Below are 72,089 nucleotides of genomic sequence, written 5' to 3' on the forward strand. Positions count from 1 at the left end.
GTTGATTGAGTGGAACTGATATTTGATAAACTCTTTTACTAGAGTGATTGTGAAAATGCCGATCTCCGAAGATCCATTCTGGAATCGTTGTTGATATGAAACTGACACTTGATAAACTCTTTTACTTGAGTGATTGTAAGGAGGCCGATGTCTGAGGTTCAATTCCGAAATCGTTGATTTGTGAAACTGATATTTGATAGACTCTTTTGAGTGATTATGATGAGGCCGATGCCCGATGGTTATATTCAGGCATCGTTGTTGCATGGCCGATTCCGATGTTATTCGGGAATCGTTGTTAGTCCATGGACTCCGCGGGTCCCCCAGGGTGGTTCCGGTGAACCCCCCCCCCCCCCCCTCCGTGAACAATTAGACAGGGTCCCATCTATCTGTTGGGCAAAGATCCGGGATGGGTGGCACTTAGACTTCACGAGTCACGTTGGGTTGTGCTATCGAGACGTCGATATTTTCGTCCGGAGTACATATGTACACCTCATATGCATGGCATGGCATCGCATTCATACAATTATTGCACTGTATTGCATTGTGACTTGAGTGAGATGTTGTGATGACTGGATTGCGGTGACTGTGTTGTGATGATTCCCCCGTGGTGATTGGTTTGGATCGGATGTACTCGGGCTTATTATATTGGGGTTTAGATGTTTACATATGTGATGACGGATACTTAGTTATGATTATATTGTCTTATGTTGGTCGGTTTATTTGCTTATCTGCTTTATTTTGTGAATTGTGTTAACTATGCTTAGTCGGCCGATGATGCCTACCAGTACTGTTGTTTGTACTGACCTGCACTTGTTGCATTCTTTTATGACTGCAGAGTACCAAATCGGATCTACCTCTCTGACTCGTGGCTGATCGACTCTTCAGCTTCTACTTGAGTTTTTCAGGGTGAGCATGGCGTCTGCTGACCTCGAAGACTCTTCTATTGCTTATGTCTTACTTTTCTTTCAAGACATGAGTTGAGACTATTTATGTGTTATTATTCAGACCTTAGTATTCGGATTTAGATGCTCTAGATACTGGAGTGGATTCATTTACTTCTGCACGTATCTATATTATATCATATTGTGAGACTTATGTCATTTTACTTCTTCCGCTATTACTTTATTGATTATGAATGTTGAGTTAAGGGTTTGCCTACCGAGGTGAGAAAGGTAGGTGCCCGCATGACCTAGGCTAAAATGGTGGTGACAATCAGTTTCACTCAATCAACGATACCGGATCATCGCTGGGTATCGGCCATGTATGATAAATATGACAAATGCGTGTAATGCATATGTCAATCGTCAACGATCAAGCTCAATATCACAAGTACCTCGACGGGGTGCGCCAACAACGTATCACATCATAATACCAGCAGTGGCTATGCCAACATATATCAAGTCAAGTAGCGACAGTGGGTACGCCAACATATATCGAGCATAAATACCAGCAACGGTATGTCAATTCTATCCAAATCAGGACGACAAACAGAACTCGATATGTAGCAACTACACATCAAGCCCACACAATTAAATAATCAGGCATGTATAACGGGGTGGCTAGCCCCAACACACATCAAGTCAATCATTTAACATACAGTATTACCATTCTCTAATCATCATATTTGCTTAGGATAAGAATCTCACCCTATATTCGAGTCATCTCTCACCATTTAACTAGGACATCATTCACTATCGTGATTCATTTATACTCCCAGCTAGCGCTTAGATTCACTACAATAATCTCATCGATAGGCATAATTAGATTTCATCTGCTACTCCCAAGTTACATAAATCCACCGATCATCAACAAAGCCACATCAATACCTAAGGAGTTTACAGGCCACAAGCCCAAACAAACAAGTCACACATAACAATACCATCCTAAGGTTCCATCCCATATCTCCAATTTCCTATACATGCATTCTCTGTTTCTTCTACACAACAATACGGAAAACTAACCGGAGTCTACCGAAGGGCAAGCCGTAACCTACCCCTTGGCCGAGCGGCTGCCACGAACATCTAATGTCACTTCAATTAATTCACCCCTGCGTAATCCACACGAAACGCTCGGAGGCAAACATGAGACCCAAGAGTAGAATTCACCATTAGGGTCCTTTTCAAGGACTTCGAAATTGCTAAGGTAGATATGGAATTTTTATTCTACCTAAAAATTCACTATCACAATGCTAGATGATCAATCACCGTCTTGTATGACTTCGTGACACTATTTCAAGTCACTAGCTACGTCAAGTTGCCATTTTGGCTTATTTCAAGAAACCCATTTTCAAGATCTAAAGTAGAGACTTATTGTGTCTTCAATGGGGAGATAAGGATGAGATTAAGAACTAAGTTGGGAAATGAATAAGGGAAAAATAATCCAAGGATTTATTTCTAGAAGACAAGGGTTTCATCTTTTTGGGAACTTAAGGGATTTGAGATACCCCTTTGTGATTCTAGGTAAATGATCTTTGATGAGAATCAACACTAGGAAGAATGATGGAAGAAGTTAGGGGAATAACCTTCCCTAAGGAAACATTATTTTTGGCTCCCAAATTGCCTCATGGGCGGTTGGACCCTTTAGGGTTTTGAAAAATGAAGCCAAATCCCGAAATGTCACTTAAATAGGTGGAATCACTGTTCGTGATTGCTGGGGCGGTCTCGTCACCACTTCAGCGGTACCGCTTCAGCATCAAAGGGATAGCTGGGGCGGTCGACAAGAATTTTCGGCTATGCCGCTTTTGCGGGTACCAAGCCGCTGCTGCACCAGCGCTAGGACGCCCAGGATGGGGCTGAAGCGGCAAAACTGGGCCCGAGGGGCCCGGATCTAATCCTTCGCGCGCATCTCGTACGATTTCCTGATCAAATTCACAGTTCCCAAGTTGCAAGGGAAGGTTCAAGCATGTCTCCAGGAGCCGGCATCACGAGTATTTCGAAATTCACTGTAACGACGGAACGGGTCGTTACACAAATTAAGTACTAGGCAATTATACTCCCACCCTTAATTGCTGATTTAGCTCAATAATTAGCCTAGATTCTGATTTCATGCAAAACCCCCCAAATTGGGTATAAACCCTAAATCTCTAAATCCAAAATTCAACGTTAAAAGTGGAAGATCTATAATTAATGAGCCTAGATTAGTCAATATTTAACAAAACATATCCAATTTATTCATTAGTAATCCTAGGGACCATGTTCTTCCAAACCTTCTTTCGACTCTTACCACCTTGGGTTCATTAAGGGAGAAGGGAGAATCTTAACATGATTATGGTTTAAAGGAAGAATGAAGAAGTGAGTAGGAATTACGTCCAAGATTTTCCTCCCAATATCCTTAAGAGTAGTTTCTCCAAACTCAAATATCGAAATGGGGTAAAATGAGGGTCTAGGACTTTTTAACACTTCATTAATGATATTAACTGCCCGTCACAAGCTATAGCGGTACTGGGACCACACTAGCGGCGCCGGCCCAGCGGCCACCTGACCGCTTTAGCGGTCAAGCCTAAATGGCTCGTACCGCTTCATCAGCAGGGCCACTGCCCCAGCGGTGCCGCCGTTGTGGTGCTGGTGCCGCCAAAACGAGCACCAGACACCAGCAACTTAGCCCAAGATTTTCCTTTCAATATTTTTTGACTAATTCCCGAGGTTATCTGCTCACATACCAGACACATAGTCCCACATAAAAACGCGCTACGAACGCGCCTGTGGCCTCAGAATTCCCAACGGAGGTCCCGTTGGCCGAGTCAACCCTCGGTGCCTTAATTTCAAGTTTCCCTCCCACGTCCCGAAATGCACCCAAGTGCATTAGGAACCGAACCAAACACACACACAAGTTCTAAACGATCATCCGGACCTCTCGAAATTGATAGAATTTCGAAAAAGGTTCGTTTGCCCAAAAGTCAACTTTGGGTCAATCATTTTTCATGCTAAACCTATAATTTCACCAAAGTTGCCCGAATCCTGTCTAGACACCTCCGGAAGGGTGTCAACGGTCCCTTCAGGTCAAGAGTGAGCTAATCAATGCTCGGGAACAGGCGAAAACGCCGAAAAGACTATAATGACCAAACGGGTCATTACAAGAAGGCTGAGACGGCGGACTTAATCGAAGATTGAAAGAGTGAACTTTTCTGTTTCTGTTTTTCTCTTGTTAATTTTCTGTTTGTTGTTTGAATATGCTTGATAGCAATTTAATTGTATGTGTTATTTTATCATTAATGGTTGTTCATATTAAGTTGTTGTGTTTCAATTTCTTTCCTACTGATCATGAGTAAGTATAAAGATAGAGGAAAATTGAGTTACGAGTTAACCTGCTTGATTGGACATGAAAACAATTATATCAAATGTTTGGAAGCAAATATAAATGCAAAACTAAAGTATAAAGATAAAGGAAAAGGACTAATGAATAGTCAACAACTCATTCAGTAACTATCCATTGTTGTTTGTTTGCCATTATTAATGAGTTTGCCTGTATAAATGTCTTATTAAAATTACTCTATGATTGGAATGTACATTTGTGAATTTCCCTGAACTCAAGAACTGGTAATTACCCCAGTAATAAATGCCTGTACATTTGTGAATTGGCAGATAAAGTTACTGTAGGTCTATAGCTGCTACTCCTCCGTTCACTTTTACTTATTCATTATTCCAAAAATAGATTTCACTTTTACTTGTCCATTTTAGCATGTTAAAAGAAAAATAATATGTTTTTTTTATACCCCATTTTAACCGGAGTCAAAATGGTTTACAACATTCCGGTAATTCCGGGGTTAATTAAAGTTAAGGAGTCGCCACCTAATTATTATGGTGAATCAGGACACCTAAAGTTAAGTAAAGTTATTATCTAAAGTTAACTCCGTTTAAGGTCTATTAAACTTAAAGATTCTAGATAAGGGTTCAATTAATTTAAAGAGAAGGTATTAAGCATCCTTTAAGATCCATTAACAATGGTTAACCGACCGGACTTAGAGTTAATTAAAAAGGCTAATTTTAAGTAAAAACTAGAAGTACATTCAAAGGCAAGCATTAAAAGAAAGTGATTAACTAAATTAATTTTGAAAAAGAGTATTAATTTGTATGGCTTAGATTGATTGAAGTAATAAACACTTTAACAAAATGACTTCTAATCAAGATTTGAAAAAGGGAGAAAAAGCTTCAGATTAGTCAAGATTAAAAATGGGCTAAAGCCAAGACGTCATTTTTAGATCAAAAATAGGTCTACTAATCATTCTGGTAGTTTTTAAAGAAAATGTTATCCTCGAGTTTGAAGTCAAAGTTGGTATAATGAAACTGTTGATTTTCTAAAGTAAACAAATTACTAAGAGCCCGTTTGGATTGGCTTATAAGTTCCTTATAAGCTGTTTTCAGTTTTTTTGAGTGTTTGGCTGGCCAGCTTAAAATCATTTTGTGCTTAAAATAAGTTCAAAAAAATAATTGGGTCTATTTGACTTAGCTTATCTAAAGCAGCTTATAAGCTGAAAACAGCTTATAAGCCAAAAAAAATAAGTTAGACTACCCCAACTTATTTTTTTTGGCTTATAAGCTGTTTTCAGCTTATAGGCATAAGCCCATCCAAACAGGCTCTAAAAACCAAAACCCATTTGGCTTAATTCATTTAAAACAAATGACGTTTTGAGTAGAAAAAGCAATTAAGACTTAGAGGAGAAATCACATTCTTGACTAAAGGCAACAAATAATTGATCAAATAAGTGTTAATTAAAAGAAAGACTCTACATGATTAAGCAAAGTAAAGCTATTAGCAACTAACTACCAAACACAAATAAGATTGCAATCACACTAGCAAATAAGCAACATTAGGGAATAAAATGAGATGAATTAAAGCCATATTTGGCTCCTGCAGAAGGACAAAGTGTTTTAGTGGTTCGCCGTTTGGCTCGCCACTTTCTTCGGTTTCAGTTTGACTATGTTTCGAGGGAGCGAGAGACACAAACGAAGACGTAGATGCAGGTTCCTGATTTAGCGACATCACGTGGTCTTGTAGTAAGACTCCTTGCGATATCGGCGTCGTTGAGTCTCAAGTGAAACTTTTCGGCTCCGGTACTCATGCAAACAAAGAAAACGAAGGGAAGGAGGTTTAAGTTGGAATCTATTCCTTTAACATTATATATTCAAAAGTAAATGAAGCAAAATTAACAATCATTTAATTCTCAACACTTTGCATATTCAAAGAGGCATTTTGATCTTTACATATATTACTAAGAAGTGTTTTCCACCACTAGCATTTAGTAATGGTAACATATCATTTGATGTTGATATAAATGTACAAGATACTTAGTAGAATCATAAGAATCTCTAGTCTACGATTTTTGTTTAAAACCACAAAGACTTAAGAGCCCCTTTTTTAACAAAACACTTGGCAGTAGGAATGTGAATCTCCATTTAATCAAGGAAAGTAAACTGATCACCTACGGACAAAACAAATTCTAAGTCATGATTTTTGAATACATACATATACATCTTCACATGATTAGTAATACTTAAAGACGTCACTACTAGTACAATACCTATACTTAAACTTTGATTAGGGACATATGTGATGACCCGCCACATCATCATGCCACCTAGGCGCCACGTGAAACTATTTTTGCCATGTAGGAAGCTTATGTGGATGCTTACATGGAAAGGAGGCTAGCTTATGTAAGAAAGTTCTAGAGAAATATGGAGATTTCTCATGGAAGACCTTAGAACCTTATGGAATTGCATAGAAAGTCCTTAGAATAGTCTAGTTGTGTAGAGATTTCTAGAATAGGGGCTTATTGGTAAATATGTAGGGACTTATATAATAATTATTATTTACATACTAGTCCCTAGGTGAGTGGTATAAATAGGAGGTCATTTATTTGTAAACCATCAAAGCAAAAAAATCAATCAAGTTTTCTTTAATAAAAAGCTTCCTTCTAGCAAATTTTTCTTGTCTTATTCACCTACTATTCCCTTAGCGATCTTGAGTGTAGTAATCTAGGCTGACTTGGCATAGCAAGATCGTGAGCAAGTTGTGCAAGAACATGAGCGAGTTGTCAAGTGCCGCACGTGCGCTTAGTTGAAGACTAAGGCTGTGACAACGTGGTATCAGAGCGAAGGTTACAACTGAGGGAATGACAAACGACGGAGAAATCAATGTTACTAAAACCCAAGCCAACGTCATCCAGGATGCTGCTGGCAAGAAGGGCCATAACAAAAAGAAAAATGACGCCAACAAGAGCCAGGAGGTGCCGCCAGAGGTTGTGCCAAATGAAGGGTTTACATCCCAAGAACCATCTACCACTGAGGCGAGCGAGGATGACATGGAGGTCCTGTCCGAGGACGTCTCGCTCGGTAAAGAGTGGGTTATGAAGGTTAACGTGGGGATGGAAGCCATCGATATATTTGGCCAACGTTTGGGCAAGGTGGAGGGCATTCTTAGCATTCTTGAGGGGCATACTCTTGAAGAGATTGAAAGCATCCGAAATGACTTAGAAGGGCACATGCAGGCTGAGATTGAGGTAAAGCAAACCATCACTGCCTTAGAGTGCAGACTCATGGAGGCGTGGAGTACTATCGATGCCATGAAGGCAAAGATAGTGGCACTCGAAGAGCAGGTCAACGTTGGTGTGACCGAGGCAGCCAACAATGTTGTCGTGATGAGGGAGGCTAAGATCGAGGCTCCTAAGCCACCAGTGTTCAAAGGGGTTCGTGATGCACTAGAGGTGGAGAACTTTGTTTGGCACTTGGAGAACTATTTCAAGCATGGCAAAGTAAGGGACGATGAGGCCAAGATCAATACCGTTGTGTTGTACCTAACAGAGACTGCCATGCTATGGTGGAGAAGAAAGGTCGCTGATACTGACAGAGGTCTATACACAATCAACACGTGGGATCAATTCAAGAATGAGTTCAAGCGACAGTTCTATCCAAATAATGTCTTGTACGAGGCAAGGCGCAAACTTAGAGAGTTGAAGCAGACAGGGAGCATCCGCGACTATGTCAAGGAGTTCACCACCCTTATGCTTCAAATTCCCAATCTTACTAGCGATGACTTGTTGTTTCACTTTATAGACGGGTTGCAAAATTGGGCTAAGCAGGAGTTGCAACGCCGTCAAGTCGCAGACATAGACCACGCCATATTGGAGGCCGAGTCTTTGATGGACTTCATGCATGACAAGCACGGCAAAGGCCAAGGCAATGAGTCAAGGGGTAGCGATGCCAAAGATGGGGGAGACCGTGGCGAGAGACAGGAGTCACAACAACAATACTCCAAGACTCAAAATGCAAATATGTTCGATGGCAAGAAGTCAGGTGGTCGTCAGGGCTATGTTGAAAAGAAGGCGCAGAACGAGAAGAAGGGATGCTACTTATGTGGAGGGCCGCACAGCTTCAAAAATTTCCCTGACCTGAAGAACATTAGTGCTATGGTACGTGAAAGTCATGAGCAAACGCAAACACAGAGTACGGGAATCGCACAGTTGGGGACAATTAGACTATGTGGCGCTGTCGCGAAGCAAGATAGTCCAACCAATGATAATAAAAACCAGTACGTGGATCTGACCATCAATAACAAGCCCGCTCGTGCACTGGTAGACACTGGGGCGACTCATAATTTTGTGACCGAGGCTGCAGCGAAGAGACTAGAGTTGAAGCTCGCTCCAATTAACGCCCTTGTTAAGACCGTGAATGCTAGGCCAGAAAATGCTCGTGGTGTAGCTAATGGCGTTGGTGTCCAATTGGGCGATCGGAAAGGTACGACAAATTTTACCGCCACTACTATGGATATCTTTGACATTGTTTTGGGGCAAGAATTCTTTAGACATTGCCACGCGATGATCGATCCCTACCTCCAACGTCTCTTGGTCATGGAGCGAGAAGGCGCTTGCATAGTGCCTACAGTGACTATGTCGCATGAACAGGGCCATGCACAACATTCAGTTATGCAGCTTGTCGAGGGGCTCAAGAAAGAGGAGCCAACATTCATGGCAACCATTACAAGTCTGAAGGAAGATAATGGTACCCAAGAGACACCATCGCCTTGGATAGATAATTTGCTCAAAGAAAACAAAGATGGTATTTCCGAAGAGCTACCTAAGAGCTTGCCTCTTAGGCGTGAGCAGGATCACAAGATTGAGTTGGAGCATGAACCGGAAAAGGGTCAAGTCATGCACCGATTACCGTCATCGCCTCACACGATAGCGAGATTGAGGCTATCATTGACTACTAGGCTAGGCGGAAACAAGGGAAAAAGGACACTGCCATGTTCCTTATATATTGGAAGGGGAAATCACCGGAGGAGGCCGCATGGGGGCGGTACGAAGACTTGTGGCAATTTAAAGACAAGATTCGAGAGTTTATACAGCAGCATTGCGCCGCGGTCGTCGCAACATCGGGTGGGGGAGAGTGTGATGACCCGCCACATCATCATGCCACCTAGGCGCCATGTGGAACTATTTTTGCCATGTAGGAAGCTTATGTGGATGCTTACATGGAAAGGAGGTTAGCTTATGTAAGAAGGTTCTAATGAAATATGGAGATTTCTCATGGAAGACCTTAGAACCTTATGGAATTGCATAGAAAGTCCTTAGAATAGTCTAGTTGTGTAGAGATTTCTAGAATAGGGGCTTATTGGTAAATATGTAGGGACTTGTATAATAATTATTATTTACATACTAGTCCCTAGGTGAGTGGTATAAATAGGAGGTCATTTATTTGTAAACCATCAAGCAAAAAATCAATCAAGTCTTCTTTAATAAAAAGCTTCCTTCTAGCAAATTTCTCTTGTCTTATTCACCTACTATTCCCTTAGCGATCTTGAGTGTAGTAATCTAGGCTAACTTGACATAGCAAGATCGTGAGCAAGTTATGCAAGAACGTGAGCGATTTGTCAAGTGTCGCACGTGCGCTTAGTTGAAGACTAAGGCCGTGACACATAGCTGTTATTATATTCAAACATTATTAAAGTGCACTGTTAAAACGATAGAGGTTCAAAAACAATGACTAATCACATGTTTGAGTCACAAAATGAATCTGAATACAACAGGACCCTAACACATGATTTTAAAAGCGAAAACAGAATTTTAAATGAGAGAAAGTCAGAGTAGGATCGGATTTACCTCTTGCAGGTGCAGTGAACTAGGACGTCGGGGCCTCGAATCTAACTCTCCTTCTCAAGAACGAATTCAAAACTAGAGTTGGGTGAATCGAATACCTTTGTCGCGGCTAAAGTTCACTGAAAAAGGAAAGCAAGTTTTGGAAGATGATCGTGTATTTTCGAGGTGCTGAGTGACGGCTAAAAAAGTTCCCCCCGTAAGGTGGTGTTCTTATCATCATTTATGGAGTGAGGATAGGGTTTTTACGATGTTTTTGGGCGGGATTTCTACATGAATTAGCTGTTTGAAATCAAAATCGAATCTCTAAAAGTTGATTTTTTCCAAAAACTTCAAAAGTGTTTTTGGCCATTTATGTTGACCAAATCGTTGAAGATGAGAGAGGAAAGTATTGCACGAAAATGGGATAGTTTAAAGTCTGCCATTGTTGTGGAAATATGAATCTTTGCTTGAAAGAGGAAAGAGATGAGAGAGAGATGTGTGCGGCTCATAGAAATTAGGTTTAGAGAAAATGAGTTAAAATAAATATGGGTTGGACTCTTCTATTGGCTAATGGGTTGCGAACTTGGGCTAGAATGGACAGATTTTGACATAAAAAGTGGCCTAAATATTTGACTGCTTTGGGTCGAATTAATTGGTCCTTTTCCTCTTATCCTAATTTATTCTTTGAGCTTCTTTATATCAGTAACTTGGGAAATATACGGAATAATAATCATGCAATTAGTAATTAATAGTAATAAGCTATAATTTAATGTTATAAATTTACTAATAATAGAGAAACTACAAATATATAGGTAATGTAATAATAAAGTAGAAATATTATCTAGGTTAGTTTTACGATTAATATGTAATAAGTAAGTAGCAATGTACGAGCTATTAATAAATAATAATACTTTAATAATAATAATAATGATAACAATAATAATAATAATAATAATAATAATAATAATAATAATAATAATAATAATAATAATGTAGTGATAGTAAAAATAAGATATTTAGTTTATTAATAAATATTAGAAGCTCAAGAAAATGAATTGGAATAAAGGAGGGACAAAATTGGGTGTCAACATTTTTTATGTTTTACCTTTAGCATTAATTACTCATTTCAAATCATTTTCCAAATCCATCGGGGCTATACACCAATTAATATGAGTATCATGGTAAATTATGCACTTCATTTATCATTATTTATTAAGGGGTGTGCAAAGTCCATACTAGACAAGTAATTAGTAGATAATTGTAGTTATGGACGTATTCTTTTTCATGAACTAGAAAGTTTCAACAAGCAAATAAGTAAATAAAGGCTCTGTAGCTGATGTGGAAATAATATTATGGTTCACTCCTTTTGCCTCTAAAATAAAAATAAATAACTAGCAAAGTAAAGAAAGGGCTCTATCGCATTCCAACTTCAAGCTATAGCTTTTGACAGGATGATTAAATAGTAATAATATACTTGCAATAGCTTATAAAAGAATAATTGACTTATATAAGATGTATAGCAGATGTTTTTACTAGAATTTTGTAGTGCCACAACTGTGTCTGTAACCATTTACAATCTAATATAGTAAAAGTAGACAATTTCTAATTTCCATGGGAACCACCGCAAGAAAGTATAGAAATGACAACAACTATTTGCAACAAAAAATATATTGTTGGCAAAATTAAATATTTGGCAATAACTTAGTTTTATGGGATAAGGCATCATTACCCCCTCACCTATTAGCGTTTTTTATACGACACACCTTACCTAATTTTTTGTCCTATCACCCCCTAAACTATTTAAAATCGAAATATTTTGATATACATAATAGTTTTATTAATGAAAGGTGTATCATTAATTTCTTTGAAGCTTTCAAGCATTGGCAGTTACTACGTTCTCATCCTTTAGCTTCGGTTTCTCTAACATTTTCTGTTTTTGCATTTATTTCTGTTTAAGATGGATTTTTATACTCCCTTTGTCTCAAGATATTTGTCGCATTTTTCATTACGCGCTCATTAAAAAAACATTTATAAGGGTAGCATTTTGACTATTTTAACCTCTTAACATATTTCATCATATTCTCTCTTCTCAATAAATATTTACTTCATTAATGTTGAAACCTCTTAAATAATTGTATGTGAACTCACAAAATCAGCTTATTGTAATTAATGAAAGGGTAAAATGGGAAAAAACTACTTAATTTTATCTTGCTTAAATAAAACAACAAATATTTTGAGACAAGTATTTTTAGTAAGGACGACAAATATTTTGAGACGGAGGGAGTAAAATCAAATCTCAATGATTAAGAAAAAGAGACTATTTCCCAAGAAAACACTTCTGGTGATTAAATTTCCTGTACAATAACTATGCCTGCATTCACCATTTCGCGATAAATATTTATAGTAATGGATGAGGTAATGAACTTCCAAGTAATTATAGGAGGCAATTATTGAGAATACTAGATTGCCTATGCCCGTGCTGCGCACGGGCCCAACACTTTGGATTATAATGTATCTATGTGCATGTAGTTGTATATATATATATATATATATATATATATTATCACTATCCAAACACGATTAATATAACATTTTAGTTTGTAATCCATATCTAAAACTTTATTATATTCGTGTTTGCTACGAATACAAAGTGGACAAAAATTTATTAATACTTTTTAAAAGAGAAGACTTGTTTAAAAGGAAACTATTTTCCTCTCTTTGAGATAAAACAATAGCAATACTTAAGCATCAATTGATACTTTCAATTTTAATTCGATTAATTTAAAGGTGTAAAATACTTATTATTTTTTATCAAATTTTGATTTGGATAATTCTAATTCTAATTATTAAATTAATTTTACATGTTTAAAATGAAACAAATTAGAAATTGATTTTCTAATTAAACGAAGAAATACTATTTTTTAATTTTTGGTAAATATTCTCGGTTTAGCTCATTTTACTTGTCATGTTGTCTTTTGCATGGTTTTTTAAGGAAACGTCAATTAGAATTATAATTTTACTAATTTATCTTATTCATTATTTGATCTCCATTTGATATTAATCTTTTCACATTTATTAGAGTAAGAATAAAAATGAAAAAGTAATTAAATTCTATCTTATTTTAAAATATAAATATTTTAAGTATATTTATATTAGTAAACACAACAAATAAATGATATGGCGGAATAGCAAATACAGCAATTAAATATCTAGATTAGATCTCAAGCTAATATAATAAAAGAAAGGAAATTGTATGTATTTTGGCTACTTAACCTTTTGAAGAAAAACAATAATATGGGGTCCATGTTTTTGTTGTGCAATAATTTTATTTGCTCCCACGAATGAGTTGATACGCATGTGGCAATGAATCCACTATTATTGACTTGATAGGGATACTTTGGGAATTATATGAATATTGTTTGATTTTTTAATATATAGGGTGCACGTTTTTTTTTTTTTTTTTGACATTGCTTGTTTTTTAATATGGGGTCTACTTTTTTTTTCATGAGTTTGGAGAGGGTGGGGTCCAATTTTTTTCCTTTTTTTATTTTTTTAATATTGTTTGGTGTTTTTAGTATGAGATCCACCTTATTTTTTTTAAGAGTGACTGACGACGAAGCATGGGTAAACCGATGCTTCTATATAGTAGAAAAATAGAAATATAATAAAGTATTTTTATCTACTTTTTAGAAGAGTTGGTAATATAAAGTATAAAATGTCATTTTTTTGCCCTTAAATAAAAAAGTGGGTGGAACCACAAAGGATTCTTTTACCCTTAAATAAAAAAGTAGGACCGAACACGGACGACGATCTTGCCTAAACCGGCTCTTCTATATAGTAGTAATAGTAAAGTAATACATATAATTTTTTTATCAAATTTTGATTTGGATAATTCTAATTAAAATTATTATATTAATTTTACATGTTTAAAATGAAACAAAGTAGAAATTTGATTTTCTATTTAAATGAAGAACTTCAATTTTTTAATTTTTAGTAAATATTTTTTGTTTAACTCATTTTACTTGTCATGTTATTTTTTACACGATTTTTTAAGGAAACGTCAATTAGAATTATAATTTCACTAATTTACCTTATTAATTATTTGATCTCCATTTAATATTATTTTTTCTTTTATGACATTAATCTCTTTTCACATTTATTAGAGTGAGGAAAAAATGAAAAAGTAATTAAATTCTATCTTATTTTAATATATAAGTATTTTAAGTATGTTGTTGTACAATAATTTCATTTACTCTCACTAATGGGTTGATACGCATGTGGCAATGAGTCCATCATTATTGATTTAATTGTTTGATTTTCTAAGCACTTTTTTTTAACATTTTTTATTTTTTTAATATGGGATTCACTTTTTTTTTTTTTAATATTGCTTGATTTTGTTAATATAGGGTCCACTTTTTTTTCCCGTGAGTTTGGATGTGGTGAGTTCCACTTTTTTTTCTTCTCTTTTTTTTTAGTACTGGTTGGTGTTTAATATGAGGCCCACAATTTTTTTTAACATTGTTTGTTTTTTTAATATGGGATTCACTTTTTTTTAATTTAATATTGCTTGATTTTGTTAATATGGGGTCCATTTTTTTCCCGTGAGTTTGGATGTGGTAGGTTCCACTTTTTTTTTTTTTTTAATACTGGTTAATGTTTAATATGGGGCCCACAATTTTTTTAACATTGTTTGTTTTTTTAATATGGGATTCATTTTTTTTTAATATTGCTTGATTTTATTAATATAGGGTCCACTTTTTTTTCCGTGAGTTTCGATGTGGTGGGTTCCACTTTTTTTCTTCCTTTTTTTAATACTGGTTGGTGTTTAATATAAGGCCCACAATTTTTTTTAATATTAGTTGTTGTTTAATATATATGGGGCCCATAATTTTTTTTTAATTTTAGTTGTTGTTTCAAGATTTGTATGCCTTAAAATGTTGTACTTGATGCCTTATCACTTGTTCACGTGGGTATTAACTTGCTATACACTGGATCCACTTGTATTTGAATGTCACGCATTGGCTTTGCAATATCCAAAGCTCTGCATCATGACCATGTGGGTCCTACGTTGATGTCTCAATTTGACATTTTCCACTTTGTTTGTTTTACTTTTAGCTTTTTTGACGACGAAGGCAGACGACGAAGTGCCCCACACTCCCTCTTCTAAATAGTAGTAAAAATAAAATGCAAAGTGTGCTTTTGTGGGCTTACTTTGTGCGGTCCCTGCCCACTTGATTTTGACTTCTACTGTTCCACCCATACACGGTACAATCATCGGGCCATTTTTCATTGACAATTAGTCAAATATTGTTGTATTTGCGAAAGTTAGGCATTTACAACTAATATAAAAGCTTTAAAAGGAAAATCGACACATTCGTGATCCGTAAGGACTTAGTAGCTCAGTTGATTGGCTACCTGAACTTTCACCTTGTTGGTGAGGGTTCGAATCCCTACATTGTAATCCTCTCCTCCATTTCCCCTTCCTCTTCCCCCTATGTAATAAAAATATTTTTTTTTTCAAAAAAAAAAGGCACTTGTGATCCCTTACTCATTATAGAATGAAGACTTTGTTCGTGATCCTTGTGATATTTAATTAAACATGTCTAATTTAGTTGATACAAATGTCATTTAATCAATCACATATTGAATCTTAGAAAAATGCATTGTCTTTATGTAACGACCTGTTTCGTCGTTATACCCTTTCGGCGTCTTCGCCCTTTCCCGAGCATTGATTAGCTTCCTTTTGACCTGAGGGGATCCGTTGACACGCTTCCGAGGTGTCTAGGCCGGAGTCGGCAATTTTGGTGAAAATATAGGCTTTAAAGTGAAAGTGGTTGACCCAAAGTTAACTTTTGGGCAAACGAACCTTTTTCGGAATTCCATCAATTCCGAGAAGTCCGGATAGTCGTTTAGAACTTGTGTGTGCATTTGGTCTGTTTCCCAATGCATTCAGATGCATTTCGGGACATTGGATGGGAATTGGGACTTAAGGGATCAGTGGTTGACTCGGTCAACGAGACTTCCGTTAGAAATTCCGAGGCCACAGGCGCATTCGTATCGCATTTTTATGTGGGACTATGTATCTGGTATGTGAGCAGATGGCCTCGGGAGTTAGTCGAAAAATCGGATCGAAACGAAAAAGCTTGGCCAGGTTCCGGTGTCTGGTGCCCGCTTTGGCGGCACCAACACTGCAGCAGCGGCATTGCTGGGGAGGTAGCCCTGCCGCTGAAGCGGTCCAAGCCTTTTTAGCTTGACCGCTGAAGCGGACAAGTGGCCGCTGAGGTGGCGCCGCTGGGGCGGTCACAATACCACTGTAGCGGGTGACGGGCAGTTAAATCCAGTAAATGAGGCTTAGACCCTCATTATTTCATATCTCGATATTGGAGCTTAGGGATACTGTTCTTGGAGTCAAATTGAAGAAATTCTTGGAGGTAAAACCTTGTCTAATCCTTTACTCCTCATTAATCACTATCATCTTAGAATTTTCCCTTCCATTTTCCAATCCCTTAGAAATGGAATTTGAAGGAGGGTTTTGGGGGACTTTTCCCTAGGATTATAATTGATAAATTGATGATGTTGATGTTAAAATGTGATGAATCTAAGCTTAGTAACCTCATATATTCCACTTTTAACGTTGTATTTCGGATTTAGAGAATTAGGGTTCATACCCAATTTGGGGGTTTTTACTTGAAATCATATTTGGGGCAATTCTTTCATTAAATCAACAATTAATGGTTAGGTTATGATTACCTAGGATTCAATTTGGTATTTTACCCGCGAATTTCTCGTTTTGCCCTTATGGGCCCATTTTCCAATTTCTAGGTTAAGATGGACCTACTTGATATCATAGCAATCTTAGTATCATTCTTCATGATTTCTAATATAGAATTCGATTATGCTTAGACTACTTTGAGCTTCAGAGGAAGGGCAAGACCAAAGAGTGACTTATTGGTGTTGCAGTTCGGCAGTCCAGGTAGGTTATGGTTTACCTTTGGTGAGACTTCGTATAGCGAATCACATATTTAGATTATAATGTCGGAGACAGCAACTGAACCTTCGGGTGTGAAGTTGGGATGGATATCGCCTTAGGTTGGGCCCTGATGTGTGTTGGGACTAGCCACCCTATTATATGTGTTTGATTGTTAAATTGTGTTGGCTTGATGCCATGTGTAGTTGGTAGATATCGAATTCTACTTGTTGTCCTGTTTCAGATAAGATTGGCATACCGTTGTTGGTGTTTGTACTTGGATATATTGTTGGTGTACCCACTGTTGTTACTTAAGATTATTGATATACTGTTGGCGTACCCACTGTTAGTGCTTGCTTTGATATATGTTGGCATACCCACAGTTGGTATTGTGATGTGATGCATTGTTGGCGTGCCCTGTTGAGGTACTTGTGATATTGTGCTTGATTGTTGATGATTGACATATGTACTGCACACATTTCTCATATTTATCATGCATGGCCGATATCCGGTGATGATCCAGTATCGTTGATTGAGCGAAACTAATATTTGATAAGCTTTTTACTTAAGTGTTTGTGAAAAGGCCGATGTCCGAAGATCCATTTCGGAATCGTTGTTTATATGAAAGTGATACTTGATAAACACTTTTACTTGAGTGATTGTGAGGAGGCCGATGTCCGAGGTTCAATTTCGGAATCGTTGATTTATGAAACTGATATTTGACAGACTTTTTTGAGTGATTATGAGGAGGCCGATGTCCGATGGTTATATTCGGGCATCGTTGTTGCATGGCCGATTTCGATGTTATCCCGAAATCGTTGTTAGTGCATGGACTCCGCGGGTCCCTCAGGGTAGTGCCGGTGAGACTCCCCTGTGAGCAATTAGCCAGGGTCCCGTCTGTCCGTTGGGCAAAGATCCGGAATGGGAGGCACTTAGACTTCACGAGTCATACTGATTATGCTATCGAGACGTCGATATATTCGTCCGGAGTACATATGTACACCTCATTTGTATGGCATGGCATCACATTCATACCATTATTGCACTGCATTGCATTGTGACTTGAGTGAGATGTTGTGATGACTGGATTGTGGTAATTGTGTTGTGATGATTAGTTTGTGATGATTCTATCGTGGTGATTGGTTCGAATCGGATGTACTCAGACTTATTGTATTGGGGTTAGATGTTTACATCGGTGATGACGGATACTCGGTTACGATTATATTGTCTCATTCTTGGTTGGTTTATTTGCTTATCTGTCTTATTTTCTGAATTGTGTTAACTATGCTTAGTCGGCTGATGATGCCTACCAATACTGTTGTTTGTACTAACCTGCACTTGCTACATTCTTTTATGAATGTAGAGTACCAGGTCGGATCTACTTCTCTGACTTGTGGCTGATCGACTCTTCAGCTTCCACTCGAGTTTCCAAGATGAGCATGGCGTCCGCCGGCGTTGAAGACTCTTCTATTACTTATGTCTTGTTTTCTATTCTGAGACATGATTTGGAACTACTTATGTATTATTGTTCAGACTTTTAGTATTCGGATTTAGATGCTCTTTTATGACCAGACCAGATACTGAGGTGGATTTCCTTTACTTCCGCACTTATTTATATTATAGCATATTATGAGACTTATGTTATTTTACTTCTTCTGCGATTTTCTATTACTTGTGAATGTTGATTTAAGGGTTCGCCTACCGAGGTGGGAAAGGTAGGTGCCCACACGACTTGTGAAATTCAGTGGTGACACTTTATATTTTCTTTATATGTTCTTTTGCAGCTTCTAAAAGCCCATTAAGTTTTGGCAACTTGATTTTTCATACAACAATATATGGTTAGGTATTAGGGAACAAATGGCACGGTTTGTCCTTCAAATGGGCTGGTCTTTTATTTTTGCCCTTTGAATGTAATGGTCTATATTTTTTGTCCTTCAAAATTGCACTTATGACTAACGGGCATAATTTTTTAAGGGTGCGGGATATAACTTGTGGATTATTATGATACAAAAATATAAACTTTTGCCTCATGAAAACGTTATATCTCTTGAGGGGGGAATTTAAAGACCAACACAAAATAGGGACATAAGTCCAAATGACCTAGTATTTAGCTATTGGAAGAGTCCATTTGCAACATCAACTAGGCAAATACAGAACAAGACATCCATCAAGTACAAAATCTTTTTATCTTACCAACAACAGTTGTGATGAGATGAATACAATCCCTCCATTCTTAACCAGCTCGTGTTCGTAACTCGAAAAATGAAAAAACAAATCCTTAGAGGAGCGCTTCCTGGGTAATATGCCACACAAGTAGGAATTAGTCGGGCCTCGAAATGGATATCGAACACCGAGTGGGAAGCCAAAACACAAAAAAGAGCTTCTTATCTTCGCCAAATGATCTTAGTTGTATACTTGTATTGGATCATATATGGCCAACTCGTGTAGCACCATGAAGTTAAGGATTCAGAAATTGTCTTTCCAAGTGGCATTCGAGCCAGGTACTCTATTATATTTTAGTGACTTTCCTTAACTCCCTTCATATTTGAACGAATTTAACTTCTATATACTGATAGCATAAAGTCCATTGTCGGTATAATTTAACATGTTTGGTTTACCTTGATTTTCAAGTTATTAATTTCACTTATTATAAAGAGTCACCTATAGTTATCTTTAGACGACTTGATTGTGAAAAAAATTCTTTTAAGCTTTGTTTCAAACTATCTAGCATACAATTATCCAAGGAGCGAAAATTATAACAGATGCCAAGTGCTAGATATTATTGCTAATTTACAGTGCTTTTAAAGTTGTTTTTCCGTCCCATCCAACTGGCTGAACATAACAATGCAGGGGTGGATCTAGTGAAGAACCTACAGGTTTAGACTTTCTATATGTGTTAAAAGTCCCTACGTACAAATAACGAATTGCTAACTGGGGAAATTAGACGCGAAGTGTTAGAATTTGAGTCCTAACCATAAAGTTAAAATTCTGGTTCTGCCTTTGTGACAACGTTTAAGCTTCAAATAGACATGTATAATCTACAGGTGCAAATATTGCTAGAAATCATTCAATTTATTAACAGATAACACAAACCAACATTATTGGCCTTTAAACTAAGAATCAAGTATATGTATATGTTTATCATGCTGTTTCAAAATTTGATGCCTTTATACCTCCCAATACCCAAAATAAAAATAAAAAAACTAGTCGAGTTATTAAAGGAACAAATGATTATCATGTTGTATCTAAATGTAATGCTTATGCCAAATTTGTATAAGTCGGTATCATTGAGTTGTTGTGAACAAACTATAAGATACCACCTTTTTTGTTTTGTGTCGCACATGGTTCAGTATTAAAGACGGCAATGCTAGTCCTGTTTATATGTGGACAGCAAAATTTATAATGTAGGAGAAATTTATCTAAAGTTCACATTTCTACTTTCTCACCGGACCATTGAATTATCCGTTTATGGAAATATGATGCTATCTCCCTAGTGCAATTTCTTCTTCTCTGTCATTTATAAAGTCTCGTGGAGAACAAGATGGAAAACGTCAAAGCCTTTCTTCTTCGATTCCGTCTTCTTAATTTTCTAACAATACTGATAACACAAACCAACATTATTGGCCTCTAAACTAAGAATCAAGTATATTAGCATAGTTATCAAAGAATCAAGTATAGTAACAATACTAATAACACAAACCAACATTATTGGCCTTTATTTAGCAGGCAGTTTCAGAATTTGATGCCTTTATACCTCCCACTACAAAAAAAAAAGAAAAAAAAAAGTAGGGTAGCATAGTTATCAAAGGAACAAATGAATTACACATTTTTTGACCTTCCAAGATTATCTTAGATTAAGAAGTTCCCAAAATAAATAGTTTGACTGTTATTATGTTGTATCTAAGTGTAATGCTTATGCCAAAATTTTAAAATTGGTATCATTGAGTTGTTGGGAACAACTGAAAGATACCATTTTTTTCATGTGTTACACATGGTTCAGTCTTTAAGTAAGTAAAGTTGGTTCTCTGTATGTGGATAGAAAAATTTATGTAGGAGAAATGTGTTTCACATTTCTAATCTTTTTCGAGACCATTGCATGATTAGTGTAAGAATTGGAATGTCCCTAGTTTAATATCTTCTTCTCTATCATTTGAAAAGTCTTGTGGAGAATAAGATGGAAAATGACAAAATATATGAGTAAATCCATCAATATCTCGGAAATTTGTAAGAAGCTACAACTCGTCAATCGACCACTGATATATATATATATATGGATTATGATGATTGTTTTTGTAAGAACATTCTTTTATCTGTAGAATACAAAATAAAATAAAATAAAATGGGACGTTTCTTTTTCTTTTATTCACTTCTTTGTTATGTGTTGCTAAGTCAAAGCTTGTCTTCTTCCTTTATGCATCGTCGTTGCTCTCTTAGTGAAGCTTTTGCTTTGCTCCAGTTCAAGAAACCCTTTGAAATTTCTTCCTATGTCAGTGAGTGTTATACTTCTATCCCAAAAACAATGTCTTGGAATGAGAGCAGGGATTGCTGCACTTGGGATGTAGTCACTTGTGACTTGTTAACTAGAAACATTATCAGCCTGGACCTTAGTTGCAGTCAGCTTAGTGAAAGTATTCAACCCAACAGTAGCCTCTTCCAACTCCATCATCTTCAGAGACTTAACCTTGCTTATAATGACTTCAATTATTCTTCAATTCCAAATGGTATTGGCTGGTTGAGGAATTTGAGGCATCTCAACCTTTATAACTCTTACTTTGATGGTAAAATCCCAACAAAAATCTCATACCTTTCGTAGTTAAGTTCACTTGATCTTTCTTCTTCTATTTCTGATTTTCATGAATCATAACTTGACCAGAGAACATTTGAACGACTGCTTCAAAACTTCACAAATCTGGAGGGGGTTTCTCTCACTTCTGTCAACATCTCATCTCTAATACCTATGAATTTGTCTTCTTCATTAAGGTACGTGGATTTTACAGATACCAATTTGCAAGGCGTTCTGTCAGAGAGCTCTTTCTTCTGCCAAACTTGGAAAGGCTCATATTGGGTGATAACTCTTTTCTAAAAGGAGTTTTTCAAAAGATCCACCCCAGCAACACTCTGTTGGAGTTGGATATCTCAAATACAGGCATCTTTGGTGAGCTGCCTAATTCAGTTGGCACCTTGAGTTCCTTGAATAACTTGGACCTCCATGAATGTGGCTTCTTTGGTTCGATTCCTGATTCTAATGGCAACCTAACCCAAATTAGGGAGTTATATTTATAAGGTAATCATTTCACTGGACAGATTCCTAATTCCATTGGCAACCTAACCCAAATTAGGGAGTTAGATTTAGGTAATAATAATATCAGCGGCCCTATTCCTTCAACAATCTCCAAACTGAAATAGCTCACACTTTTAGATCTTTCATCTAACTCCGTTAGAGGCAAAATTCCCAATGTTTTCTATAACCTACAAGAGCTATTTGAATTGGATCTTTCTAATAACAGCTTTATTGGCCCATTTCCCTCTTCAATTTTAAGCTTGTCACATCTTGAAAGCTTAGACTTGTCGAGTAATTCCCTATTTGGCCCACTGCCTAGCAATGCCAGCATGCTGCAAAAGCTATATGGTCTAGATTTGTCTCACAAATAACTGAATGGAACAATACCCTCTTGGGTGTTTAGCCTCCCTTCCTTAGTCATTTTAAGGCTCAATCATAATTAATTCAGTAGAGTGGTTGATGAGCTCAAAACAAACCCAGCATTATGGAAGTTGGATTTAAGTCCTAATCAACTCAATGGTCCTTTTCTTCAATCACTTGAGAATCTCATTAACCTAACCCACCTTGACGTTTCATCAAATAACATGGATGCAGGAATAAATATCACTTTTCCTAGCCTAGCATATTTGTTGTTATCATCTTGTGAACTGAATGCTTTTCCACACTTATTGAGAATTCAGCCGCACTTGTGTTGTTGGATCTTTCTAATAATAAGATTGATGGTCCAAGCCCTAACTGTTTTAACGGCATGAGGTGGGACTCATTGAAGTACCTAAACCTTTCTCATAACTCACTTACAAGACACATGGAACAACTTCATCACCCTACTCCACAATATCTTGATCTTAAATTTAACTTCCTTCAGGGTCGACTACCTTCATCCTTTTGTAACATGAGCAGCCTTACATTTCTAGATTTATCCCACAATTACTTCAATGACTCTATTCCAAATTGCTTGGGCAAAATGGTTAGGCTATCTGCGCTAGACTTGAGAAGAAATAGTTTTACTGGAAGTCTTCTATCGTTATGTGCACAGAGCACTTCATTGAGTACCATTGTCTTGAATGGTAATCGATTTGAAGGACTTTTCCTTGTGTCATTTCTCAATTGTACCGGTTCAGAAGTCCTTGATATGGGGAATAACGCTATAAATGACATGTTACACCCCGTATCTTCGAAGAAGCACTTATCAAATTTGAAACATAAGTACGTTGAGTTATGGTTAAGTAAAACTACTTTGGAATATAAGGAGCAAGCATTATTAAGTATATTTAACGATTTAAGAATGTATATAAGGTATACCGGAAGGTTTTATAAGGAAATGAGTGGAAGAAATGGAGTGTACGACTTTGGAGAAAGGATGGGTAAAGTTTCGTGTGAAAATTTTGGTCCAAATTGAGGGAAGAATATCTCTTAGCATATGAAGTGTTTTAAGGTGTTTTAAAAACCTAAAATGAAGTTCATCGAGTCTGGTTTCCAACGCAACAAACCGCTCATCAATAGAACATCAGGGTAGATAATTATGGACGTTACAAGTTCGGCTGACAAAGCAAAAATGCGTGCTACAGTACTGCTACAGTAACCGACCTGCTACAGTGCTGCTACAGTGACCCCCCGAATTTGAACCTTATAAAAGGGGAAAACCCTCATTTTTTTCACCAAAAATCAGATTGGGAACTCAGCAACATATAAGGGTATTTTTGTCATAAAGAAAGTGAGGAATTGGAGTGATTTTGATTCGTCGAGGCTCGGGTAGTGCATAATCGTAATTCTAGTATTGTTGTGCGGTGGATTTTGATGTGGATTCCAATTGAATATTGAAGATATTGCTATTTCAACAAGAAAAAAGTATGAATTTCTCTTTATTAATATTACTTTTGGTTTATTCACGAAGATAGAGTGTTTAAATGGTCGTATAATAAAGTTGTCAGTTGTGGAAATTGGAAAAACGTCGTGAGGGATATTTTATGGTACATATTGGTGTTGGAGATGATGTTATTAATATTTATATTGTTTTTGTTGTTGTTGGTTGCTGAATTGAGATTTCGGGCTAGGCATATAAATAGAGGAGATGCTGCCAAAATTTTGGCAGATTATAGAAAAGTTTACTTGAAAGTTTAGCACAAATATACTACGATGAGTCTAACGATAGTGTGCATCCTCTTAAATGTATACTTGCGAGCTCGTACGAATAAGTGTAGATAATTGGAGGCTGAACAAATATGTTAAGGCTCGTCCCTTTCTTTCAAGGGTATGATTCTGATGTTATGATTCCATAAATGTTTCCATAACCTTCTTGTTTTCAAAAGGTAGAAGTTCATGATTCTTAAAGCTTCTCATGATGTTAAAGATGAGAATGATTCTATGATGATTATAAAGATGATGATGATTTTATGTTTAAAAATTCCAAGCTTATGATTTCAATGTGAATATGAGAATGTTGAGCTATTTCATCAATTTCTCGATTCTATTCATTGTTGTTGATCTCACCTTATAATAATTGTTCCTTCAAGGTGAGAAAGAGCGATGATGATTATTCCATAATATAATCGGAGGTTACTGACCTTACGTTACTCCGATAGAGTCATAGCGTTCTTGGGCTCTCATGCATGCTTCTCATGTTATAATATATTTATGTACATATTTACATAACCGAGTCCCTTACTAAAGGGCCGGGTATGGTATATATTTATATAACCGAGTCCCTTACTAAAGGGTCGGGTACGATATATATTTACAAAACCGAGTCCCTTACTAAAGGGCTGGGTACGGTACATATTTATATAACCGAGTCCCTTACTAAAGGGCCGGGTACGGTATATATTTACATAACCGAGTCCCTTACTAAAGGGTCGGGTAGAGTATATATTTACATAACCGAGTCCCTTACTAAAGGGCCGGGTACGGTATATATTTACATAACTGAGTCCCTTACTTAAGGGCCGAGTACGGTATATATTTATATAACCGAGTCCCATAATGGGCCGAGTACGGTATACAGAGTATTTATATGCATGACTCACCACATAAGGTACAGATGCATTGGTATCCCTTGATTATCATACTTATCTCATGTCATCTTTCCATTCAGTCATGACCTTCACTACTGTGTTTCATGCTTTACATATTCAGTACATTTTCCGTACTGACCCCCTTTCTTCGAGGGCTGCGTTTCATGCCCGCAGGTGCAGACACTCAGTTTGGTGATCCTCCAGCCTAAGACTTCTGCTCAGCTGCTTGGAGAGCTCCATTGTTCCCGAGCTTGAGTCATTTTGGTACAGATCCTTTGATATAGACTTATGCATATCCAGGGGTACAGCTGGGCCCTGGCCCGTCATATGACTGTTATATTCTTAGAGGTCTGTAGACATGTATGGGTTTGTTTATATGTTTTGGTCAGCTATATCGACATAGTTCGTTTGGATTTTCCCGTATATAGTAGCAGCCTTGTCGGCTTGCATATTTTGTTATGTTTTGGTTAACTATGACTCCTCGGGAGACAGGTTCATTTTGATATATGACATTATGAGTCTACAGCATGCTTTCACAAATTTCCATATTGTCCTTAGTTTCAATCTGATTATATCTAGTAGGTTTGTATACGAGTGTCCAGCTGGGGCACTAGTCATGGCCCATCGGCTTGGGTCGTGACAGAAGTGGTATCAGAGCAGTTTATCCTCGGAGTGTCTACAGACCGTGTCTAGTAGAGTCTTATTTATCAGTGTGTTGTGCACCACATCTATAAATAGGAAGCTACAGGACATTTAGGATGTCATCTTTCTTCAGTAGAGCCAATGATAGGAAAGCTCGTTCTTGGTACGATTTTTGTTGAGTTGCAGGATTGTATTGGGGAAGAGGACAAGTTCAGTTAATGGGAGCGTAAGTGAGGCTTCGAAGGGGGACATGAGACCCGTATCACCCGTCGACTCAGGATCGAGGATGTTAAGAGGTATAAGAAAAATCATCTGCTATTCCATTGAGACGGACCCATTGGAGGATGTGGCTCCAGTAGGAGGAGACCCGACTGAGAAATCATATGACAAAGACCCGTTTAAGGGTTCACGAGACTCCTGTGGACGAAGACGTAATTGAGGAAGTACAGAGTTTGGCACATCTAGATTTTTCCTACATTTCTACGTTATGTTATGCCAGACTAGTAGACAGTGGGAAGACAAGGATGAAGAGCACACTTCACTCTATATCCCACCAGATTAGGCTAAGGACCGATCGGCTATAGCTATATGAGTCTTTTATGGAAATTTCCTATGTGTGTGCATTTACTGTAGATTATTACTTAATAGCAACGAGCGTATGTGCATTTACTGTAGATTATTACTTAATAGCAACGAGCGTATGTGCATTTACTGTAGATTATTACTTAATAGCAACGAGCGGAAATCCTTAAGGGACCAATAACCAAAGTATTTATAAGTAACTGCGATTAAGATGCTTTCGCCACCATTGGGAATCTTGAAAGTTTGGATGAAAAGTAGTCATACATGCAGATTGAAGGTGATAATTGAGGATTTCAAAGGCCAAAATAGCATTTGCTTAGTCGAAAGAGTAAGAGATCCTTTTTAATCGGGAGGGAGATGCATTATGAAAATTTATTGGGACCCATTAGAACTTCAACTTGTTCTAGGTCATGTGAGTGGATGTGATCGTACCAGCACTAACGTACCGGATCCTATTAGCACCCAAAGGTTAAGCGTGCTAGGGTGAGAGTAATACTAGGATGGTTGACCCCCTGGAAAGTATATTAAGAGTCCTACAAATTCAGACATAAGAGACAGATGAGAAGCTAGAGTAACCTAAGGGAAATTGGAGTATGCAGAGTGGTTGGAAACCCTAAAAGATGGCGAAGGATGAGGAGGACTAGACTGGCAAAGAGAAAGAAGGTGCATCAAAGCTCTAGAATTAGGATGAGTTCGAAGAGTATTGGGAAGTACTTTGTAAGCGACGCGTTAGTAAACATATATATATATATATGTGTGTGTGTGTGTGTGTGTGTGTGTGTGTGTGTGTGTGTGTGTATGTATGTGTGTGTGTCTGACATCCCATATGTGGCTGCGCCAACCGGTATATATGTCCCAGCAACTGACTTTGCGGTATACTAAAGGCATCAATTGAACAGGGTAGTGAAGTTCAAGTGATAGATGTTACAAGGTAAGTTGATGATATTTTCACCACAGGTTAGAGTTGGAAAGTCCTAATGCAATAACATCAGGGAAAGAAAAAAAAAATGAGTATATAAAAAGTAAAGTGTAAGAAATAGGGGGTGAGTGAAGCTTCCAAGAGAGACGACGGGCAAGGCAAGGGACTAATTGGATAAAATTCGGAAATAGGCATGCAAAAGGGATAAAGTATAGTAGTGTGAAACAAAAGATGAATGTGTGGGGTTAAAAAAAGACTTTGATAAGTGGGACTAAAGGATAGTAATCACAAATAGAGATGTGAAGTAAGAGAGAGAATGATCAGGCCTTGCAACAATACTAAGAGATTTCCAGATCTCGAGAGGTGTATAAAGGAATAAATGTGTAGTCATACTGACACGGTTGCCTCGAAAACGGAAAAGCTTCCCTAAAAGATGATTTAAAAATAGAACGAATTTTCACGTTTAAAGGAATATTTCACGAACTTCAAGGTCAAAACTATAAAATAACAAATGGAGAAGGGCGCTTGTGGAGGAAGGAACTCAAGGAAGGTTTGAGGATGAAAGTAGGAAAGGCACACTAATGGGCTGGTCAAAAGGAGAGAAGAGAAGAAGAAGGGAGAAAAGGAAAATTGAGAAATCACCAAGGACAAGAGAGAGGACAATGAACTAACAAAGCAAACCAAGAGGTAGTACATCAATGACATGGGATGAGGATAAGGAATACCGAGATTCGATTATAAACGAAATAGAAGGATGTATGGGAAATATTCATGAGTATGGACTAGCCTTGGCGGCAGGAAGGAGAAGAAAGAAGAAAGTATATTTGCAAGGATTTCACGACACGAACAAGAACTGGCAGAACACTGGAAGAACTACAACGCATAGGCGGGATGCAAATAAGTAGTCAAGGAAAATTTCGGATAAGTGAGCTAAGTAAATAAAATGATTGATAGTGGAAGGGGAAGAGTGTAGCATATTAACTCTCAATGATATATTGTAGACGTAGAGTGAAACCGGAAACTCAGAGTAAGAAGAATTTTAGTGATAATAGTTATGGAGGAAGACGAAGGATAAAAAGAGAAAAGTTTGACCAAACGTTCCGTGAAATGTTTTGATGGATTCTTATGTCCCCATTAACCCGTTGATTCGGGAAATGTTCAGTCATAAAAGGTAGAAGTAGAAGGGCCTTAAAGAAGGCAGCGAGAATGGATCTGTAATGCATAAGCGCTTCGTTTAAATGCAAGGCCCTCGATTAGCAGAAAGGAAAATAAGTCAAGCTATACTATGAGAGAATTCTGGTATTACATGAGACCAAAAGAGTGGGAGGATCATTAGGGTAGGCCGATGACTGCTGATACTCGGGAATTACTAGTGTATAAGAACACCTTTAAAAAGGGGGGGAAGAGAAGATCTAGTCCTGAAACGAGGTGTGACATTGTCAAAATTCCAAGGAAAGAAAGATGTTAGCTTAAAGAGGGCAAGATTCGGGACGCAGTGGCATATCAAGAATGCATTAAAAGGGAGCAGAAACGATTTAAGGATAAGCATACCACAAAGCAGGTATGAAAAGGAATTAAAATGGATCAAGAGAATATTTCATTCGGGCGTGAGATATGATATTTCTAGACCAGGGAAATTTGTGCCGCACCTAAATAGGAAGTGACATATCCTAAAGAGTGATAAAGATTGTAAGAAAGCTCTGCAAGCTAACTACAAAGAGAATGATGAAATGGATGATGAGTACAAAGGACACTTTGGGTTACAACGGAAGAAAATATTGATATTACAGGAAAAATATGATAATCTTAACAAAGGGAGTAACGATAAGCGGTATGGCGATCTCTAAAGAGAGGAAGAACGATGTGGGTGCATATAGAAAGGCAACAGCATCACCAGAAACTAGAAAGTATATCACGGGTCACTAACTATACTGAGCATAAGGGTATGTATTATAGAATTATATGAATCATCAGCGTAAGGTTATGCCCCGCAGATGGGAATGGACATACCGGAAAGCCAACAAGGAATGACAGCTAACAAAGTGATCACTGGAATGAGGATGTCAAGGGTAAGTATACCATACCGATGTTGGAAAAGAAGCTGTGGTAAAGTGAGAATTTCCCTAACTTTATAATTATAAGTTATATTGCAAGATTTGAGGCAAAGGAATTAAAGGGAGAGTTTGACAAGAACTCGAAGATATTGTGAGCTATAGACCAGTTCGAACTATGATTATTGGTTCATCGCAATATATAATCCTGCTACGAAGAATAATAAAGATGATGATGGAACATTAGGAATGTACGTATTTAAGAAATTGTATTGAGGATATGGTTATAACTGATTATGGAAAGGAATTAAGAAAGATGGTTAAAGAGACGTAACCGTTAAGAGTAAGGATTTGTCAGTAGCAGAGTAATGCTGAACAAGCAATGGGACATTAGTATAAGAAAATTTATGATAAATCGGAAAGCTTGGCTGATGAATTACGAAGGGATAATTTAGCACGTATCTAAGCTCAATAAGTACAAGTAGGTATAGCCAAGATAGTATCGGAGGAGTCAACAAAATAAAGTATTGTATTCGAGCAAAGGAGTTATCCGCTAATAAAGAAATGAGGAAGGACGCTCGCAGGACGGTGAGTAGCCTTGGTGTGGCCAGTTAAACCACAGGAATGAAGACAGAATGAGAACGGAATAATAATTGACTTATGATCATATACATGAGAATTGAAGACTGTACGACTCACAAATGAATTTGATAAAGAGCTAAGAAGAACAGGACGAAACTGACCAAATTATAATATAAGTATATGGTAGTCAAACAAAAAAAATTAATGAGGATATCGAGGATCGGCACACTACAACATTCGAGGACGAATGTTTTTAAGAGGGGAAGGATGTTACACCCCGTTTCTTCAAAAAAGCACCTATCAAATTTGAAACATAAGTATGTTGAGTTATGGTTAAATAAAACTACTTTGGAATATAAGGAGCAAGCATTATTAAGTATACTTAATGAGGGAAGGATGTATATAAGGTATACCGAAAGGTTTTATAAGGAAATGAGTGGAAGAAATGGAGTAGTACGACTTTGGAGAAAGAATGGTTAAAGTTTCGTGTGAAAATTTTGGTCCAACTTGAGGGAAGAATATCTCTAAGCATATGAAGTGTTTTAAGGTGTTTCAAAAGCCTAAAATGAATTTCGTCGAGTCTAGTTTCTAATGCAATAAACCGTTCATCGATACATCAGAGTAGAGAATTATGGACGTTAAAAGTTCGGCTGACAACGCATAAACGTGTGCCAGAGTAACCGACCTGCTACAGTAAACTGCTACAGTGACCCGACCTGAATTTGAACCTTAGAAAGGGGGAAAAACCCCTTTTTTTTCTCACCAAAAATCAGATTGGGAACTCAGCAACATATAGGGGTGTTTATGTCATAAAGAAAGTGAGGAATTGGAGTGATTTTGATTAGTCGAGGCTCGGGTAGCGCATGATCGTAATTCTAGTATTGTTGTGCAGTGGATTTTGACGTGGATTCCAAGTGAATATTGAAGATATTGCTATTTCAACAAGAATAAGGTATGAATTTCTCTTTATTATTATTACTTTTGGTTTATTCACGAATATAGAGTGATTAAATGGTCGTATAATAAAATTGTTGGTTGTGGAAATTGGAAAAACGACGTGAGGGATACTTTATTAATGTTGATATTGTTGTTGTTGTTGGTTGCTGAATTGAGATTTCGGGTTAGGCATATAAATAGAGGAGATGCTGCCGAAATTTCAGCAGATTCTAGAAAGGTTTACTTGAAAGTTTAGCACAAATATACTACGATGAGTCTAACGATAGTGTGCATCCTCTTAAATGTAGACTTGCAAGCTCGTACGAATAAGTGTAGAAAATTGGAGGCTGAACAGGTATGTTAGGGCTCGTCCCTTTCTTTCAAAGGCATGATTCCTATGTTATGATTCCATAAATGTTTCCATAACCTTCTTGTTTTCAAAAGCTAGAAGCTCATGATTCTTAAAGCTTCTCATGATGTTAAAGATGAGAATGATTCTATGATGATTATAAAGATGATGATGATTTTATGTTTAAAAGTTCCAAGCTTATGATTTCAATGTGAATATGAGAATGTTGAGCTATTTCATCATTTTCTCGATTCTATTCATTGTTGTTGATCTCACCTTATAATAATTGTTCCTTCAAGGTGAGAAAGAGCGATGATGATTATTTCGTAATATAATCGGAGGTTACCGACCTTACATCACTCCGATAGAGTCATAGCGATCTTGGGCTCTCATGCATGCTACTCATGTGATAATATATTTATGTATATATTTACATAACCGAGTACCTTACTAAAGGGTCGGGTACGGTATATATTTATATAACTGAATCCCTTACTAAAGGGCCGGTGTCAAGCCCCAAAACCCACCCTGGACGTAACAGGCATCCGATACTATAAACAACCCCAAAAGCACCTTATAAAATAATTATAACACTTGAACCCGCCAGGTTCAACATTCGCCTCCAACAGTTTATAAATTAAATGTAACAAATCATGAATATATAAATTAAATCAGCGGAAGTCTTTATTCACCCAATACTTAGTCAAACGTAATAACGTGCCCGAGAGTTAATCAATAACTCAATAACTACCCACAAGAACGTATACTATGGAGCTTCTAAGATAATGAGCAATGTCTAAATCATCAGGACGCAGCCCGAAACTAAAAGACGAAAAGTAAAGATAGAATGGTGCCCCACGAACAATCATGTGGGCTCACCGAATAGTCTCGAAAGCAGCAAGTTCTCTTAAGTCGTAGGCGTATCACGAACCTGCTCTTCAATGATACCTAACATACCATAAAAAACAACAATGGAATGCCTGAGTACTGGGTACTCAGTGAGTGTCTAAGGGGCAATAGTTAACAAAACAAGATATAGTGAATAAAATCAATAAAATGATATCAATGAAAATAACAGTTCAAACCCAGGAATAAAGTGAGTCAACAACATTAAAGAGTCATCAAAGAACCCAACAATGACAGACACATTAACTTAACTCCTTACCATTTACCAGGCCAAGTATTTCACTGACGAATTCAAATCACCACAAGCCACTCACAGGCAACAAGATATAAAACAAGCCACTCACAGGTAGATCAATCAATCGATACTCCGGGTTAGGAAACCGTGGAGACTAATCATCATATGGACTAGCACAGCAATAGATACTCCGGGCTTAGAAGCAACGGAGGCTAATCGTCCTCTGGACTAGCACAGCCATAGATACTCCGGTCTAGGAAGACAGAGGCTAATCATCCTCTGGACTAGCACAGCAATAGATACTCCGCGCTAGGAAGCAACAGAGGCTAATCGTCCTCTGGACTAGCACAGCAATAGATACTCCGCGCTAGGAAACAACAGAGGCTAATCGTCCTCTGGACTAGCACTGCCATAGATACTCCGGTCTAGGAAGCAACAGAGGTCAATCGTCCTCTGGACTGACACAGCAATACCCGTATCGATACGTTAGGATCCATAATGGCTAATCGTCCTCTGGATTAGCACAGCTTACCCATACAGGCCCAAACACCAACAAAATACAAATCATGGCATATTACCGAATCATCAATCATGGCTTAGATCCGAATCTCACTTCTCAAGTCATCATCTCAAAATGGAGGCATTTCAAGTCATAACCGATTTAGAATATTATTCAAATCTCTTATTCAATTTCAAGTTCAAGAAACCCATTCAACAACAAAATAAGTTTAAGGTCCAACCTTTAGAAGATTAAGTTCAATCATCCAATAATGGGAAAAGCGAGTTTCACAAAGTAGTATAGTTCGTATAAGGTTCGATGCGGGCTTAACCCTACACGCGCATGACCTTGTCTAAAAGAAATCATCTTTAATTCCAGAATAAATTCCACCAAACAAGAGTTATACCTTATACAAAAAATCAAGGAAGGATTCTCAAATACAATTCATGCTTTCACAATATAAGCGTACTTCACAAGTAGACATAGTTGAAAAGATGATTTTTGGAATATAGACATACTTCAAGGAAGATTTTTGGGGAAATCTAGACATACAGGAAAAGACGAATTTTGAAATATAGACATACAACACACCTTCATAGTCAAAAGGATTTTCAAAAGAGACATACAAATCACAACCAAAGAGTTAATAAAAACCGATAGAAACAGTATGTTCAAAAGAGACATACAAATTACCTTTATATTCAAAAAGGATTTTATTTTTAAAGAGACATACCTTAAATCCCGTTAAAATATTCCAAACGTAAGCTCCATGCTTCAAAGAATCATTCTACATCTAATTGAGGTTTGTATGACCAATAAACTATAGATATCCACCAAATTCGCAGCTACTGTTCATAGCTGGAAACGCATAGCTACAGACCTCTAAATCCGATCTTTACCATTCACATTTAAGACCTATATGTTGGGACCACTCAGTTAAAATTTGGGCTCGATCCAACGGTCAGATAAGCGGGAAATGTCAATTTAATATGGCTGGTCGGAGGAAATTCTATAGCAAAAATACTAGGGTTTGTTTTTAATAAAGTGCATCTAAACCAATCCTATTTCATGATTCTACTAACTATTCCATGTCTAAAACATAATAATAATTCCATGTATCCATAAAAGTGTGAGGGTGTTGCCTTTTTGAAGAAATCCCAAAGCTTCATCCCATATTTGACCTTGAATGAAGTTTCCACAATCTATCGATTTCATATAATGATTCGGTGTTAACCTAGTGATTTGTTAAGGTAATTAACTTAGGGATTTGAGTAAAAACTCACCTTAGAGAGATTATATATGGTCTGGTGGAAAAACCCTCTCCTTAGACGTTTTTGGGTTGTATTTATAGGTTATTATAAAGCCTTGGGCTTTAAAACCTAATCCTACATGAATTGGGATTTCCATTTTATACAGCTTCAGTAAATCGGTCATAACTTTTCTTACAGACCTTTGTTTGACCTCCATAATATATGGTTGGAAAGGTATTTCAAATACCTACAACTTTCATGTTTTGAGTTTTCCCAAATTCCTAACAAAAATACCCGAAAACTGGGAATAACTGAAATTGTCTCAGACTTAGACGAATTTCAGGATTTCTAAGGAACTTCCTTATCTCATTTGACCCCGAAAAGATTATTTAACACCATTATCCATCTCAAGAGATCCAAAAGGTTAAAATTACATCTAAACCCCAATTATTTCACATTGACACCTAACTCGGATTTACGGGATGTTACAGCCGGATGCAGTATATATTTATATAACCGAGTCCCTTACTAAAAGGTCGGGTACGGTATATATTTACATAACCGAGTCCCTTACTAAAGGGTCGGGTACGGTATATATTTACATAACCGAGTCCCTTACTAAAGGTCCGGGTACGGTATATATTTACATAACCGAGTCCCTTACTAAAGGTCCGGGTACGGTATATATTTACATAACCGAGTCCCTTACTAAAGGGTCGGGTATAGTATATTTTTTGTATAACCGAGTCCCTTACTAAAGGGCCGGGTACGGTATATATTTACATAATCAAGTCCCTTACTAAAGGGCCGGGTATGGTATATATTTACATAACCGAGTTCCTTACTAAAGGGCCGGGTACGGTATATATTTATATAACCGAGTCCCATAATGGGACGGATACGGTATACAAAGTATATATATGCATGACTCACCACATAAGGTACATATGCATTGGTATCCCTTGATTATCATACTTATCTCATGTCATCTTTCCATTCAATCATGACCTTCACTACTATGTTTCATGCTTTACATATTCAGTACATTTTCCGTACTGACCCCCTTTCTTCGGGGGCTGCGTTTCATGCCCGCAGGTGCAGACATTCAGTTTGGTGATCGTCCAGCCTAAGACTTCTGCTCAGCTGCTTGGAGAGCTCCATTGTTCCTGAGTTTGAGTCATTTTGGTACAGGTCCTTTGATACAGACATATGCATATCCAGGGGTACGGCTGGGCCCTGACCCGTCATATGTCACTGTTATATTCTTAGAGGTCTGTAGACATGTATGGGTTGCATATATGTTTTGGTCAGCTATATCGACATAGTTCGTTTGGATTTTCCCGTATATAGTGGCAGCCTTGTCGGCTTGCATATTTTCTTATGTTTTGGTTAACTGTGACTCCTCAGGAGACAAATTCATTTTGATATATGACATTATAAGTCTACAGCATGCTTTCACAAATTTCCATATTGTCCTTAGTTTCTGTCTGATTATATCTAGCGGGTTCGTATACGAGTGTCTAGCTGGGGCACTAGTCATGGCCCATCGGTTTGGGTCGTGACATGACACCTTTCTAGCTTGGCTAGGAACTCTTGAAGAGCTGCATGTCCTTATATTAAAGTTGAACAAGTTCCATGAACCTATAAGTACTAGGCAGAATTTTTTCTTTCCCAGGTTGCAGATTTTCGATCTGTTTCATAATGACTTCAGTGGCTCACTGCCTTCAGAAGTTTTTCGAAACTTCAAAGCAATAATAAAAAATGGCACAGACAAAGGGGACTTCAGATATATGGAAACACCATCTTATGACTTCTCTTATGTAGTGTACGAGGATTCAATGAGGTTGGTGATCAAAGGCTAGGATATTGAGCTAGAAAAAATCAACACAATCATGACAACCATAGATCTCTCAAGCAACCATTTTGAAAGTCTGATTCCGAAAACACTAAAGGATCTCAGCGCACTTTGGCTACTCAATATATCCCATAACAATCTCAGTGGGGATATTCCAATGGAACTGGGGCAATTGAATATGCTTGAAGCATTAGATCTCTCTAGGAATTGGCTCACTGGAAAGATTCTGCAGGAATTGACACAGCTAAAATTTCTGGCAATGTTAAACCTCTCTCAAAATCTTCTTGTTAGACGCATTCCTCGAGGTCCACAATTCAACACATTTGAAAATTATTCATATGGTGAAAACCTTGGTTTATGTGGTCCTCCTTTATCAAAGCAATGTGGAACGAGTGATCCATCACATGTTTCTCATCCATTGGAGTCGGATGAAGAAGATGATTCATATTTTGCGAGTGGATTTACATGGGAATCCATGGTCATAGTCTACAGGTGTGGACTTGTTGTTGGAACTGTCATGTAGAGCCTCATGTCTAAAGCTCGTAAGCCAAAATGGGTTGTGGAATTTCTTGAAGGCGCTTTTCCCAAGAAAATGAGAAGGGCACAGAAGAGAAGGCTGAGACGGCGGACTTAATTGAAGATTGAAAGAGCCAACTTCTTTTTATTTTCTATTTGTTGTTTGTATATGTAATTATGTTTTGATAGCAGCTTATATGTGTTATTATAGTAGAATGATCCACCTAAACACATAGATTTACCCGTTCATTTATGACTTAGACATGGAGGTGAATCTCAAATATTTTGAAGCAAATATGGAGAAAAATCTGATATTTGAGCGATAATTTAAACCAGAAAACACAATGCAGCAGATGATTCATGTCAGTGCTTAAGAAATAGGTTCACCTTTTGTTTTATATATTCAAAATGTTGCCAAAATTCCTCATCATTTGTTTTCAGTAACTTTGACATGTTTGAAAGAAACAAGTGGATACACATCGAGGAGAGCAACTATCTGGTTGTTGTTGCTCAGAACTCAGTATAGCCTATCATATGCCTTTTTCATCTTATAAAAAGACACAACATAATGCCAAATACCATATTATTCGTTGGTTCTTCTTTTTGTTTCCATGAAAATCTATTATACTACTTCCTTTCGTTTGACGTGGTTTGCTCAGCAAAAGGTAATATTACTGTTTTCCATTTGTACAAGTTCAATTTCAGGTTACTGCTTGCTATTTATAAGGGGTTTGTATTTAAGGGATAACATGTAAATACAAAATAATAAAATTCTTTCTATTTTGATTTATGTGCAATGTATTATTTTTTAGTCAGTTTAAAAAAATGTTACATTTGTGCATTTAAATTAATTTGATCTCGGTCAAATGGTGTATATAAATTGAGACGGGAAGAAATACTTATAAGTTCAATATATCTTGCAAGTCTCGCGACCAAAACTGAAGTTGCTCGCTTCTCAGAACAAACAACTCAAAGTGTGTACAGTGTCTCTTCTATTGCATGGCAAAATAGTATTCTTGCTTGCAACTATATATTGTATTTGGATCTACTGTCTGTACAACTGTTCGACTTTACAGGTTAAGATGCTATGTAATAATTTTACATTCAAGAATCATGTCATAACCCATGTTGAGGTCGCGCGGGCACCTACCTTTCCCACCTCGATAGGCGAACCCTCTCATTGATTACACATCAATCAAGTAAAGGCTATTCATTTAAATCAATAGATACTTAGAAATTCAGCGAAAACTTCGTAATATATTCAATAAACTCAAGATTTAATTTAATTACAACGATGTAACACATATAGACTCGATCCACTTCCCATGACCTGGTCTAGACTAGTACAAGAGCGACTAATAATTTCATATTATCACTACATTTTAAGACTCAATCTCCATCCCGAAATGAAATAGGAGGAGGTCTTCCAGATAGGCACCGCGTATTTCCACATATGCTTCGATCAATCACCTGAAACAATCTACACCCCAAAAATGGTGTAGCAAGTGCAATATCAGTACAAACCACGCGTACTGAGTAAGTATCATAGGCCGCTAATGGTTAGTAACACATATCAGTAAAAGGATTCACAGATAAACATGATAACAACCCCAATCAAGTCATACGGCTATCTACCACACACTGTATATCAATACCCTTAAGCATTAATTTCACTCTAATAATTCACCAGTCAAGTTCACAATGATATTGGAACTCACATAACATTAAATCGATCGCTTTAGTCTAGTAGTCAACTCGTCATTAAGACACTCGTTATCCTACATCACATAGAGACCGAACATATAACTGATCTTATGGGCGATTTATAGGATACCTCAACAAGTTCAATCAATAAATCCAGATCCAAGTACACGTCATTGCCTAAGTAAAGCATTTAATCCCAAATGTTCCAAGTCTGACTAAATCAATCGGAATCCAATCATCACAAATAAACACCAAATCATCTCAACACGCCATAATGCAATGCAATGCAAGATGTATCAATGCAATACAATAAAATACAAGATGTATGAATGTAATGCCATGCCATGCTAATGACGTGTACACATGTACTCCAGATGGAAATATCGACGTCCCGGTAGCACAAGCCAGTGTGACTCGCGAAGTCTGAGTGCCACCCGTCCCAGATTTTTGCCCAACAGACAGACGGGAACCTAACCTGCACCACTCTGGAGGACCCGCGGAGTCAATGCACTAATAACGATTCTGGGATAACATCGGAATCGGCCATGCAACAACGATGCCCGAATATAACCATCGGACATCGGCCTTCTCACAATCACTCAAAAGAGTTTATCAAAATACCAGTTTCACTCAATGTTACACCTCGGAAATTTTCCGTTGGTACGTAAGTGAACGAATATCGGAAAGGGATTACGAGCAACGAGTTAGCCAGGACTTAGTGATGTCTTGGAGAAGAGTTATAACGCCCCTTAGATTGGTATTGAAGTGTTGAACAAGTGTTAAGAAGGTTCCGCAAGGATCGGAGATCAAACGAAGTGATGAGAATAAGTTCAGTGAACTGATGAGATTTACGGCTCATTATACGGACCGTATAATGTTTTACGGACCGTATAATGGACCGTAAAACCATCACAGTGGAGGTTGGTTGCTGGTGGAATTTTACGGTCAGTTATACGGACCGTATAAATTTATACGGACCGTATAAATTTATACGGACCGTATAACAAACCGTCAAATGGTCACAGTGAAGGGGTGTAGGCAGACCCATTTCACGGTCTATTATACGGACCGTATAACCATTATACGGACCGTATAATGGAACCCGACAGATCAGTGGAGTGTTATTAAATAAAGGACCAAGTTCATGAAATCATTTCATCATTTCCTCTCTCTCTCTAAAACATCTCTCTACATTTATTATACAAGTTTTCAAGGATTATAAGCCATCAACAACATTAAATAAGTGAATCAAGAGTAAGAACCCATCAAGGATCATCTAAAGTCAAGAAATCCAAATGGAGAAAAACTAGGGTTTTGCTCAAAGTGGAATATTATCAACTAAAGCTTGTTCCTACAGCATCTAAGGTAAGATTCATGATATTTATATGTTGTTTAAGGTATTTGAGAGTTAAAATGCTTGGTCATTAGAAGAGAATAGCAAAATGAGTTATGAATGATGAATAGTGACGTTTTTGAGACATAGTTTGAATTGAATCATGATTGTTGTTGTGTTGTGATATGAATGTGTTATAAATGACGTTAAGATCATGAAATAGACATTGTATATGAATGGACAAATTTGGGTGTTGTGACCATAAATAGGGATAAATGGAAGTGAATTAAGAATGTGGATGATGTAGATGACTAAAGGCTATTATTATGATGTTGTGAATGTATTGTTGACGTTTGGAAGTTGAATTACGATATAGAGGAATGTCGTATAAATAAAGGAAATGCTGTCCGATTTTCTCTAGTTTTATCCATGTGTGCTAATTGTCGATTCTAATGATGGTACGACTTTAATAAAGGTAGAAACGTGAGCATCGGAGGAGTACGTGCAAGTGTAGGATAGTTCGACGAAAAGGTATGTAAGGCTAACCCTTCTTTCATAAGGCATGGTTCTTTGGCCAAACTCTTAAATCCTCTATATGAGTATGTTGTCTCCAAATGATTGACATTTCGAGCTCATAAGCTCACAATCCTTGATATGTACTACGATTGTACCATGCACCCCATATGACGAGTAAGCCTAAGATAAAGATGTAGTTATAACGATGATAATAATAATGATGCTAAAGGTGCCTACGGGCTATTATACTTACATGTGCCTATAGAGGGCTATAATGACACCCCGAGCTTATAACGTCGGGTAGGATATATGTATATGAATATGTATAAAGTATGTATACAATAACGAAACGCGCGCACACCTCTGCAGATGGTACGGATAACCCTGAAGCCTTGGTAGGGCCAGGTATGAGTAACCTTGAGCCTTGGTTGGCCAAGTATGTATGAAACACCGATCCCATGAGGTCGGGTATGTTATGTAAATACTATGTATATGAAATGACTATGTATATAATATGAATATGAATGTGATAAGACTATGTATAAGAATACGAATGAGGGCATGTACACGAACATGAGCACAAGTGTGGTACGAGTACTATTATGGAATATGGATGATGACGTAGGTGTACAAATACGTATGAAAAATGGAAAGTCCTACGAAAGGCAGGTAAGTGCTATGACGATGATATTATTGTCTCCCCCCTCCTATGCTATTTCATATGTTGTTCATGATGCTTATTTATCGATGTTGCTCATGCTTTACATACTCAGTACATTCTTCGTACTGACGTCCTTTTGTTTGTGGACGTTGCGTCATGCCCGCAGGTGCACAGGGAGACAGACTTGATCCATAGCTACCTATTCGGAGATTACATAGCAGAGCTCCATTTCTTCCGGAGTCATAGCTTTTGGGTACTTATTCTTTTATGTATATAATTATGGGCATAGCGGGGTCCTGTCCTACTTATGTGATACGTTATACTCTCCTTAGAGGCTCGTAGTCATGTGTATATGGTTAGACATGTCCGGCCTTGTCGGCCTATGTTTTGTATATCATTTTGTCGACCGCGTTGGCCCACGTACATTGATGTGGCATAGATGCCTATGGTGATATAAATGTACCGTTGTCCAAATTGGGACTAGTTGACGAATGAATGGAAATGTATGTATAATTGCGTGGCTCACCTAGATGTAAGTATAAGAGTAAGCTAAGAGGGTGCTCGGGTGGGTTAGCACCGGGTGCTCGTCGCGGCCCCGAGTCGGGTCGTGACAAAAGTGGTATCAGAGCAGTTCAGTCCTAGGGTGTGTCTACGAGCCGTGTCTAGTAGAGTCCTGGTTACGGGTGTGTTGCGCGCCACACTTATAAACAGGAAGATGCGGACATTTTAGGAATAAATAACCTTCTTTCTTCATAAGAATCGTGCGATAGAGCTATGATGTAAGAAATTCTTGTTCCTTAATAGTGTGTTGTGTATTTCAGAGAATGCCTGTAAAGAAAAAGGCTACAGCAGCCCAAAAGGGCAAGACGGTGGCAGAAAAGTGGGTTGAAAGAGCACCGCCACCGGTAGTAGAGGAAGATGAGTCCCAGAGTGCGGCTCAATCTCAGTCCTCCCAGACAGTGTCTATTACCGAGGAGCACGTGAGAGCCTCAGCCCCAGCTCCGGCTCCTCCACCAAATGCTTCGGGCCAAGATGTAAAAGTGGCCATTACTTTATTGACTCAATTGGTTGCGGCCCAGGATCAGAGGCACAGTTCAGGGTATGGTGATAGGGCTGTTAGTGCAAGAGCTCGTGATTTCATTACTTTGAACCCTCCGGACTTCTTTGGGTCAAAACCGGAGGAGGATCCCCAGGACTTTATTGATGGTATGCTAAGGACGCTCCAGTTGATACATGCTTCAGACACCGAGTCGGTAGAGCTAGCATCCTATAGATTGAGAGATGTCTCGATCCAGTGGTATACAGTATGGATGGCTTCGCGGGGAGCCAATGCACCTCCCCCGGTATAGCAAGAGTTTGTTGATGCTTTTCTCCGTCATTACATGCCCCCAGAAGTTCGGTGGGCTAGGGCCGATAAATTCTTAAATTTGAGGCAAGGCAGTATGAGTTCCCTAGAGTATAGCCTCCATTTTAACTCCTTGGCCAGGTATGCCTCGGCCATGGTAGCAGATATGGGCGACAGGGTACACCGATTTGTAAAGGGCCTAGGGCCCCATCTGATGGACAAATGCTTGACTGCGTCCCTTCAGGACGGTATGGATATTGCACGCATTCAGGCACATGCTCAGAACTTAGAGGAAAGCCTACAACAACGGAGAAGTGAACGCGAGCAGGATAGGTGTCATAGTAAGAGGGCCAGATCTTCAGGCCCAATGAGTGAGTCCAAAGGCGGGCACAGGCAGCAGTTTCCCAGGCATTCGGGCTACTCTATGACTAGTGCACCTCCACGGGTTTCAGGCAGAGCCTTGATAGATCCACTCATCCCGGGCCGAGTCAGAATTATTCGGGGTCCCAGTTTAGAGGTGATTCAGGCCAGTCAAGGCCACCTATACCACGATGTTCCCAGTGTGGGAAGTCGCATTGGGGTCAATGCCAATTGGGTTCAGATGTTTGCTATTCATGTGGTCGACTGGGCCATATTATGCGTGATTGCCCCTCAGTGCATGGTAGAGGTAGGACCCAGCCATCAGGGTCGGTAGCCGGATCTTCGGCATCTGTACGCCCTACGGGGCCAGGATCACATGCGCCAGTCGGCCATGGTAGAGGTAGAGGCAGAACTCCCAGTACTAGCGGTCCTCAGCACCGTATTTATGCTTTGGCTGGATGCCAAGATCTTGAGTCTTCTCCTGATGTGGTCACAGGTATATTATCGGTATTCTCTCATTATGTATATGCTTTGATTGATCCGGGCTCCACATTATCATATGTTACTCCATATATTGCGGGTCGATTTATAATTGAGCCGGAGTCTATCAAACCTTTTGAGGTGTCTACACCCGTGGTTGACTCGGTAATAGTTAGCCGAGTATATAGGAATTGTGTGATTGTGATTTGTGATCGTCGTACCATGATTGATTTTCATGAGCTAGAAATGGTAGATTTTGACGTTATTATGGGCATGGATTGGTTGGCTTCTTGTTACGCCAATGTTGATTGCCGAATGAAGATGGTTCGTTTCCAGTTTCTGGGAGAACCAGTCTTAGAATGGAAAGGGAATGCGGCATCACCAAAAGGTAGGTTTATTTCCTATCTAAAGGCAAGGAATATGATCACGAAAGGGTGTATTTATCACCTAGTGCGAGTTCAAGATGTAGAAGCTGAGTCGCCGACTCTTCAGTCAGTTCCGGTAGTGAACGAATTTCCGGATGTGTTCCCGGAAGAGCTTCCAGGCCTTCCTCCCGAGCGAGAGATCGATTTTGCTATTGATGTGTTGCCAGGCACTAAACCCATATCTATTCCTCCTTATAGGATGGCACCCGCAGAGTTGAAAGAGTTGAAGGAGCAATTGAAAGACTTGCTTGAAAAAGGCTTCATTAGGCCTAGTTCATCCCCGTGGGGAGCACCCGTATTGTTCTTCCGGAAGAATGATGGCTCTTTGAGAATGTGCATTGATTATCGGCAATTGAATAAGGTGACGATTAAGAATAAGTATCCTCTCCCGAGGATTGATGACTTGTTTGATCAATTGCAAGGTGCTAAATGGTTTTCGAAGATTGATTTGAGGTCCGGGTATCATCAAGTGAGAGTTAGGGAGAAAGATATCCCTAAGACAGCCTTCAGAACAAGATATGGTCATTTTGAGTTCCGAGTAATGTCGTTTGGGCTAACTAACGCGCCGGCGGTATTCATGGATTTGATGAATAATGTGTTCAGGCCCTTCCTGGATTTATTTGTGATAGTATTTATTGATGACCTCTTAGTGTATTCTAGATCCGAGGCAGAACATGTGAATCATTTGCGTATTGTCCTTGGAGTTCTTCGAACCCGAGAATTATTTGCAAAGTTTTCCAAATGCGAGTTTTGGTTGAACTCGGTGGCATTTTTAGGGCACATTGTTGCAGCCGATGGTATTCGAGTGGATAGCCAAAAGATTGAGGCCGTGAAGACTTGGCCAAGGCCCACAACTCCTACAGAGGTTCGTAGCTTTCTGGGCTTAGCAGGTTATTACAGGATATTCGTTGAAGGTTTTTCCTCTATTTCTGCACCACTCACAAAGTTGACACAGAAATCGGCAAAGTTTCAATGGACAGATGCTTGCGAGCGTAGTTTCCAAGAGTTAAAGGGGCGATTGACTTCTGCCCCAGTCTTGACACTTCCAGATGGATTGGAGGGGTATGTCATTTATTGTGATGCTTCAGGTGTTGGGCTAGGCAGCGTATTGATGCAACACGATAAGGTGATTGCGTATGCTTCAAGGCAGTTACGGAAACATGAGCAGAATTATCCAACACATGATTTAGAATTGGCTACGGTGGTCCATGCATTAAAGATATGGAGACATTATTTATATGGTGTCCATGTGGATATTTATACAGATCATAAGAGCCTTCAGTATATCTTCAAGCAGAAAGATTTGAATTTGCGACAACGACGCTGGTTGGAGTTGCTAAAGGATTACGATGTTGATATCTTGTATCACCCCGGAAAGGCTAACGTTGTGGCTGACGCTCTTAGCCGCAGATCCATGGGAAGTCTATGTGAAGTGCGACAAGAGAAGAGAGAACTGATCCGTGAGCTCCAACAGCTAGCTAGCCTAGGAGTCCGAGTGATGGACTCAGGTAGCCGGGAGACCACTATTCAGAATTCAGCAGTTTTATCGCTAGTAGCGGAAGTAAAAGAGCGACAATATGAGGATCCCATGCTAATGCAGTACAGAGATACACTCTCTCAGAAGGAGGAGTCATCATTTGATATTTCGGAAGACGGAGTTCTCCGATGTCGAGGCAGGTTATGTGTTCCCGATGTGGTAGGTCTACGTCACCAAATATTGAGGGAAGCTCATTGTTCCCGTTACTCCGTTCACCCCAGAGCGACGAAAATGTACCATGATCTTAAGTCTATATACTGGTGGAATGGAATGAAGAAAGATATAGCGGAATTCGTAGCTCAGTGTCCTAATTGCCAACAAGTGAAGATTGAACACCAAAAGCTGGGTAGATTATTGCAAGCTATAGAAATCCCAACTTGGAAGTGGGAAGTGATTAATATGGATTTTATTACAGGGTTACCCCGTTCTCGACGTAAGTATGATTCCATATGGGTGATTGTGGATAGACTCACAAAGTCAGCTCATTTCTTACCGGTCAGGACGACCTATGTGGCAGAAGATTATGCGAGGCTTTATCTTAAAGAGATAGTGAGACTCCATGGCGTTCCGGTATCTATTATCTCCGATAGAGGGACTCAGTTCACAGCTAAGTTTTGGGAGTCTTTCCAAGAGGGTTTAGGGACCCAAGTGCGCCTTAGCACGGCGTTTCACCCACAGACCGATGGGCAGGCCAAACGCACCATCCAGACTCTCGAAGATATGTTACGAGCATGTATGATAGATTTTGGAGGAAGTTGGGATGATCATTTTCCACTCATTGTATTTGCTTACAATAATAGTTATCATTCTAGCATTCAAATGGCACCGTATGAGGCTTTATATGGGCGAAAATGTAGATCCCCAATTGGGTGGTTTGAAACTGGAGAAGCTAAGTTGATAGGGCCAGACTTGGTCCAGCAAGCAATAGAGAAAGTTAAGCTCATACAAGATCGGTTGCTAGCGGCTCAAAGTCGTCAGAAGTCCTATGCGGATAATCGTCGAAGAGACTTAGAGTTCGAAGTGAAAGATTGGGTATTCTTGAAAGTGTCGCCGATGAAGGGCGTGATGAGATTTGGCAAAAGGGGGAAACTCAGTCCCCGGTATATTGGGCCATAGGAAATTGTAAGCAAGATAGGCAAAGTGGCCTATGAGTTAAATCTACCTCCAGACTTGGAGTCAGTTCATCCAGTATTTCATGTTTCGATGCTTCGGAAATGTGTTGGAGATCCTACTAGGATCGTCCCAATGAATGATGTGCAAGTAACAGAGAAATTGACTTATGAAGAGATACCCATTGCCATACTAGATAGGCAAGTACGGAGACTTAGAAACAAGGAAGTGGCCTCAGTTAAGGTCTTATGGAGGAACAACAATCGAGAGGAAAGACGTGGGAAGCAGAAGAGAGTATGCAATCCAAATACCCACATTTATTTCAGCCTTTGGACGAGGGCCAAGATGAGACGTTAAAATCAGAAGGTATGCATGATTTCCTTTTTATGCTTTTGTGTCGTGTGTGGCCAAATTTTAAATGCTATTGTGTTGTGGCCCTGTGAGGCATCGATATTATGGGTTGTTGTGACAGGTTGGTAGTGCCATATTATAGGGGAAACTCTGGCGAAATTTCTGTAGAATCCCCGAGTGCCTAACATTCGAGGACGAATGTTCTTAAGAGGGGAAGAATGTTACACCTCGGAAATTTTCCGTTGGTACGCAAGTGAACGAATATCGGAAAGGGATTACGAGCAATGAGTTAGCCAGGACTTAGTGATGTCTTGGAGAAGAGTTATAACGCCCCTTAGATTGGTATTGAAGTGTTGAACAAGTGTTAAGAAGGTTCCGCAAGGATCGGAGATCAAACGAAGTGATGAGAATAAGTTCAGTGAACTGATGAGTTTTACGGCTCATTATACGGACCGTATAATGTTTTACGGACCGTATAATGGACCGTAAAACCATCACAGTGGAGGTTGGTTGCTGGTGGAATTTTACGGTCAGTTATACGGACCGTATAAATTTATACGAACCGTATAACAAACCGTCAAATGGTCACAGTGAAGGGGTGCAGGCAGACCCATTGCACGGTCTATTATACGGACCGTATAACCATTATACGGACCGTATAATGGACCGTATAGTGGAACCCGACAGATCAGTGGAGTGTTATTAAATAAAGGACCAAGTTCATGAAATCATTTCAACATTTCCTCCCTCTCTCTAAAACATCTCTCTACATTTATTATACATGTTTTCAAGGATTATAAGCCATCAACAACATTAAATAAGTGAATCAAGAGTAAGAACACACCAAGGATCATCTAAAGTCAAGAAATCCAAATGGAGAAAAACTAGGGTTTTGCTCAAAGTGGAATATTATCAACTAAAGCTTGTTCCTACAGCATCTAAGGTAAGATTCATGATATTTATATGTTGTTTAAGGTATTTGAGAGTTAAAATGCTTGGTCATTAGAAGAGAATACCAAAATGGGTTATGAATGATGAATAGTGATGTTTTTGAGACATAGTTTGAATTGAATCATGATTGTTGTTGTGTTGTGATATGAATGTGTTATAAATGACGTTAAGATCATGAAATAGACATTGTATATGAATGGACGAAGTTGGGTGTTGTGACCATAAATAGGGATAAATGGAAGTGAATTAAGAATGTGGATGATGTAGATGACTAAAGGCTATTATTATGATGTTGTGAATGTATTGTTGACGTTTGGAAGTTGAATTACGATATGGAGGAATGTCGTATAAATAAAGGAAATGCTGTCCGATTTTCTCTAGTTTTATCCATGTGTGCTAATTGTCAATTCTAATGATGGTACGACTTTAATAAAGGTAGAAACGTGAGCATCGGAGGAGTACGTGCAAGTGTAGGATAGTTCGACGAAAAGGTATGTAAGGCTAACCCTTCTTTCATAAGGCATGGTTCTTTGGCCAAACTCTTAAATCCTCTATATGAGTATGTTGTCTCCACATGATTGACATTCCGAGCTCATAAGATCACAATCCTTGATATGTACTACAATTGTACTATGCACCCCATATGACGAGTAAGCCTAAGATAAAGATGTAGCGATAACGATGATAATAATAATGATGCTAAAGGTGGCTACGGGCTATTATACTTACATGTGCCTATGAAGGGCTATAATGACACCCCGATCTTATAACGCCGGGTAGGATATATGTATATGAATATGTATAAAGTATGTATACGATTACGAAACGCGCACACACCTCTGCAGATGGTATGGATAACCCTGAAGCCTTGGTAGGGCCAGGTATAAGTAACCTTGAGCCTTGGTTGGCCAAGTATGTATGAAACACCGATCCCATGAGGTCAAGTATGTTATGTAAATGCTATGTATATGAAATGACTGTATATAATATGAATATGAATGTAATAAGACTATGTATAAGAATACGAATGAGGGCATGTACACGAACATGAGCACAAGTGTGGTATGAGTACTATTATGGAATACGGATGATGACGTAGGTGTACAAATACGTATGAAAAATGGAAAGTCCTACGAAAGGCAGGTAAGTGCTATGACGATGATATTATTGTCTCCCCCCTCCTATGTTATTTCATATGTTGTTCATGATGCTTATTTATCGATGTTGCTCATGCTTTACATACTCAGTACATTCTTCGTACTGACGTCCTTTTGTTTGTGGACGCTGCGTCATGCCCGCAGGTGCACAGGGAGACAGACTTGATCCATAGCTGCCTATTCGGAGATTACATAGCAGAGCTCCATTTCTTCCGGAGTCATAGCTTTTGGGTACTATTCTTTTATGTATATAATTATGGGCATAGCGGGGTCCTGTCCCGCTTATGTGATACGTTATACTCTCCTTAGAGGCTCGTAGTCATGTGTATATGGTTAGACATGTCCGGCCTTGTCGGCCTATGTTTTGTATATCATTTTGTCGGCCGCGTTGGCCCACGTACATTGATGTGGCATAGATGCCTATGGTGATATAAATGTACCGTTGTCCAAATTGGGACTAGTTGACGAATGAATGGAAATGTATGTATAATTATGTGGCTCACCTAGATGTAAGTATAAGAGTAAGCTAAGAGGGTGCTCGGGTGGGTTAGTACCGGGTGCTCGTTGCGGCCCCGAGTCGGGTCGTGACACTCAATTAATGATACCGGATCATGATCGGGTATCGGCCATGCATCATGAATATGAGGGAATGTATGCAATGCACATATCAACGATTTCTGAATTGAACCTCAAACATCGGTCTTCTCACAATCACTCCAGTAAAAGAGTCTCTCAAACATCAGTTTTATAAAATCAACGATTCCGGAATGGATCTTCGAACATCAGCCTTTTTACAATCACTCAAATAAGGAGTTTATCAAATTCAATTACTCAATCAACGATACCGGATCATCACCAGGTATCGGCCATGCATCATGAATGTGTGAGAATGCGTGCAATGCGTATATCAAGTATCAACAATCAAGTTTAGTATCACAAGTACCAACAATGGGGTACGCCAACAATGTATCATATCACAATACCAATAGTGGGTATGCCGAAAATATGCTAATATCATAATACCAACGGGGGTATGCCGACAATGTATATAATCACAATACCAATAGTGGATATGCCAAAAATATATCCGAACCACAAATACCACAATGGGTATGTCATTAACGTATCTGAACCAAGACGGATAACGGAATCTAATCTCTATCAACAACTCATGGCATCAAGCCAACACAATAGAACAGTCAAACACAACACAACCGGGTGGCTAGTCCCAACACACAACAGGTCAATCAATCGATATAAATTAGTACCACCTCCTTAAATCAGCCTATTAGCTTAGAACAAGTAATCTCACCTTACACTCACAATCATTCGTCACAACTCTTTTTAGAACGTAATCACAATCGTTGGTGTATTTTATCTTCCCATTTTTATCAACTAGGTTCACTATTAATGTCATAACACAATAATCACATATTACGGGAATTTCTCATCATTAGACACAACGATAGGTTTCACTACTACTTCCAAGTCACATATATCCACCGATATTAAAGAAAAACCATATCAAACAACCTAAGGAATCTACAGGCTACAAGCCCGAACAGACAAATCACACAACAATACCATCCTAAGATTCCATCCCAAATCTCCAATTCCTATACATGAATTCTTCGTTCCTTCTAATACACTAATAAATGAAACTAACCGGAGTCTACCCAATGGGAAGCCATAACCTACCTGGCAGCCGAACAGGTGCCACGAACCCACACGTTGCCTTGTCTTTCGAAGCGTCTCCAAATAATCAAACTCTATCACATATGAATTCTATGTAAGAAACCATGAATAATGATATCCATGTTGGCTACTTTCTATACGGGTCAAATTATAACCCTTAATTTAGGAAAAATGGGCCCCAAAGGCAAAACGGAGATTTTATGACCAAAATACCGAATTCAATACTAAAAGGTAAAAACCCATTACTTTAATCATAGGAATACTCAATTAATTCTCAAAATCATCATTTATATGGAAACCCCCAAATTTGGGTCTAAGAACCCTAACTTTGATTCAAGAATTTCAACTCTAGAATGGAATATTATTGGTTAACAAGCCTAGATATATCATTATCTAGCATAAATAAAAACATTAACATCATTTATTCACAATCTAGGAAGCTATTTCATTTTGAGAACCTTTTCAAGAAAACACCCATAAACCCACTTTTAATCTTAAGCTTCTAGGAATTTCTAGCATGGATTCTTACTTAGGAAGGGAAATGGAAGAGATTAGGATTAGGGAACTTGGAAATGGAAGAGATTAGGATTAGGGAACTTACTTCCAAGAGAAATCTGACCATTAGTCCCTCAAGTCGCCTCTAAGGAGGTAAGAAAATATACTAGAAGTTATGGGAGCAAATAAGGGTTTTTGGAGGCTTTAAAACATAAAAACTACTCGTCGACCGCTCCAGGGGTCAAGACACCGCCCCCGCGGCTGGGCAGACCGCTACAGCGGTCAAGGCCAAGACTCCACTTACCGCTGCAGCGGCAACTACATTGCTACAGCGGTGCCGCTTCAGCTGTCCTGGTGCCGCTACAGCGGACACCAGACACCAACAATTTTTCCCAAGTTTCACCATTTGATCCGATTTTTTTTACTAGTTTCCGAGGCCATCTGCGCACATACTATACACATAGAAACACATAAAAACACGCTACGATCGCGCCCGTGGCCTCGAAATTCCCAACGGAGCTCTCGTTGACCGAGTCAACTTTGGGTCAACTCTTTTTCACTTTAAGCCTATATTTCACAAAAGTTGCCCGAATCCCGGTCTAGACACCTCGGGAAGCATGCCAAAGATTTCCTCGGGTCAAAATGAGCTAATCAATGCTCGGGAAAGGGCGAAAATACCGAAAGGGCTATAACGACCAAATGGGTCGTTACAAATCAAGTCATCTAAATATGCTAATTTGTTCATCAATTTGCACTTATACTCCTCCCTTTCAGATTTTCGATTGTTCATCATACCACATTTAGTGTTATATTACTATTTTAAAAAGTCTGTATTGATTTATATGGACACACGTGCAACACACGTGTTCAGAAACTAGTCTTCAAAAATGTCGACAAGTACGTGTTGGATCCTTCAAAAGTAGTACTCCCTCTGTTCCAATTTATGTGGCATCATTTGACTTGACACAGAGTTTAAAAAAGAAAGGAAGAATTTGAAACGTGTGATTGTAAATCATCTCATAAATTTAAATTGTTCCTCAATATAGAAATGTGACATTCTTTTCAGAACAGACCAAAAAGAAAATGATGTCACTTAAATTAGGACAGAGATAGTACATTTTTAAAGGAACCGACACTGTGCGCGAATATTATATTTTAGGAGAGTCCGAGCACATACCTTATTAGTACAACAAAACACGAAAAAGGCAAGTAGCAAGCATATAGAATTTGGCTCATCACTGTAATCACTTGATATAAGTAAGTTTGTATTTAATTTGTGAAAACTGATGGAGAAGAGCACTCAAAAATGTAGAAGTGGAAAATAGTTTTGTGGTTCTCCATCTTTTTAGTCATAAAGCAGCCTTATGTTCTCTAGCTCACTTTCCACTTCCGCAGTTTCAATTTTAGTAGGTTTTTTACAAATATTTATACTTCATGACGGATTATGCTTCTGGGGCTCACGATGTTCAACAACTAACTAATATTGCTTGATAATGAATGAGGAAAAGTTTTTCTACCTTTTTAAGCGCAAAACACTTTTTGCCAGGATTTTCTTTATTTTTTGGGTTCCAACCTAAGACCTCTGGTTCGTTTTACCTAGATCCATAATACATTACAGTTTTACATGTCTTGATGTCCATAATAAATTACAGTTCTCATACAAAGTGGAAAAGGAAACCCTGTATTAACTGCAAATGCAAATTGGTTTTTATCACTACAAGAAAGTATAGAAACTACAACAACTCTTTTAGCAATAAAAATAATATAGTTGGCAAAAGTCATTTTTTGTTGTCATGTAATATTGAGTATTATTGCAAAAAGGTACTTTTGGCAACAACAAAAAGTTATTGCACGTCGTTGCAATAACAGTCGTCGGGAAAAGTTTATGCAACAAAAAAAAGTTGTTGCCAAAAGTACTTTTTGCAACCATAACCTATCTATGACTACAAAAAATATTTTGTTACTAAATGTCTTCTTTCTTGTAGTGTCTATAATGTAATAAATGTACATTGACCGCACTACCCTCTTGTCGCGGTGTTTGACAGGTTACGAAGTTTAAGATAAAAGAAGGATTTCTAAAAATTATGAATTTTAATATGACGTGTTGTTTAATAAAAAAAATAATGTGACGCAAAATGAAATGCATGAAGTACTATAAAGTGTGATTACCGACTACATTAATAGAAAAGAAAGGAAACGATAGAGAAGAAATTGCACGGTTTTCCCTTCAAGTAGGTTGGTCTTTAAATTTTTCCCTTCAAAAGGGATGGTCCTTGATTATTACCCTTCAAAATCGAACTTATACCTAGTGGGGCATAAGACATAATTTTCGGGATATTATGATGCAAAAATATAAACTTATACGCCACAAAAAAGTTATTTACATTGAGGGACAAAAATTATAGACCAACACAAAATAGGGACAGAAGTGCAAATGACCCAAAGACGGAACTGTGGTATGTATATCCAAACATTGCATCAAAAAACTAGCAAAAGGCATTATACCAAAGTTCTCTAGGAGCAATGAGAATTAAACACCACATTTATTGTGTGAAAGATTTTTAATGAAGACTTAGTAGGCGTTTGAACATAAAAGTGTGATATTTGAAAAAACTAATATTTTAAAAAAAATAAAAAGATATTTGTAAATCGAGTTATGTTTGTACTTGCATTTAACATGAAAAATAATATTTTTTTGCGAGTGATTATTTTCTAGAAATAAACCTAGTCAAAATCATTTTTCAAACTCAAAACTCAATTCTTAAAAATTCAAACAACCCATGTGTAATCTAACAAAGTAGCTCCGGGGAGGAATAATCAAACACTATTTTGAAATAAGTGAAATTTTTATATGGACAAATGGTTGCTTTTTTTTCTTTTTTGAATTGGGGAGAAGTGATATGGGGTAGGGGGTTACATGGTAGGTAATCGAATCCTCATCAACATTGTGAAAGTTCAAATAACTAACCAATTGAACTATTAGAATTTCTTGACAAATAGTTGTTTAGATTTTAAGTCTTTGTTAAAGTACCATAGTAGTCCTCAAAGATCTCCCGGAATTTAACAAAAAGAGAAATATAATCAAACAATTATTTAAAAATAAAGAAAGATGAATTAAACTTTACATAATTTGATCACATGGCAAAACATAATTGGCTGAAATGTTTTGGCCCCACTAATAGTCAACTCAACTATCTAAAATGACATTTCTCCTTTCTTTTCGTCATTTCCTTTTGGACACTTCGAAAACAAAAAGTGTCTTTGGCCGGCTATGGCCGTTCTAATCTTTGATTATTATGAGAAAGAAAATTGAAAAACTAAAACTTTTAGGGGTCGTTTAGTAGCTAGTTTGGAGGTGAGTTATGCATATATTAAATCTTGCATAAGTAATATAACATTTGGTAGCTAGTTAGAAGGTAAGTTATTCATCTATAAAAGTAATAATACATAAACAGACCCTCAAATTTGGCCTCAACTAACAAGTATACCCTCTAACTTAGGGTGTGCACAAGTAGGCTACTCAACATGTATAAAGTTGCACAAGCAGGATATTACTGTTGTTTAACAGTGATTTTAAAGTTGTTTTTTCGTCCCGTCCAACTGGCTGAACATAACAATGCAGGGGTGGATCTAGTGAAGAACCTACATGTTTAGACTCTGCATATGTGTTAAGAAATCACTACGTACAACTAATGAATTGAGAACTCAGGAAATTAGACGGGAAGTGTTTCATTTTTGAGTCCTAACCATAAAGTTAAAATTTTGGTTCCGCCTTTATGACAACGTTTAAGCTTCAAATAGACATGTATCATCTACAGGTGCAAATATTGTGCACCTTTAACAGTAACTCATTCAATTTTATAACAGATAACAGACACCAACATTATTGGCCCTTAAACTAAGAATTAAGTATATGAATATGTTTAGCAAGTTGTTTCAGAAATTGATGCGCTTATACCTCCCACTACCAAAAAAAAGACTAGTAGAGTTATAAAGGAACAAATGATTATCATGTTGTATCTAAATGTAATGGTTACGCCAAATTTGTAAGTGGGTATCTTGTGAACAACTATAAGATACCATTTTTTGTTTTGTGCTGCACATGGTTCAGTATTTAAGACAGCAAAGCTGGTCCTATGTATATGTGGACAGGAAAATTATGTAGGAGAAATTTGTCTAAAGTTCACATTTCTACTTTCTCACGGGACCATTGAATTATCAGTGTATGGAAATATGATGCTATCTCCCTAGTGTAATTTCTTCTTCTATGTTATTTGTAAAGTCTCATGGAGATCAAGATGAAAATGGCAGATGATACATGTAAAACCATCACTATCATGAAAATTTATCAGAAGCTATGGTTCGTCCATGGACCACTAATATATATATGGATTATGATGACTGATTTTGTAAGAACATTCTGTTATTTGTTGAATAAAAAAATAAAAAATGGAACCTTTCTTTTTCTTTTATTCACTTCTCTATTTTGTGTTGCTGAGCCCGAGCTTTTCGTCTTCCTTTGTGCATTATCGTTGCTCTCCCAGTGAAGCTTTTGCTTTGCTCCAGTTCAAGCAACCCTTTGAAATCTCTTCCTATGCCAGTGAGTGTTATACTTCTATCCCAAAAATAATGTCTTGGAATGAGAGTAGGGATTGCTGCACTTGGGATGGAGTCACTTGTGACATGTTAATGGTTCATGTTATCGGCCTGCACCTTAGTTGTAGTGGGCTTGGTGGAAGTGTTCATCCCAACAGCAGCCTCTTCCAACTTCATCATCTTCAAACACTAAATGTTGCTTACAATAACTTCAGTTCTTCTTCAATTCCAAATGATATTGGTCACTTGAGGAATTTGAGGCATCTCAACCTTTCTGCCTCTAAATTTTATGGTAAAATCCCAATAGAAATCTCATACCTTTCCAATTCAGTTTCACTTGATCTTTCTTGTTATGGGTGTGGAATACGACTTAATCAGGAAACATTTGAAACACTGCTTCAAAACTTCAAAAATCTGGAGGTAGTTTCTCTCTCTTATGTCAACATCTCATCTCCAATACCTATGAATGTGTCTTCTTCATTAAGGTACGTGGATCTTGAATTTGCCAATTTGCAAGATGTTCTGACAGAGAGCTTTTCTATTCTGCCTAACTTGGAAAGGCTCAAATTGCGTTACATTTCTCTTCTCAAAGGATTTTTACCAAAGGTCCACCCCAGCAGCACTCTATTGGAGTTGGATATTTCAAACATAGGCATCTCCGGTGAGCTGCCTAATTCAATTGGAACCTTGAGTTCCTTAAATAGCTTGAACCTCCATGAATGTGACTTCTCTGGTTCAATTCCTGATTCCATTGGAAACCTAACCTAAATTAGGGAGTTAGATTTAGGTAATAATCATTTCACTGGCCAGATTCCTAATTCCATTGGCAACCTAACCCAAACTAGGGAGTTAGATTTACATGATAATCATTTCACATGCCATATTCCATCAACAATCTCTAATTTGAAGCAGCTCACACTTTTACATCTTCATTTAACTCTCTTGGAGGCTAAATTCCCAATGTTTTCTCTGCCCTCCAAGAGCTAGTTAAATTGGATCTTTTTGAAAACAACTTCACTGGTCCATTTCCCTCTTCAATTTTAAGCTTGACACATCTTGAAAGCTTATAGTTATCGAGTAATTCCCTTTTTGGTTCACTGCCTAGCAATGCCAGCATGCTTTCGAAGCTAACTGATTTGTATTTGTCTGAGAACTCACTGAATGGCACAAAACCCTCTTGGGTGTTTACCCTCCCTTCATTAGATTCATTGTATCTCCATCATAATCAGTTCAGTGGAGTAGCTGATGAGCTCAAAGCAAACCCAGCATTAGAGTATTTGTATTTAAGTCATAATCAACTCGGTGGTCCTTTACCGCAATCACTTGCGAATCTCACTAACCTATTCTTCCTTGACCTTTCATCAAATAACATGGATGCGGGAATAAATATCACTTGTCCTTTCCTAGAAAGGTTGATCTTATCATCTTGTGAACTGAAAGCTTTTCCACACTTGAGAAATTCAACAACACTTGAGTTGTTGGATCTTTCTAACAATAAGATTGGTGGTCCTTTTTCTCAATCACTTGAGAATCTCATTAACCTAATCCACCTTGACCTTTTTCATCAAATAACATGGATGCGGGAATAAATATCACTTCTCATAGCCTAGAATGGTTGTTCTTAGCATCTTGTGAACTGAGGGCTTTTCCATACTTCTTGAGAAATTAGAAGACACTTCAGGTCTTGGATCTTTCTAAAAATAAAATACATGGTCAAATCCCTAACTGTTTTACCGACATGTGGTGGGACTCATTGTTTTTCCTAAACCTTTCACAAAATTCATTAATATGCCACCTACAACAATTTCATTACAATAACTTAGAATATCTTGATCTTAAATTTAACTCCCTTCAGGGTCCACTACCTTCATCCATTTGTAACATGAGCAGCCTTACATTTTTGGATTTATCACGCAACAATTTTAGTAACTCGATTCCAAGTTGCTTGGGTAACATGTCTGCACTATCTGTGCTGGGCTTACGCAGGAATAATTTCCGTGGGAGTCTTCCATATTTATTTATGCAGAGCACTTCACAATTGAAGACTATCATCTTGAATGGTAATCAATTTGAAGGACCCGTTCCAGTCTCATTGCTCAACTGTACTGGTTTAGAAGTACTTGATATGGGGAATAACGCTATAAATGACGTGTTTCCAGCTTGGCTAGGAGCTCTTCCAGAGTTGCAGGGCCTTATATTAAGGTCGAACAACTTCTATGGACCTATAAATACTAGGCAGACTGAGTTTTTCCCAAGTTGCGAATTTTTTATCTTTCTCATAATGAGTTTAGTGGATCACTACCTGCAGAAGTATTTGAAAATTTTAGAGCAATGATCATATCACATGGAGCAGACAAAGGCAAAGTCGAATATATGAGTCCAAGTTTCCTACATTTCCGTATGACGACTCTGTGAGGTTGGTGATTAAAGGCCAGGAAATTGAGCTACAAAGAATCAGCACAATTATGACAACCATAGATCTCTCAAGCAACCATTTTGAAGGTGTGATTCCAAAAACACTAAAGGATTTTGGCTCACTTTGGCTACTCTATTTATCCCATAACAATCTTAGAGGTCATATTCCATTGGAATTGGGGAAATTGAATATGCTTGAAGCGTTAGATCTCTCTTGGATTAGGCTCACTGGAAAGATTTCGTAGGAATTGACAAGACTATCGTTTCTGGCAGTCTTAAACCTCTCTCAGAATCTTCTTGTTGGACCAATTCCTCAAGTTTAACAGTTCAACACGTTTTCAAATGACTTTTATAGTGGCAACCTTGAATTATGTGGCCCTCCTTTGTCAAAGCAATGTGGAACGAGTGATCCATCACATGTTCCTCAGCCGTTGGAGTCGGATGAAGAAGATGATTCATATTTTGCGAGTGGATTTACATGGGAATTAGTGATCATAGGCTACAGTTGTGGACTTGTTGTTGGAATTGTCATGTGGAGCCTCATGTTTAAAGCTCGTAAGCCAAAATGGGTTGTGGAATTTCTTGAAGGTGCTTTTCCCAAGAAAATGAGAAGGGCACATAAGAGAAGGCTGAGACGGCAGACTTAATTGAAGATTGAAAGAGCTAACTTGTCTTTGTATAATAAGTAATGTTGTAATTATCCTAGCGATATTATGCTTTAGTCTATGTTTTGTGTTGTTGTCTAATTGAACTGTTCAGTTTCTGTTTCTCTTGTTAGTTTTCTGTTTGTTGTTTGTATATGTTCTGATAGCAACTTATATGTGTTAATTTTAGCATAATGATCCACCTAAACACATAGATTTGCCCGTTAACCTGCGACTTAGACGTGGAGGCGATCCTGAAGATTTAGAAGCAAATACAAGGAAAAATCTGATATTTGGACGATAAGTTAGACCAGAAAATACAATGAAGATGATTCATGTCAGTGCTGAAGAAATAGATTCACCTTTAGTTCTATATATTTCAGTAACTTTAACATGTTTGAAAGAATTGAGTGGATACACATAGAGGACGCCAACTACTTTTTTTCTTTGGTTTTTCATCCGGTGTGTAGTACCAGCTTTGGGACCCTACTAATTCCAAATTCGTGTCGGGAAGTCCCATTTTAGGGTAAAGCACTCTGCGACTTTGTGAACAACAGCTATCTAGTTGTTGAAATAAGTAATTCACTATCATGACCCATTTAACCTAGGCCATGTGAGCACTTACCTTCCCACCTCGGTAAGCGAACCCTTATCCCAACAATCAACTAAGTTTATATGCACAAGTTTATATGTTACAACAACTCTAATTTATAGACTCGATACGATTTCCTATGACCTGGTCTAGACTAGTACAAGAGCGACTATTGACTCAAATTACCATTACATTCTACGACGCGTCCTCCATCCCGAATGAAGTGGGAGGAGAACATCCAGATAGGCACTGTGAGTTCCTCTTCACATCAACAAATACCTGAAACAATCTACACCCCAAAAAGGGTGTAGCAAGTGCAATATCAATACAAAACACGCGTACTGAGTAAGTATCATAGGCCGGCAATGGTTAGTAATACATATTGGTAAAGAATTCACGAACAATGATGACAATCACTAAACCAAACGACATATCCATATACAGTACATCACAGCGCCAATATGCCTTAGGCCACAGCTACCCTCTAATAGATTATAAGTCAAACAATTTCCTACACAGATTCTCGGCATATATGTAATTCCCAAGTCGCTCAATTGTGTTTTAGCAGCGAGCTCATCGTTACGACACCTTTTTTATCCTACCTTGCTTAAAAAATTCACTACTAGTTTTTGGTTAATTAAATAGGCACAAGTCAACAATATAAATCACAATCATCGAGTCCAAATGTTTGTCATTACCTATGCATAGCATGTAAACCCAAATAGGATAAGTCTGAGTATATCCGATCCAATCCAATCACCATAATAGATTCATTACAATCCAATCACCGTTACAGAATCATCACTATTCAATCATCACAACAACTCAATCAAGTCATAATGCAATGCGATGCAATAATGGTATAAATGTGATGCCATGCCATGAAAATGAGGTGTACACATGTACTCCGGATGGAAATATCGATGTCTCAATAGCACAACCCAGCGTGACTCGCGAAGTCTAAGTGCCACCCATCCCGAATTTTTGTCCAAGAGACAGACGGGACCCTGACTAATTTCTCACAGGGGGGGTCTCACCGGCACCACCCTGGGGGACGAGCGGAGTCCATGCACTAACAACGATTCCGAGATAACATCGAAATCAGCCATGCAACAACGATGCCCGAATATAACCATCGGACATCGGCCTCCTCACAGTCACTCAAAAGAATTTGTCAAATATCAGTTTCATAAATCAATGATTCTGGAATTCATCCTCAGACATCGGCCTTCTCACAATCACTCAAGTAAAAAAGTTCATCAAATATCAGTTTCATAAAATCAATGATTCCGGAATGGATTGCTGGACATCGGCCTTTTCATAATCTCTTAAGTAAAAGAGTTTATTAAATATCAGTTTCGCTCAATCAACGATACCGGATCATCATCGGGTATCAGCTATGCATGATAAATATGAGAAATGCGTGCAATGCATATGTCAATCATCAACAATCAAGTTCAATATCACAAGTACCACTACAGGGTATGCTAACAACGCATCACATCACAATACCAACAGTGGGTATGCCAACATATATCAAGTCAAGTACCAACAGTGGGTACGCCAACCAACATATATCTATAACTCAAGTACCAATGTTGGGTACACCAACATATATTGAGCACAATACCAACAACGGTATGTCAATTCTATTCAAATCAGGACGATAACAGAACTCGATATCTACCAACTACACATGGCGTCGAGCCAACATAATTTAACAATCAAGCACACATAACGGGGTGGCTAGTCCCAACACACATCAAGTCAATCATTGGACATACGGTATCACCATTTCCCCAAATCAGCATATTTACTTAGAATAAGAATCTCACCCTACACTCGAGTCATTCGACACGATTTAGCTAGGGCATCATTCACTACCATGATACATTTTATATTCCCATCTAGAGTTTAGATTCACTACAGATAATTACATCGATAGGCATAATTAGATTTCGTCCGCTACTCCCAAGTTACATAAATCCACTGATAATTGACAAAGCCACATCAATACCTAAGGCGTTTACAGGCCACAAGCCTGAACAAACAAGTTACACATAACAGTTCCACCCCAGATCTCCGATTTCCTATACATGCATTCTCCGTTTCTTCTACACAACAATACGGAAAACTAACCGGAGTCTACCGAAAGGAAGCCATAACCTACCTCATGGCCGAGCGGGTGCCACGAACATCTATTGATTTCTTTAAATCGATCGCCACATCATACTCTGCGTGATATAGTTTGGGGAAAACCATGTTACCCAAGATTAATGCTTTCCACTTGAATCCTTCATCAGAGATTTGGATTAATAAGGAGATTTGGGGCATTAACCCACCTCTAGCTTTCTTCTATATCAATGTTAAGAGGTTTTCCCATTTTCAAGCTTATATTTGGGAAGAACCCATTTTCAAGATCCATACAAGAATATATTTTTAATGGAAAATGAAGGTAGAGATCTAAGTTATTAGCTCATTTAGGTGGAAGAATCATGGGAGATGGCTTAGAGAGAAGTAAAGGGGAAAATATTGCTACTTCATCACTTTTCCAATTCTAGGTTACTTGAAACCCACTTGATGATTCTCTAGGTGAACATGTTTTTGGTAGAAGGAGGGTTGGAAGGTGTTAGAAGGACTTATTTAGACTAAAAATCTCATTTTTGAGCTTTCCTACCGAGCTGGGCGGTTGGAACTTAGGGTTATGAAAAATGGGAGAATTCCCGAAATGATCCCTTAAATAAGGAAATTCACCGTGCGAAACTACCCTAGCGGTAAGTGTACCGCTACAGCGATACCACCAGGGCGGCCAATTCACCACTATGGCGGTTGCGCAGTCATAGGCGGTTACCGCTACGGCGGTTAGTATTCCCCCACAGCGTCACCACTGTAGCGTCAAAGCGACCGTTGTGGCGGTCTATCTCTATCTATTTGCCCATGCTTCTATTGCTTACGCGATGCGCACGATGGTCTTTGTTTGGCTTGGAAGGTTTTCAGAACGTGAATTGGTAGAGACACTGTTAAGGTCCATAGTTGTCGTCTTCCCTCGAATTTCACAGTAATGACGAAACGGGTCGTTACATCAGATATCAATTGAATAACCATTCGTCCCCGAACGGTAGAGGAATGAACCAATGTTGATGGGTGATGCGTCCGGGAGCTAGGACTTGCTAGTACCATTTAACTTCGCATTTTTAGTCCAACAGGAAGGGACAGGGCAAATAACGTAGTCGGGGAATCCCTTGTGACTTAATGCTTCTTTGAAGTAACTCAATGGAATCGCCGGGTTATCATGGCATTCCGGTTTCACGTACCCCCCTTCCGTACTAGGGGTCATCTAAATTTCTCGTAGCCTGTATTAAAAATCAGAGAAGGTTTGGGTTAGTTGAATCCCAAAGGCTCCCCAGGGTATCAAGGCATGGAGGATTCGAACTCAAAGGTAATTTGTGAGAGGTCTGCTACGAGATGTAAGGCTTGGGTATACCCCAACGTTTCAAAATTTTCACGGGCGGAAGTTGTAAACAGCTATAGCGGCTACAGTACCGCCAGGACGGTACCGCTACAGCGCCAGACTGGTCGTCGCAGCGGTACCTCGAGATACCCAGGGTACCGCTATAGCAGTCCTTATACTGCCATGGCGCAGCCGCTGCAGCGGCTTCATTTCCGCTACGGTGGTTCTGCTGCAGAATATTAAGGGACTGTAATCCCGTTTTATTTTCATTACTCCACCATCCCACTTCGAAAACCCTTCCATATTCCTCAAAAATCCTACTCCCATTTCACTCCTAATCACACTACAACTCTACCTACTATCCCCTCTCCCAACTTAACACAATTTACCCTCCCCAATCACCCACTTTCTCTCACCCACAAGAAGAAGAAGAAGAAGAAGAAGAAGAAGAAGAAGAAGAAGAAGAACCAACACAAGGAATCCATCTCCATCCACTATTTTACTACAAGATCAGGTAATTAGATTCACTACAGATAATTACATCGATAGGCATAATTAGATTTCGTCCGCTACTCCCAAGTTACATAAATCCACCGATAATCAACAAAGCTACATCAATACCTAAGGAGTCTACAGGTCACAAGCCCAAACAATTAAGTCACACATAACAGTACCATCATAAAGTTCCATCCCAGATCTCCGATTTCCTATACATGCATTCTCCGTTTCTTCTACACAACAATACGGAAAACTAACCGGAGTCTACCGAAAGGAAGCCATAACCTACCTCATGGCCGAGCGGGTGCCACGAACATCCATTGATTTCTTTAAATCGATTGCCACATCGTACTCCGCGTGATATAGTTTGGGGAAAACCATGTTGCCCAAGATTAATGCTTTCCACTTGAATCCTTCATAAGAGATTTGGATTAATAAGGAGGTTTGGGAGCCTTGACCCACCTCTAGCTTTCTTTCTTTTATATCAATGTTAAGAGGTTTTCCCATTTTCAAGCTTATATTTGGGAAGAACTCATTTTCAAGATCCATACAAGAATCTATTTTTAATGGAAAATGAAGGTAGAGATCTAAGTTATTAGCTCATTTAGGTGGAAGAATCATGGGAGATGGCTTAGAGAGAAGTTAGGGGGAAATATTGCTACTTCATCACTCTTCAAATTCTAGGTTACTTGAAATCCACTTGATGATTCTCTAGGTGAACATGTTTGGGAGTAATATCTTAGGTGGAAGGAGGGTTGGAAGGTGTTAGAAGGACTTATTTGGACTAAAAATCTCATTTTTGAGCTTTCCCACCGAGCTAGGCGGTTGGAACTTAGGGTTATGAAAAATAGGACAATTCCTGAAATGATCCTTAAATAGGGAAATTCACCGTGCGAAACTGCCCCGGTGGTAAGTGTACCGCTATAGCGGTACCGCCAGGGCAGTCAATTCGCCGCTATGGCGGCTGCGCAATCATAGGCGGTTACCGCTACGGCTATTAATATACCGCCACAGCGTCATCGCTGTGGCGTCAAAGCGACTGTTGTGGCGGTCTGGCTCTATCTATTTGCCCACGCTTCTATTGCTTACGCGATGCACACGGCGATCTTTGTTTGGCTTGGAAGGTCTTCAGGACGTGAATAGGTGGGGACATTGTTAAGCGCCACAGTTGTTGTCTTCTCTCGAATTTCACAGTAACGACGAAACAGGTCGTTACAGATCATCAAAATAGAATCATCACAACATCTCAACCAAGTCAAAATGCAATGCAGTGCAATAATGGTATGAATGCGATGCCATGCCATGCGAATAAGGTGTACACACGTACTCCTGACGGAAATATCGACGTCTCAATAGCACAACCCAGCGTGACTCCCGAAGTCTAAGTGCCACCCATCCCGAATCTTTGCCTAACAGACAGATACGACCCTGGCTAATTGCTCACAGGGGGAGTCTCACCGGCACCACCCTGGGGGACTCCCGGAGTCCATGTACTAATAACGATTCAAGGATAACATCGGAATCAGCCATGCAGCAACGATGCCCGAATATAACCATCGGACATCGGCCTTCTCACAGTCACTCAAAAAGACTCTGTTAAATATCAGTTTCGTAATTCAACGATTCCGGAATTGAACCTCGGACATAGGCCTTCTCACAATCACTCATGTAAAAGAGTTCATCAAATATCGGTTTCATAAATCAACTATTCCGGAATGGATCTTCGGACATCGGCCTTTTCATAATCACTCAAGTAAGAGAGTTTATCAAAATATCAGTTTCGCTCAATCAACGACACCGAATCATCATCGGGTATCCGCCATGCATGATAAATATGAGAGATGCGTGCAATGCATACGTCAACAATCAACAATCAGGTTTAATATCACAAGTACCACAACGAGGTACGCCAACAACGCATCTCATCGCAATACCAACAATGGGTATGCCAACATATATCAAGTCAAGTACCAACAGTGGGTACACCAACATATATCTATAACTCAAGTACCAACGGTGGGTACGCTAACATATATTGTACACAAATACCAACAACGTTATGTCAATTCTATTTAAATCTGGACAACACACAGAACTCGGTATATACCAACCACACACGGCGTCAAGCAAACACAATTAAACAATCAAGCACACATAACGAGGTGGCTAGTCCCAACGCACATCAAGGCCCAACCTAAGGCAATATCCATCCCAACTTCATACCCGAAGCTTCACATGTTGTTTCTGACATCATAATCTAAATATATGACTCACTATACGAAGTCTCACCAAAGGTAAACCATAACCTACCTGGATTGCCGAACCGCAACACCAACAAGTCACTCGTTTGCTTTGCCCTTCCTCTGAAGCTCAGAACTAAAGTAGTCTAAGCATAATCAAATTCTATACTAGAAATCATAAAGAATGATACCAATATTGCTAGGATATCAACTAGGTCCATTTTAACCCTAGAAATTGAGAAAACGGGCCCATAAAGGCAAAATAAAAAATTCGCGATGAAAATACCAAATTAAGTACTAGGTGATCATAACCCAACCACTAATTGGTGATTCAACTCAAGAATTGGCCTAAATCTGATTTCAAGTAAAACCCCAATTTGGGTATAAACCCTAAGTCTCCAAATCTGAAATTCAATGTTAAAAGTGGAAGATATATGATCAATAAGCTTAGATTCATCAAATTTTAGCATTGAAGATATATGATCAATAAGCTTAGATTCATCAAATTTTAGCATTAACATCATCAATTTATCATACATGACCCTAAGGAAAAGTTTCCCAAAACCCTCATCCAAATTCCATCTCTAGGGAAATGTTAAAGGGAAGGGAAGAATCTAAAATGATTGTGATTAAGGAAGAGTAAAAGATTAGGCAAAGTTTACCTCCAAGAGTTTCTTCAAATTATCTCCAAGAACAGTTTCTCTATGCTCCAATATCGAGATATGAAATAATAAGGGTCTAAGACTTATTTAAGACATATGTAATGAAATATAACTGCCCGTCACCGCCACGGCGGTTGGAATGCCGCTACGACAGCGCTGCTACGGCGGCTGGGGTACCGCCGCAGCGGTATGGCCTCTATTACCCATCACCGCCCCAGCGGTGCCACTGGGGTGGTTCTGGTGCCGCCATTGCGAGCACCAAACACCAGATTTTCTGAATTCTTTTGAGTCTTCAATCAAATTTCTGGGTTATTCCCGAGGCCATCTGTTCACAACCCGACCACCTAAACCCATACAAAAATGTGCTGTGAACGCGTTCATGGTCTCGAAATTTCCGGGTCTCTTTAACCGAGTCAACCCCTAGTGCCTTAATTCCCATTTCCCATCCAATGTCCCGAAATGCATCCAAATGCATTGGGAACCGAACCAAATACACAAACAGGTTCTAAATGACCATCCGGACCCCTCGGAATTGACGGAACTTCGAAGAAGGCCCATTTGCCCAAAAGTCAATTTCGGGTCAACCCTTTTCACTTAAAGCCTATATTTTCACCAAAGTTGCTCGAATCCGGTTTAGACACTTCGGAAGGCGTATTAACGGTCCCCTCAGGTCAAAAGTGAGCTAATCAATACTCGGGAACGAGCGAAAACGCCGAGGAGACTATAACTACCAAACAGGTCGTTACATTGACACAGACACTTAGTAACAGGAAAAAAGCAAAGCAGTAGGCATATATTATCTTTTTAAAAGCTTAAATCAATCGTATAAAACCATAGCTAGTGCAATAAATCAATCAACTAATACTTCAATTTCGTGATAAAATATAAATCGACTATATAATATAAAACTTCTAATTCTATCTCTACCCTATTCGAACATATATATACTCGTACTACGTATGATAAATAGATTCTACTAGACCATATCTAGCAGGTAGCGGATGAAACAACAAGAGGATATTCGAAGTTAGTGGCATATTCAAAACTAAGCGTTAGTCCAGATTATGGGTTGTGATTACAAAATTTCCTAATTCCCCTTCTTAATGAGAAAACAACACAAAAAATAAATTTTAACAAAGCTATTAAACTATCAAAATCATATGCCTGCATCATATCCCAAATCCCCATGCAAAACAAAACTTCGAAAAAAGCAATGTACATCAAAGCAAACAATTTTCAACTTAATTGAGTCTCAAAATACAGTTTTATATTTTCAAGATACAATTTTATATTTTCAAGAATTGACCTTTTAGGAAACCCCACAAGAAGAAAACTCCAAAAACATACTAAAAATCGCATTCTTTTCAAGAATTCATCTTTACTCCATTTTTCAACAATTCTCAACTTAATTAAATCTGAAAATACTTTTTTGATTGGAATAGCATTTGGAGTTGGTATAATAGTTGCTTTTGTTAAATTTGAAAATGCTGCATCCAAACAACGTGTTCATCTGGTTAGTCAACCATAGTCTTTGCTTTTCTTGTTTTGTTTTTACTTTAAAGTTTGGATTTTTAGTTATTTTCCCTTTTTTTTTTTCAACTTCAGATTTTGTATTTTCAGTTATTTTTCATTTCTGGGATATTTTATCTGTTGAAGGCTAGTGGAATTGCTGTTATTTGCTAGAATGGAACTATGAAAGTGTATGATTCAACAAAAGGTAAAATCTTTAACTTTTCTTTAGGATGTGTTTGGTAAGACATAAATCATTTTTCAGAAATCTGTAAAATGACTTGTTTTAAGGAGTGGTAAGTTTTAGGATGTGTTTGGTAAGCTTTTTTTTTTTTTTTTTTTTTTCTTTTTTGGCCCATCTGTCGAATCTAATTGATAGGCAGCTTAGAGGAAGCATTTATGTATTTGTTTTAGTAATAATTTTGCAGGTTGCAGTTTTGGAATCCGTGAATGATGAGTGTTTGAAAATTTAATGTAATTTCTTCGTCTCTATCTCTTGTGAAAAACTAAATAATATGTCAAACTATCTCTATAGAAAATATTTCAGCAGTGTATGTTATACGTAACGAGACCAAGTCGCACCATCATTAAAGAAAATTAGGACAGAGGGATTATTAATTTGTTAAGTCTTCTCCCCTTTGAAAAGTCTTGTAGAACACTACAAAATATGACTAACAAGTTGTTAGAAGTCATTGCTCATTTTCTCTACATTTATACCAAAGTTAAGACAACACAAAAATTGTATTATTGGTACTAGCAACGAAGACTTAGAGTCATTCTTGAAATTGACTGAATACTTGAGAGGAATTGGTTGTCTGGATGCTTTTCTTTGTCTGGATGCTTTGCCCCACAAATTAGTTGTACCCCATTTTATTTGTCTGGATGCTTTTCTTTTCTTTCTTTCTTTAATTTATATCCTTACAGTCCCATAGACAAGTCAATTTCCAGAAATTCTACTCGAACTACAGGAAGTGGTAGAATTTCAGGTCCGAACCATGAAGTTAGAATTCTAGTTCCGACTCAGTAATAAAGTTTAGCAAGCTGTTTCAGAATATGATGCCTTTATACCTCCAAGTAGATAGCATTTTTCATGTTGAAAGTTTTGTTTTTTTCCCATGTCATATAGATCCTTTTGTGTTGTAATTTAAGGCCTCTAAATTGAAGTTGACCAAAGTATATTTCGATTCGTTCTATACTCTATAAAGATTGTACCTGTGTTTTGTAAGTCCTCGTATTATAGCTCTTACTCGATGTGATTTGAGCGTAATTCACAAATTAGAAGATAGCAAAAGAGATAGCTAAAACCATCACTATCTTGGAAATTTGTTAGAAAAAGATGCAGAAAATTTCTAAAGTGTGTGTTACGCATAGTTCAATCTCACTAACAAATTGGAATCCAATGTATATGAAGGGAAAATCTGTCAAGTCTCTACTCTCTCGTGGACCATTGAATGATCAGTGTTTGAATATCTTGATGGAATCTTCCTGGTTTACTTTTCTTCTTTGAAAAGTCTTCTGGAAACTACAAAATATCCTTGTCCATGGTCCACTAGTTTTGCAGAAATTTTCTGTATTTGTTTTAGTAATTGAACCCCCACACAACTAGCATAGTTTTGTATGTTGCAGTTTTGAAATCCTTGAATGATCTCAACAAGGGAATTTTCTACAGAACATGTGTTGCGTGTTTAGTTGATGACCTCGAAATCATTAGAGAAAATTAGGACAGAGGGAGTATTAGTTTGTTAAGTGTTCTTCCCTTTGAAAAGTCTTGTAGAACACTACAAAATATGAGTAACAAGTTGATAGAAGTGACCGCTCATAGTTTCTCTCTTTGAAAAGAACTATTGTGGAAAACTTGGAAGACAGTAGAAGAGATGTTGATGGGCCAAGAATAGCAGAGTTCAATTAGTTGTAAAGAACTGATCCTTGAAAGTATAATATCTCAAATTCTTACTCCACGGTCATCAGCACTGCCTACTAATTGTTAAAACCTAACTGATAGGGAGCTTAAAGGAAGCAATATTTTTGTATTTGTGTTAGAAATAGTGCCCCACAACACGATTAGCATAATTTTATATGTCACGGTTCTGGAATCCTTGAATGATCAATGCTCGGAAATTTGATGTAATTTCTTCGTCTCTATCCTTCGTGAAGTCTGTGGAAAACTAAATAATATGCCAAACCGTCTATGCAGAAAATTTGTTTGAAGCTCTGTAGAAAATATCTCAGCAGCGTGTGTTATACGTAATGAGACCAAGTCACACCGTCTTGCTAACGCACAATGCAGAGAAATTTTCTGCAGAACTCGTGTTGGGTGTTTAGTCGAGACCTCAAAAGTCGAAACGAACACATCATTGGAGAACATTAGGATAGAGGGAGTATTAGTTTGTTTAGTCTCTGAAAAGTCTTGTAGAATCATATATTATTAAAAGTGAGAAGCTCCCAACTTCAAAGGTATGCTTTTGCCCCTAATGTAATTTAATTATTAATTAAAATGTAATAAAATATAAAACATCTAATTTAATATACACTAAATAGTAATATTATAATTACATTGATGACAATTATTAAATTCCTTATAGTAAAATCCAATCACATTCATTCAGTCCTTATGTAATACTCTCACTTACGTTCAGTCCTTAATTAATAGTACTCTCTCTCACGTTCAGTCCTTAGTTAGACTCTTATTGACAGGTTCTTCAAATAATTCAATAGTGTACCAAGTTCCTCATGCTTCTCTCCTCTCTCATTATTCTCATTAATTTGTTCTCCTGAAATTGCTCCCCTCTTTCTACCTTTTTACACTAATTCAATCATTAAACCCATTTGATTAACCAAAGAAAATGCTCCAAAGCTGTTTCATGTGGCATCTGAAACAATATTGTTCTGTTCTGTACTGCCTTCTCCTTAAATTTTGTATTCAGTTTCAGCCATGTCAAACACCTGTGCTTTGAAATCTTTATTAAGAGTATTGTATATTACTTAATTTATAGTACTAATTATTTCTATTCATCTTCCCATGTATTAATTTCTGCTCACAACCTTTTCACATTCTTTGCTGCTCTATATAAATGTCCACCATAAGATGTCTTTGTCCATTATCCTATTTCTCTCCCCCAGATGCACTTTCTTCAGGTATGTATGCCACAACTATTAATTTCTTACTTCAATTTTCTGCTTCTTTTGTTTTTGCCGCCAAAGGGGACTAGAGAACTCACGTCACAAAATCTGGGAAACCTTGGCTTTGTGTTTGTGGTACTGATTTTAAACACAAGAGATCTTTATGCAATTTTCAAATATGTGAATTTAGAAGTTTGATTCTCGAAATACGAAAGGTCACTTTAATTGGGGTAGAGCGAATGGCACTTCTTTCAGTTCTTATTTTGGTGATGTCTGTATTTTTTTTGTTGGAAAGGGATTGCATGTTGTGACTGTCTATTTTCGTGGATAGAATGTTGTTTGTTGTTGCCTTTGATACGATTTTTAGCTATATGGATGATTCCTGCATATTTGATTCTACCGGTCTGCTCAACAAGTCATTTGAATTGTTTTTTATGTTGTTTCTATATATTTGCTGCTTGTGTCGCTCTGCTGAGTTGAAAAAACTAAATTTCATTTTAACCTAAAGGTTGTGGTTTCTCTTTGAACTGTCAGGTGAATTATGCTTTTCTAAAAGATTATGCATTCTGTTGAATCATAGAGAAAATTTACCTGTTACAATCGTATTTTTGAAATTAGAAATACGTACTGAATATAGAAGTATGGATTGTAGAAAGTAGAAAAATCCTCTTTGACGTAACTGTAGCTGCATGTATTGCTACGAAGGTTTGTTGTATTAGGGGATTGCGCATTGTGATTGATTCAGATTTCTTCTTACAAATATATGAGATTATTCTGAATCCTTTAACTAGTCAGTTGAATTGTACAAGTTCTGATGTACTGTCTCTGGTTGTTCACATTAATTGTTGGCATATTTTGGTTTGGATTTCCTTGCTACTTTTAGCCATTAACTGGTCAATTCTCTTAAAACTTACATTTACAAACTGTTAGCTCATTTTCTATTTTGATTTAATTAGTGTTTTAATGCTTCAAACAGGTTTCTTGCTTACTGCCCCACAAAAACTGTTAACACATCTCCACTTTGTATTTACTTTATAAATGATAGACTATGTAATAGTCTATGTAAATATTGTAAATATTCTCTTCCTTATGTATAGTAATTAGGTCCTATAATTTAGCCTAGTATCATTCTGAAGGGGAGCCTTGGCGTAACTGGTAAAGTTGCTGCCATGTGACCAGGAGGTCACGGGTTCGAGCCGTGGAAACAGCCTCTTGCAGAAATGCAAGGTAAGGCTGCGTACAATTAGACCCTTGTGGTCCGGCCCTTCCCCGGACCCCGCGCATAGCGGGAGCTTAGTGCACCGGGCTGCCCTTTTTTTTTTTTATCATTCTGATAGGGAGATACCTACTTTGTATATAATGACTTTCATACATCAATACAAATCACGGATTGATTTCCTACATGGTATCAAACTAGGTTTCTCCTAAAAACCCTAGCTTCCTAAACCCTAGCCGTCCACCTCCCTCTTCTCTCCTAACCTTAGCCGTAGCCGCCACCCCTTCCTCCTCCCTCTTCTCTCTTCAATGGCTGACAACAAAAATTTCCATTCTGCTTTAACCGTCACGAATGTGAAATCTTTAATCCCAATCAC

The 72,089-nt window shown here is 38.2% G+C and overlaps 4 protein-coding genes across 6 annotated transcripts in view; all 4 read left to right on the top strand.

Annotated features, from left to right (window-relative positions):
* Positions 1–21,555: 21,555 nt before the first annotated feature.
* Positions 21,556–36,657, top strand: LOC132622010 (receptor-like protein 43). The gene is made up of 5 exons (XM_060336517.1): positions 21,556–21,782; positions 22,034–22,284; positions 22,998–23,475; positions 35,955–36,122; positions 36,279–36,657. The coding sequence occupies exons 1-5, from the start codon at positions 21,556–21,558 to the stop codon at positions 36,655–36,657; spliced, it is 1,503 nt and encodes a 500-aa protein (XP_060192500.1).
* Positions 36,658–55,219: 18,562 nt separating this feature from the next.
* Positions 55,220–56,134, top strand: LOC132622011 (receptor-like protein 6). Its single transcript, XM_060336518.1, has one exon. It carries the CDS (start codon positions 55,220–55,222, stop codon positions 56,132–56,134), a length of 915 nt encoding a protein of 304 aa, XP_060192501.1.
* A 1,186-nt stretch (positions 56,135–57,320) lies between these two features.
* LOC132622013 (receptor-like protein 9DC3) lies at positions 57,321–58,428 on the top strand. Its single transcript, XM_060336520.1, has 2 exons — positions 57,321–57,568; positions 58,137–58,428. Exons 1-2 carry the CDS (start codon positions 57,321–57,323, stop codon positions 58,426–58,428), a joined length of 540 nt encoding a protein of 179 aa, XP_060192503.1.
* Positions 58,429–69,865: 11,437 nt separating this feature from the next.
* The window catches only part of LOC132623363 (uncharacterized), a 12,162-nt gene continuing 9,938 nt past the window's right edge, over positions 69,866–72,089 (top strand). For 2 of the 3 annotated variants that reach the window (XR_009576210.1, XM_060338115.1), the window contains exon 1: positions 69,866–70,512. The gene's annotated coding sequence lies outside the window, so the exon portion shown is untranslated. The remainder of the gene's footprint in view (positions 70,513–72,089) is intronic. The other variant, XR_009576209.1, reaches the window with a different exon arrangement.

This window comes from Lycium barbarum, chromosome 12 (assembly GCF_019175385.1).
Source record: "Lycium barbarum isolate Lr01 chromosome 12, ASM1917538v2, whole genome shotgun sequence".
Lineage (NCBI taxonomy): Eukaryota > Viridiplantae > Streptophyta > Magnoliopsida > Solanales > Solanaceae > Lycium > Lycium barbarum.

Coding starts and splice junctions, on each gene's coding strand:
- LOC132622013 (XM_060336520.1), top strand. CDS start 57,321: ATGTCTGCACTATCTGTGCTGGGCTTACGCAGGAATAATTTCCGTGGG. Junction 57,569..58,136: donor TTGCAGGGCCTTATATTAAG/GTCGAACAACTT, acceptor TGACTTTTATAG/TGGCAACCTTGAATTATGTG.
- LOC132622010 (XM_060336517.1), top strand. CDS start 21,556: ATGTCTTGGAATGAGAGCAGGGATTGCTGCACTTGGGATGTAGTCACT. Junction 21,783..22,033: donor GGCTGGTTGAGGAATTTGAG/GCATCTCAACCT, acceptor TGGATTTTACAG/ATACCAATTTGCAAGGCGTT. Junction 36,123..36,278: donor GTGTACGAGGATTCAATGAG/GTTGGTGATCAA, acceptor TAACAATCTCAG/TGGGGATATTCCAATGGAAC.
- LOC132622011 (XM_060336518.1), top strand. CDS start 55,220: ATGGAACCTTTCTTTTTCTTTTATTCACTTCTCTATTTTGTGTTGCTG.